The following is a 72,089-nucleotide window of genomic DNA, read 5'->3' on the forward strand; positions in this document are numbered from 1 at the left end:
GGAAACCCCACTGCCTGACTACAGGCTGTCCTCCTGGATCTATGGCCCTTCCGTGTTTGGACTAACTTCTCTGTGTCTGCATCCTATAGCAATGCATCGTGAATGTTAAAATGTTTCTTGCTTCCCTTAAATGGATGAAGAAAATATGAACATTGTCAGTTTTTAAAAAATAAATATCCATGAACACTCAAACTTAGAGGAAAAAAGGTCTGATCAGAGAACTGAAACACATCGCTTCTCCACTAGATAGCAGATATATACCCTCTAGGACAGATGACGTTTGAAAGGTCCCACCTATAAATAAATACCCAATGAAAGCATTTTGTTTTTCATGTCACTAGGCCATTCACATGTAGAAGTCTGATGTAACCTGGGGTATGAGTAGTAGGTTGATTTCAATTCATTTATCTGTAAATTCTGATATTGTTTTCTTCACTTTATTAACTTGCTTTAGTTTTTTGTTTCTGTTTTGCCCAAATCATCTTTTATTAAAAAAAATAATAAGCAAAGTGCTAAACCAGTTGCTGTTGATTCCAGCTCGTGGCAATTCCATGTGTGTCAGAGTAGAATTGTACCCCATAGGGTTTTCAACAGCTGATTTTTTGGAAGTAGATTGCCAGACCTTTTGTCCCTGGGTGGTCCCAAACCTCCCAACTTTCAGTTAATAGCTGAGTGCATTAACTGTTTGCATCACTCAGGGACTACAAGCAAAGTACTAGGAAGTGGTTATTCTGGAATTCTGATCATCACATTGGTGAGATGGTAAGTCTTTCCATTGATGCTGATTTCTGTTAAATCTAGAAGATAGAGCATAAATGAGAGAAAAAAAGATATTCCTTTCAGATTCTCAGGTCTTACACAGCTTCCCTTTCATGTTCTCTTTGTCTCTCTCAATGGATGGATGGATGGATGGATGGATGGATGGATGGATGGATGGATGGATGGATGGATGGATGGATGGATGGATGGATGGATGGGTAGATACTGATACAGATACAATATAGATATACTCACATACACATATTCATATATGTGCATAAGTATACACGCACACACTCTTTCCATGTATTTCTGTATGTGTGTAGAGACATAGATACACATACATTCATATATATAAGGTACATATCTATCTAGGCAATGTATGGCCATATAGTGAGTTTTTAAGAGCAAAGACTCTGGAAAAATTTACCCAGACTGTCTAGGTAAAAATTCTGGCTTACTAATTGGGACACCTTGGGCAATTTTGTGTCTTAGTTTCCTCATCTGCAAAATGGAATCATAATGGTATCACTATAATAGGGTAACTGTGCAGATTAAAGGGTTTAACAGAACCTGGCACATGGTAACTACTCAAATCAAATCAAATCATGTTAGCCACTATTATTATGACTTTGTGTGTATGTGGAAAATCTTATTTATTTATTTTTTTATAATGACACTTTTATTTAGTAAGAAAGCACCTTTCATCTACCCCATATGGGAGCTTAGATTTTTTTAATGCATTGTGTTGTTGTATTGACTGTGACTTATATTCACTTGTGCTACATGTATTTATTCAACTCAGTAATCTAGGTGCTCCTGTACAGAATATGGCCATGGTTTCTGCTGTTTGGGAACTTTCATTTTAAGAGACAAGAAAAATAATATGCACCTTTCTTTATCTAGTCTTTACCTCTCCCTTTCTTCTTCCCTTGGCCCTTCTCATTTAGAAGGATATCAGGAATAGGGAGGTGTATCAGTTAGGAATTCACTCAGCTGTAAGTAACAAAAAAATGAACAGTAGCTTAAACAAATAGAGAATTGTTTTTCGCACAGAACATGGAGGCAGGAGGCTGATGGTGTTGGTTCAGCAATAATGTTGGGGCCATGTTATGGATTGAATTGTGTCCCCCCAAATATGTGCTGTAAATCCTAACCCCTACACCTGTGCTTATAATTCCATTTGGGAATGGGTTTTCGTTGTTACATTAATGAGGCAGTATTCCTGTATGGTGTGTCTTAAGTGAATCTCTTTTGAAATATAAAAAGAGCAGATTAAGCAAGGAAGCAGAGATGGGGGAAGATAGATGCCATGGCACATGAAGACCACTGTGATCACCAAGGGTTAGAAACTGAAAAGAGACAAGAACCTTCTCCTAGAGCTAACAGAGAAAGCCTTCTCCTTCACCCTGAGTTTGGATTTCGGACCTCCTAAACTGAGACAATAAATTTCTGTTCATTAAAGTCATCCCCTTGTGATGTTTCTGTTATAGCAGTACCAGATAACTAAGATAGGCCAAAGTCTCTGTGATTATTTTGTCCTTTTCTTCATGTTCACAGAATGGCTGCTGTAGCTGCAGGTATCATGTTCATATTAATCCAAGAAAAAGATAAGAAAAGAGGAAGGAAGAGGTACCAAATGTATAAGGTCTTCTTATTAGAAAAAGAAAAAGCCTTCCAGAACTCTACCCCACTCCCTTACAAGGAAACTTTGAACTAATTTCTAGAACTGTGTTATGAGGTCACCAACAGCTGGAAAAGTAAGCTCTACTGAAGTACAGGAGAGAAAAATAGATTTAAAATGATTTGGTATCTGCCAGTGAATAATATCTGCTAAGCTAAGTCTTCATCTTGGCTGTGTCTTTGTGTTCTCCTTCTCACTTTCTCCCTGTTGCCTTCCCTCCACCCTTTTCTCCTCTTGGAAGGAGGAAGAACTGAGAAAAGTAATAACCTGGAGATTTATTTCAGGAAATAAAATTTTGCCTTATAAGAATTTATAAATGTGCAACAGAGCAAAGTGCATAAAAGGATATAAAGCAGGATGTCTTTATAAGAGCAGAGGGAGGTCAGAGGAAAAAGGAAAAACTGGCTTAAGCAGAAAGGAACCCGGGGATGATTGCAAGCTTTATCCAGCCGGATTAATTTCATAAACACTGCCTTTGCCAAAGGCAGAACTAATCATGTTGCCTTTGGAATGAAGCACCACAGACATTAGATTTCCCTATAGATCATTTAATTACGATTACCATATGAGAGATCTTGTTTAATTTATGTCTACAAGAGCAAACAATATTGCAAGGCATTTGTGACATTTGCAAACTTTTGAAATGATACTTGTTTAAATATTGCTTAGCCCATAAACCCTTAATGAGGTTTATGGCTTTAAAAAAGTGCATTATTTATAGCTTTGACTAGAATTTCATACCTTGACCATTAAAATACCAAAAATTCTCCCGAGGAGATCAAGCTTCTTCTTCTTTTTTTTTTTTTTTATCAATTCACTGCTCTCTCCTCCCTTCATGTTATCTGCCCTCAGCTGGCTCTCAGATACGGTCAATTCACAGATGACCAGGTGTTCAAACTGCTATCCTGTTGGTCATTCCTAGTGGGCTAGTCACCATCACTGTCACTGGAACTGTCACTCTCAGATGACTCACTGCTATCATCCTTTCTAGGGGGTCTAGGACTCCTATTGGAATGGGGCCTTCTGTAATGCCAAGAGCCTTTCCTTTGTGACATACCCTTATTCCGTGTAGCACTGTTTTCTCTATGGGGTATGTAATGATTTTTTCGGCCATAGCCGTGTATTACTGCATTTTCCTCATTAGTGGGGCCGTTGTAGGAACCTATTTCATTTTTAATATCATTATCAAGACCAGGAGAAGAAATAGGCAGGCCCTGGCTTCTGCCCTTACCGGAAAATCTCTGCCTTTCTTTCAAGGTTTCTTGGTTCCTGTTAGAATGATCTGCACCTTTTCGAGCGCTACCTTTGCCATTTTTAGGAATTTCATTATACTTAGTGCTTTTAGTTACATCACTGCCACTTTCTTTTCTTCTCTCTTTTGAGGGCGTATGAGGGTAATGAAACTCTACTTTCCCTTGATGAGCATTTTGACTACCAGAATCCACTCTGTTTCCCTCTTTTCCAGGCAGTTCCTTAAAATTGGTACTACCTATGATGTCATTGCTGCCCTCCACAACCCTAACGCCAGCAGCCTCTTTTGTGGTTGTGTCCCTGGTTTCAATGGCATTTCCACCGTTTTTCTCTTTCTCTGGGATCTCATTATAACCCGGCCCTCTCGTGTCAGCTTCGCTTGGGCCTGAAAACTCTGTTTGAATATCTGTACCTTCTAGGTCAGGACCAGTAGCTTCTCCTTTATCAGTAATGTCCTCAAAAGGCTGGCCATCCCCACTGAAAGGGGAGATATCATTGTCGCCTCTCTCTTGGAGATTGGTGTAACCACTGCCTTCGAAATCACTGGGGATAGTTTTGACTTTTGGGAGCTGTTTGCGGTTGTGTTGGATGCGATGGGTGCTTTTGCTTTGGACTGGAATATTCTGGGCTTGGGCATGTCTTTGATGATTCTTTTTACCTTTAGGGAGGGCTTCAGCATAGTTAGCACCTCTGAGGATTTTGTTTAGAACATTTCTAGGCTTTTTCTTTTTGTCATCTTCCCTCAAGAGTGCAGTAACAGTCACTGGCCCCATTAGATGTTGCATGTTATTTCTGACGAGAGCTGCGCTGTATTCTTCTTGCTCATGTTGTTTGCTGATAGCATCGTCTCCATTCTGAGCCCCATTATTTCTAGTGGATTCAGGATAAATGGGCATCTTTAGATCATCATAGGCATTCTCTTTGTTACTAATGCTCTGGTCTTCATGCCGTGTTTGTCTATTTGCAAAAAGATTTTGAGATCTGCTACTTTGGTTATTTTCATTGGCTTCAAGAAGGGACAAGTCTTTCTCTCTTTCCTGGGCAATGTTTTCTTTCGGAGGTGGCTCTTGTTTTCTTCTCTTGCCAGGATGGTGAAGAACAGTATCATCTTTGTTCCTTTCTTCCAGCTAAGAGTATAATTTTCAAAATAAAAATGATTATTTTATGTTAAACTTAAAACCTAACGATTGTTAGTTAATTAAAAACACACCAGATATAATTTTAAAAAATCTATTAGTTAAATAGAGGTTTATCAGTAGAGATCATTCTGGAATTGTCAAAGAAGGCTTCTTGGAGAAAGATGAATGAGCTGAGATTGAAAGATTGGTAAAATTCAGATAGGTGGAAGGGAAGTGTTAAGAATATTTTAAGAGTAAATGGCTTAATTAAATATTCAAAAACAAGGAGCATTTGAAAGATATAAATAAAACCATATGGCTAGAGTAGAGAAATTCTTAAAAAAAGAATGAGAAATACACTTGGAAATTTAGACTGGGGACTGAGTTGGAAGGAGGGCATGATTAAAGACTGTTGTCCCCATCTGGAAAATAGTGAGTTAATATCCTAAAAATAGTTATTTTCTCTCTTTTTTTGCCTTTGCCCTGGACTTACAAAGCATTCATCTGCCTAGAGGAAGGCTTCCTCTATCTTTTCCATTTTTTTTTTTTTTACAGGAAATATGCAAGTAGAGGAACGGAGGCAATAGCTTCTGACCTTCAAAATAGAATTTGGCAGCAAGCAAGTGTTGCAATCCCAGCTATTGTCTGAGAAATGATTCATTAGCCTTCTTCTCTTCCCCTTTGGCATAGAGTAAGCCAAATTCAGTAGTCCAGATCAATAGTTCTCAAATTTAGCATGCACCAGAACTGTCTGAAAGTCTTGCTAAGATGAAAATCGTTCGGCCTCACCCCCGGAGTTTCTTATTCAGCAGATGTGGGCTGGAGACCTGGAGTTTGGATTTCTAACAAGTCCCCGGCCGATGTTGATGCTGCTAATCTGGCCGTTATTGTTAGACGCTGTGGAGCTGATTTTTTACTCATAGCAACACCATGCAACAGAGTAAAACTGCCACATAGGGTTTCTAGGTTTTAATCTTTACGGAAGCAGATTGCCAGGTCTTTCTCCTGCGGAGCCACTGGGTGGATTCAAACCCTCAAACTTTTAAGAACAGAGTAGTTAACCATTGTGCCACCAGGGCTCCTTGCTGGTCTGGGTACCACCCTGAAAACCACTGGTCTAAGACATAATTTTAAGTGTCAAAGTTCCTGGGGGAATAACAGGAGGAAAAGAAGATAGTGGACGAGGAGAGGGAAGTGTTAATGCATGTATCTCAATTTGTCGTTTTTTGCCTGGGGGCTTTATGAAGATGCTGCTTCACAGGCTGCCCTTTCCCATCCTGGGGTGTAGCCAAGCTGCAGTAACAACGTGGTCAGGAAGAGGAGGGGCTGAGACTGACTCTGCCCTATGCTGCTTTCTGTTCCCGTGTGGCATAGGCTAGACAGTGATGTCTCTGAGAGTTTAATCAGGAGTTTTCTGGAGGGTGTCACAGCAGAGGGGTGAGGTGACTCGAAAAAGAGAACTGTAGATGGACCACATATACAAGGGACGAATGTGAGCCATATCCAAAACAACAAAGAACAGTTTCCATTGAATTGATTCGGACTCATGGGGAACCCATGTGTGTCAGAGTAGAATTGTGCTCCACAGGGTTTTCGGGGGCTGAGTTTTCTGAGGTAGATCGCCAGGCCTTTCTCCCAAGGCACCTGTGGGTGAACTCAAACTTACAACCTTTCAGTTAGCAGGTGAGCATGTTAACCATTTGCACTTTCCAGGGACTCCATCAAAAACAAAAACCAAACATACACACACACACACACACAAACCAAAAACTCCATTGCTGTCAAGTTGATCTCAACTCATAGTGAGCCTACAGGACATAAAAAAAAAAAAGGATGTGAATCTTTACAGAAGCAGATTGTCACATCTTTTGGCAGATTGGCTGGTGAGTTTGAACTGCTGACCTTTCGGTTAGCAGCCCATTGCTTTAACCACTGCACCACCAGGGTTCCTTACCTAAAACAAAAAAGGGCCTAAACTGCCTGTGAGAGCTAAGGGAGGCTGAATCACCACTGGGCCCCAACCAAAACTACACAGATTGGGTCCTAAGCTATACCACCTAGTGAATCCATTTTAGGATGTCAACGGGGCAAGCAGCACCCAAGTGGTCAGGCAGCATTGTTCCAGAGGCCAGATAACAGCATGCATACCTGAGGACCCCAAGCCTTCTTTTCGGCCATGGTATTAGCCGTGGATGTATTAATGGGGAAGAAGGAGGGGGGTGAGGACCTGAGCAAAGAGACTATTCTTTAAATACTTAAAGAACTATTTAAATTATTAAATAAGATTAACTTTAAACAGTTAAAAAGGTTGAATTTAAGTTGATTTCTGCACCCCCCCACCATTCACTAATGGGTAGGGGCTATTGAGGAACAGTGCATTGATAGACAAAATAAATAACAAACTTTCTTTCTACCCCAAAGTCTTAGAGTAAGCTAAAAGTTGCAACCCATAGGCCTTTAGCTAGTGAGTAATAAGAAATTAAAATAAGAGGTATTTACTGAGGGACCAGGACATGTAAGAAACTGGGCCGGGTGCTATATGTTCTAGGCAAACCTGATTACTTATTGAGTGGCAGAGACGACAGTCCTGCAAGATATTGTAGGGTATGGGTAGAGTGGGACAGAGACCTCATATCCAATTGGAATTGTCACACTTGCACAAGTGCCTGAGATTTGTAGAACCTGGGATGCCAGGACAAAGAATTTGGGTTTATCTTGCAAGGGATGAAGAATTAGTGAAGGTTTACAAGCAAGAGACTCACAAAATAAAAACCAGGGGTTTAAGAGGGGAAGGGGTTAGGAAGGACAGTTAAGAGTCTGTTGCAGCTTCCAGGAATCAGATGCAAGCATTTGGATTAGGATTTTGTCAAAGAAAAACACTACGAAGAAAATAACCTTCTCTTGGTGCCAGAAGGATCAACAAATCTGTCTTGGAAGGCGTACAGCCAGAATGCTCATTAGAAGCAAGGATGGCGAGACTTCATCTCACATACTTTGGACATGTTATCAGAAGGGACCAGTCCCTGGAGAAGGACATCATGCTTGGTAGAGTAGAGGGTCAACGAAAAAGAGGACGACACTCAACGAGATGGGTTGACGCAGTGGCTGCAACAATGAGCTCCAGTGTAACAATGATTGCGAGGATGCGCATAAAGTTGCTATGAGTTGGAACTGACCAAACAGCACCTAACAACAACAATTGGTGCCCAAATAGAAGGGGACTTAATGAAAATGGAGCCCTGGTGGCGCAGTGGTTAAAAGTTCAGCTGCTAACCAAAAGGTCAGCAGTTCGAATCCACCAGCTGCTCCTTGGAAACCCACTGGGCAGTTCTATGCTGTCCTAGAGGGTCGGAATTGACTCAGTGGCAACAGGTTTGGTTTTTATTTGTTTGTTTTAATAATGAAAATGGACTGAAATGTAAACATGTAAGAATGAAGACAGAAGGAAAAGATAATAAATATTAGATGTATAGATGTGGATAGTATAGGCTGTGACTCAAAAAGCAATAACCAGTTAGAGATAGAAATTTGGGGTCTCTCAGGGGTCACCCAGTATAAGCCCTTTCCAGCCTTAAATCTCTTCCACAGTTTCCCTGACCTGCGGTCATCTGTCCTCTCATTGAACGCTTTACTTTTATGTCAGACCTTTTCACTATGAATAATTCTACCCTTTTCATGTTTATTTATTTATTTATTTTTTTTTTATCTGCAACTAGAATCCATTTTTCCTGTCATAACAATTATTAATGTTATTTCTTTTTTCATATGCCACGCTTCCACATTTGGAGCAGTTTAGTTTTCCTTCAAACTCATTTAATGCTTTCTCCAGGTTGACGCTTGCAGTTCTCTGTTAAGACACTATGCTCAGACCTGTTACCTTACTAAAAACCAAAATCCAAACTTGTTGCCATTGAGTCGATTTCGACTCATAGCAACCTTATAGGACAGAGTTGAACTTCCCCAAAGGGTTTCTAAGGAGCGGCTGGGTGGATCCAAACTGCTAACCTTTTGGTTAGCTGCCTGAGCTCTTAACCATTACCTAACTATGTATACCCTTTACCTTGTGGGGTCTCAAAGCAGTCCCAGACTCTGATATGATCTGATCAGCTCTGAGGACACAGAGCCTATTAGCTCCCTACCCTAGCCACACTATCTTTAGTAATGCAGATTAATTTTGTGCTGTCTTTTTTGGCCACCACTTCAATCTGTTGGCTCTTGTTGAGCATATGGATATCATCTTAGATGTGTTAATTAAAGATGTGAAAATAGATGAGAGCTCCCAGACAGAGAGAAGAAGAACAGTCAGCCGAAAGCTCACATTTATGGGGCAACTGTATAGGGAAGATAGCAAGAGGAGACAGAAAAAAACAGTATGCAAGGAAGCCTGGATCATAGGGAACTAGGTTTAATGAAATAACAGGCAGGAGTTGCCAAATGGTCTTTCTCGATCCCTCAGTCAAGTGTTTATTGAAAAACAGTTATAGTATGAAAAGAACATAGTAGTAGAATTAGTTGCCCAACACTGCCATTTATGAGCTGTGTGATCTTGGCAGCCTCATTTGATTTCTCTGAGCCTATTTTCTTAGCTATAAAATAAGAAATGATACCTAACCTTTAGAGTTTTTAGGAGAATTAAATGATTTTTAATAAATGAGATAACACATGTAAAGCTTCTAGCACAATGTCTATCATGAAACAAGTACTATGTAAATGATGGACCAGTTGCCATCGAGTAAGATTCTGACTCATGGTGACCACATTGGGTCAGAGTAGAGCCCTGCTCAGTTTTCAATGATTGATTTTTGTAAGTAGATTGCTGGTTTTTCTTCTGAGGGGACTCTGGGTAAACTCAAACCTCCAACATTTCGGTTAGCAGCCATGCCTATTAACGGTGTACACCACCTAGGAACTCTTACAAGTGACAGTAGCTATCATTTCATACAGGATTGCATACAGCCCTTTATCAAACAGTAGTTTCCGTTCTAACATAATGTTAATGATGTTCATTTGATTATAGGATGTGCAGCTGTTCTCCCAGTCTCTGTTCTCTAACATTGGTTGTTGTGGCAGATGAAGGTGGATTAATTCCGGACCCTTCTGCCCATGTACTGCCTGGATACTACCCTCTGGTTGTGAATCCTGGAAGCTTGTGGCCCTGATACTATGTTATTTAAAATGAATTTTCATTAGATTTTATTTTTTTCTGCCCAAAGAAAAGAGCCCTGTTCCATTTGGAAAATTCCTGCTTTTATATATGTGTCTTATTAACTGTTGGGAGCAGTGGGGAAATCGCTGAATCAGCTTACACTTCATGCTTAAGATGAAAACGGTTTATAGAAATGCCCTCTACTCCTATTATGCTGGCTAATACGCACTCTGTACAAGCGCTAGCTTGTAGTATTTTTAAGTTGAAATTTGAGATGATTTATTTGTGGGAGTTACGATATCATCATTTCTTAATTTTTTATATTGGTTGGTATCTTCTGAAAATAGGTAAGTTTTTTTATTTTGAAAAAAGATACTAGAAAGCAAGCTTTATGGTAAGTTATTTCTCAATAAAAAGAATTTTATACGTTGAACTTATATTTAAAGTCATTGAGTCTTGGAATGTTTTACTTGGGGGTTTCTTTTACAATCAAGTTCATCTGTTCATTGCTAAATTATCCTTTTGAGTAAAACTAGTACTTTAGAAAATTAAGATCAAAATAATTCCTTTGTAATTTTTCTTTACTCTAGTAGCATATGGTAAATAACTGATGATACTGAAGAAAGAAGTCCAAGCTGTACGGAAGGTATCGGAGAAAAACAAGGCTTCAGGAATGGACAGAATATCAACTGAGATGTTTCAACAAATGGGTGCAGCTCTGGAAGTGCTCACTCGTCTATGCCAAGAAATTTGGAAGACAGCTACCTGGCCAACTGACTGAAAAAGATCCATATTTGTGCCCATTCCAAAGAAAGGTGATCCAACAGAATGCAGAAATTATTGAACAATATCATTAATCTTACACACTAGTAAGCTTTTGCTGAAGATTGTTCAAAAGTGGTTGCAGCAGTACATCGACAGCAAACTGCCAGAAATTCAAGCTGGTTCAGGAGAGGACATAGAACAAGGGGTATCATTGCTGATGTCAAATGGATCCTGGCTAAAAGCAGAGAATACCAGAAAGATGTTTACCTGTGGTTTATTGACTATGCAGAGGCATTCAATTGTGTGGACCATAACAGATTATGGATAATATTGCAAAGAATGGGAATTCCAGAATACTTAACTGTGTTCATAAGGAACCTGTACATAGACTAAGAGGCAGTTTTTGGAACAGAACAACAGGATACTGAGTGGTTTAAAATCAGAAGAGGTGCGTGTCGGGGTTGTATCCTTTCACCATACTTATTCAATCTATATGCTGGGCCAATAACCCGAGAAGCCAGACTGTATGAAGAAGAATGCGGCATCAGGATATGAGGAAGACTTTAATAACCTTCGATATGCAGGTGATACAACCTTGCTTGCTGAAAGTGAAGAAGATTTGACGCGCTTACAGGTGAAGTTCAACCTTCGGTATGGATTACACCTCAACATAAAGAAAACAAAAATCCTGATGACTGGACCAATAAGCAACATCATGATAACAGGGAAAAGAATGAAGTTGTCAAGGATTTCATTTTACTTGGATCCACAATCAACACCATGGAAGCAGCGGTCAAGAAATTAAACAAAGTATTGCATTGGGCGGATCAGCTGCAAAAGACGTCTTTAAAGTGTTAAAGAGCAAAGGTGCCACTTTGAGGAGTAGGGTGCGCCTGACCCAAGCCATGGTGTTTTCAATTGCCTCATATGCATGTGAAAGCTGGACAATGAATAAGGAAGATGAGAGAAGAATTGATGCTTTTGAATGATGGTGTTGGAGAAGAATATTGAATATACTATGGACTGCTAGAAGAATGAGCAAATCTGTCTTGGAAGAAGTACAACCAGAATGCTCCTTAGAAGCAAGGATGGCGAGACTACATCTCACATACTTTGGATGTGTTATTAGGAGGGACTAGTTCCTGGAGAAGGACATCATGCCTGATAAAGCAGAGGGTCAGCAAAAAAGAGGAAGACCCTCAATCAGATGGATCGACATAGTGGCTGCAACACTGGGCTCAAATACAGTAGTGGTTGCGAAGATGGCGTAAGATGGGGCAGTGTTCTTTCTGTTGCACATTGGGTCGCTATGAGTTGGAACTGACTTGACGGCACCTAACAACAACTATCTGAAGTGTGAAGTTTCATTTTATTTCTTCTGCTTCTCTTACTAGTTTTTGGCTGCTAACCAAAAGGTCTGTGGTTTGAACCCACCAGCAGATCCACAAGAGAAAAGACCTGGCGATCTGCTCCTGTAAAGATTTCGGCGTAAGAAACCCTATGGGGCAGTTCTACTCTGTCATGTAGGGCCACAATGAGTTGGAATCGACTAGATGGCACACAACAACAACACATACTAATGAATTGTGTGCATTTTATTAGAAGACTGATTACAGTTGTTTCATAAAGCGTGAGACAACTTCTAAACTATGGTATGTGATGGTCACTTTTGCATTGGAGAAAATATATTAAATTCCTACTTTCTGATTACATCATTGACTATATGGTGGGGCTGTGTATCAGCCAGGTAGTCTACTCCCTGTGGTCTGCTTTTCTATCTCCACACCTTGGTTCATGTTATTCTTTTCATGGACAATGGCCTCTCCCACCCACTTCTATTTGCTCAAATCCTACCTATCCTCCAAGGCCCAACTCAATTATTTTTATTATGTAGCTTTCTCTGAACATCCAGCCAGGAAGTCATTTTTCTCTACTCCATGTCCCTAAAAAGCATTTTTTTTTTTTTTTTGCTTCCATTCACATAACATTTTGTATAATAGGTCTTGGGTTATAATAATTTTTGTAACTGTATTATATTTCTTTTCAAACTCTATGGTTTTGGAGAGAAAGAATTCAGTTTTCTCAGTCATTTTACCTCCCATAGTATCTTGCACAATAAAAGGAGCTAGACATGTATTTGTTATGGCATATAAGTTTTAATATCATGCAATTAGATGTAGTCTTAGAGACACCATCTAAAATATGGAGGAAAGAAAATAACACTCTGAGGCGAAAATGCTACTACCATGCGAGATGAAGCCAGACTTGGAAACAATAAATAGTCCTTTTGCTGATGGCATTTTAAGTGGTTTTCCAGCTATTTGGCCAATGAATGTGTAAGAAGGGACTAAGTGAAAAGGATGATTGTCAACCCAGTGACAAGGCGCTTATTCTTTCTCTTCAGAGCACCCTGACACACATGGAGTCATCCGTGGATTAAATTTAAGAGACACTAAGATGTTTTAGTCTCCAGGTCAAAATGATTTCTCCTACTAGCCCTCCCCTCATGAAATCCCTGCCATTAAAGTATATGATAGAATATGTTTAGAAAATCTTATAAAAGACCAAACGTAACTGAGAGCAGTAACATGGTAACCCATGGGCATCCAGTGTGCACCAGTACCACACCTGCAGTCTCAGGTCCTGAGACAGAGCAGGACGTGGACCAGGGCTTGGGACAGGGGTCAGGAAGGCCCTGGAACACTGAGGGCCATATAGTGAGGCCTGAGGAGCTGGGGAGCTGAAGGGAAAGGAACGAAGACACCGAGGGAAACCCCATAGCAGGTAAAAATAAACTTTTGTCTCCTGTACCATTTCCCCGGGAAACAGTAGAGAGCTTAGCTCACGACAAAGATCATCACTCAGAGATTCAGCTTACCTTTATGTCAGTTTGATTTTCTCTTCCCGGCGATGTGTAAACACACTTAAAAATATAATACCCGTGTTTCTCGTGGTGGCCTTTATATGTTATCTACAAAAACACAACACGATACTGAGGTGGGTTTCCTGGCTCTCTTTTTGACAGCACAAGATGTTTAAAACTTGGGTGGAATCTAAAAATTCTGCCTCTGACTACGGGTAGTACTACTTACAGCCACAGGAGGGTGTGTGTTAGCTAGCACCTGAAGATAGCAACTTAGTCCTTTCTCTCTCTTTTTTTTACAGTTGCTGTTGGGTCAATTCTGACTCATGGCAACCCCATGAGTGTCAGAGTAGAACTGTGCTCCATAGTGTTTTCACTGGCTGTGATCTTTTGGAAGTAGATTGCCAGGTCTTTCTTCTGAGGTGCCTCTGGGTGGACACAAACCTCCAACTTTTCAGTTAGCAGCCTAGTATGTTAACCATTTTTACAACCCGGGGCTCCACTCTCTTTTCTGCGTATCTCTAAATCTGTTCTCCATAAGGGTGACTATCAACTGCTCTCCTTCCCCCGGTATATCACCAAATTTCAGTGGCTGTAGAGCACTTGGAAATGTTTTCAGGTAGGAGTTGGCGAGAGGGTTTAGAAGTCAGGTTTTACAGTATTCACGTCTGATATCAAATTGGCAAAACTCACAGCATGAATGTGCAGGGTTTCAAGTTTGGAGATTTGCCTTTGTAATTCTCAGCTGAGACAAAGAACAGAAGATTGTTAGGTCTTAGAACAGAATTCTCAGAGATTGCCAGGAGAAACCATGGGAGGCACAAGTAAGCTGCAATTTGGTAACATGCAAAGCTGAGGGTACTTGTCTCAACTTTCTAGATGTATCTGGAAAACTAACTCTATGTGAATAAAATTTTCCATTAAGGTTTGCTAGCCACCTTTCTTTTTATTTCTGCCTCATTTATCACTTTGTTCCCATGTATGTATGTGGGGAAATATTGGTTACTAGTAACAATATCCAAGATTTTTGCTCATTTAACCCTCTGCAAGTTGTATAGCAAACCATTGTTTCATTTGAAGGGAGAAATCAAATCTCCGTCCCGAATGTTTCCCTGTTTTCTATCACACATTGTGTTAACTATAATACCTGATTAACTAGAAACTGCCAAAATTATGTTGCATAATTTTGCATTTCCACTTTAAGACTCCAAGAATATTTTGATAGCTAAATGTTTCTCTTATTGGCTTTTTTCTTTGCAGAGCTAAAATAGATTTATTTGAGAAGAATATGTCTGTTTACCTTCTGTTCTTCCACACAGCCTTGCTTAGTTTTCTCCGTCTGTGGTTGAAATGTCTAAAAGAAAACAAGAAATAAAACTTTACCAAACAGAACATTCACTCTTTCATTTCTTCAAACAACAAATGCTTCATTTGTTTTTCTGTCTCTGGGTTGTATTATTAAATGTGGAAAATCATTCTGACTAAAAGAAGATGGGCACATTCCTCACATTAATATTTATTTCAGTATTTCAAGAGAGAGTGCCAGCTTTCCTCCATTGCCATTAAACCCATTGCCATTGAATCGAGTCCGACTCATAGTGACCCTGTAGGACAGAGTAGAATGCCCCATAGGGTTTCCAAGACTGAAATCTTTACGGAGGCAGACTGCCACATCTTTCTCCAGAGGAGTAGCTGGGACAAAGCCATCTACACTAGACAGCCACATTCGAGCAAGGGCGCACTGACAAGTGGTGTCAGGGGAGAAGGAAGTATGGCACTGTGGGTGATGGAACTTGGATGTTGTTGGTATCCACTTAAAAAGAAGTTTTCACTGGCAAACTGGGAGTTGTTCAATATCAGTGAACTAAAATCGGAGTTCAGCGATGTGGTTGTACGTGTACATTGACTGTATGTTGTGGTTAGTTGGTATTGAGTTGGCTCTGACTCACGGTGGTCTCATATACACTCAGTGAAACATTGCCCAGTCTCATGCCATCCCCACAATGGTTGGCATATCTGAGTCCATAGTTGCATCCATTGTGTAGTGCCTTCTAATCCAGAGGGCTCATCTTCCAGTATTAGACAATATTCTATTGTGATCCCATTATGGATTGAATTGTGTCCCCTTGAAATGTGTATAAACTTGGCTAGGCCATGATTCCCAGTATTTTGTGATTCCCTACCATTTTTGTTATCTGATGTGATTTTCCCATGTGTTGTAAATCCTACCTCTATGATGTTAATGAGGCAGGATTAGAGATAGTTACATTAATGAGACAGGGCTTGATCTACAAGATTAGGTTGTGACTTAAGTCAACCTCTTGAGATATAAAAGATCTACAAGATTAGGTTGTGACTTAAGTCAACCTCTCGAGATATAAAAGAGAGAAGAGAGCAGAGAGACATGGGGACCTTACACCACCAAGAAAGAAGCACTGGGAGCATAGCACGTCCTTTGGACCCAGGGTCTCTGTGCTGAGAAGTTCCTCAACCAGTGAAAGATTGATGACAAGGAACTTTCCCCAGAGCTGACACAGAGAGAAAGTCTTCCTCTGGAGCTGACACCCTGAATTTGGATTCTAGCCTCTGAGACTGTGAGAGAATAAATTTCTCTTTATTAAAGCCATCCACTTGTGGTATTTCTGTTATAGCAGCACTAGATAATTAAGACAGATACATAGTGTTTTCATTGGCTGATTTTTGGAAGTAGATCTCCAAGCATTTCTTCCTAATCTGTTTTAGCATGGGAGAATCACAGAAACCTATTTATCAGGGGTGACCCTGTTGGTATTCGAAATACTGGTGGCATAGCTTTCCAGTATCATTGCAACATACAAGCCACTACAATATGACAAACTGACAGATGGGTGATAGATGGAGTGTATAAATACAGTAATTGCTATATTGAATTAATTATGATGCTCCGATGGTCCAGTAAGAATAAACCATAGCACATAAAGGTTAGGACTACACCTAGGGATGGGACTTTATTGTTTTCACTCACCTGGTCAGATATTTCAGGGAAGGGAAAAACGGAGGTGGTTAGTTGATTGGGACAAATTCTTTCTCTTGGTTTAATATAAAAGTGTCAAATTTATTGAAGGCACCTGGGGATTGAGGTGGAGAGGCCAGAAACTACAAAGAAATAGACCCAAGCAGCTTGCCCAAACTTTGGGCTTCAGTTTAGTTGCCACAGGGAAAGATACAGAACAAAAGCTGAGAATCTTAGGAGCAAGACTGCTGTGGAAGGAACAGCTGTAACAGTTTAATTCATTCTCAGGATTTTTACTTCCCGATTTCATTTTGAATCTCCTCGCTGTCTCAGATGTGACAAGGGGAACCAATGGGTGGGACCTGGTTTGTGTTCGAATGCCTTTGCTGAAGGGGAAGCAGTCATCATGATGGTACAGTCATCTAAGAGAGAGAAGCTCTCAAGGGAAAGATTAAATAAAGAAGTAAACAGTATAAGGACCATTTTGGCTGGCTGTCTTATCCACCTAGTTAGTCTTCTTAAAGATCGATGTTTTGTTTATTCAAAGAGATTGTTTCTTGCAATGAGATGTTGGTAATATTCTGCTTGTTCTCAGATTGATTTCCTATACTTCTGCTCTTCCCGGGGCCGACCCCTACAAACAACATTTCCTAAGTGCCTTTGTCATACGACTTCAGTCTGAGATTGGCTGATGGTAGCTGTGGCCTGAGACTGGAGGGCAGAAGGAGAGCAGAATGTCTGTTTGGATCTGCACCCCAGGAATTGGATGTATCTCCTGTGTGGTGCTAGTTCCTGCTGGAGGTCTCCATCCAGAGCACTGGGAGCACTACATCTCTCCTCAGTCCTCCAGCCCTAGGAGTGGCAGTGGTCTTCTGCAGAAACGAATCTTCGAATTGGGTCAGCACCCTTGGTTTGTCCTTTTTGTTCTTTCTACACTTTGTAACTAGTTCCCCACTGCCCCTCCCCGCCCCCCCCCCCCCCCCAAAAAAAATTCCTCTACTGCCATGGACTCTGTTTTCTTGGCTGGACTGTGACTGAGAAAATTATCTTAAAAATATAAACTCAAAAGTTTATATTTAGAAAAAAAGTTTAGGATAAAACCTCCCTGACTGGCCCCCAAGACAGATCTGCCTAATATTCCACTCTATGCTAGAGATAATAGTTTGACAATAACACCTTGTATTTATGTAGCACTTTACAGTTTATAAATTGCTTTCACATGCATGATCTCATTGGATTCCCATGATAACCCCTGTGGGATAGACAGACAGTAGAGGAGACAAAATTGCCTGCACTTACATGGTTAGTGGCAGGAACAGAAGTAGAGAAGAGTCTTTAACCTAAATATTCAGTTTTAGAATCCCAGGATTAAAATGATAAATTTTTAAAATGGCCTGATACATGGAAAAAAAAAAAAAAAAGCCATATTTATTAACAAAAGGAATTGTTCCTATAGCTTATATTAAGTACTTTCCAGGCATGTTTTGTAATTTTCATTCCTTATTCGATTTCTTTCTTGACTCTTAAGAGTTTAAGGTCTTGCACATGTACATCAGACAATTGCATTATTCTTAAAAAAAAAAAATCAAAATAAAATAGTTCTGGGAATGGGGCTATGGGAATAAGAAAATCTAAAAAGGAGATGGATAGGTATTACACAAAAGAAAGAAATGGTTTTGGGTATTAGATATCTTCTTATAGAACACACACACGTAGGTATATATACATATGAATATATATATGTATGTCTTAAAAACATTCTTGATGGTACAGAATACAGAATATCCCAGTACCTTAGTGTAGTTCATGATTTGTGGCACCTTAGGATAAAGTCCTTTTAGTCGAATTGCATATTGGTCAATATTAATTGAACTGCATGACTCGATAATTACCTTTTATTTTCTTCCATTTTAAATTGTTTTGAATTTGGATTATAATTCCAAAACATATGTAAGTGACTCATTATTTACTAATTTCTAATACCACCTATCATTAATCATTAGTAAATAATTTAGGTAATTGCTAAAATGGAATGTATAAATCTGAAGAAAAGTATCAATTTAACTATTCACAATTCCAAACTTTGCTCAGCCTCTTTCATTTGAAATAATTCCCTCTCCCTTTTTCCTCCATACCCACTTGACCATTTTCCCTTGCTAGAACGTGGCTCTGTAATTGAGATGGTATTGTCTCCCTCTGGGGAGGAATGCTGGCACCCTCTTTTGACCAGTGGTCACTGGATCGATGTTGACATAACACATTTACTGGAAAATGGTCAGAGAACACAACTCCAGCTGTTCCTTAGGAACGTGCTGCTCAAAATAAACTCATCTTCAGTGGTTGGATTGGGCTGGGTCAGCCCGACCTGCCCTACCACCATCATGCCCTAGCGGGTATCTCTACCGCCCTGCTTGAGCTGAATTGTGTGGACTTGGCCTGGCGGATGTGTATTTTAAGCAGTACAGCCCCCACAGGACTGTGAGAAGACGTGCACTGAGAGGAGACATGCTTCCCCCACTTCTGCTGTTCTCATCCTTGTCAGTCTGGTTACCCAATCGGTCACCCACTCACTCAAGATCTATATTTAAGTATTCCTGGCAATAGGATGACTAGCTGTTTCTGTGATTCGTCAGCTGAAAGAGTTACTGAAAGAGCTTAGGATGATTTTCAGACATTATCTAACTAGCGCTGTGTCTGCATTGCAGAAAATATCTGTAACACTCAGCATTTTCACAAGATAATTTGGTCGCATCCTGAATACTCATCTACGTTGAGTCAGAAAGAAGAAAAGACACAAAAGAAAATAGAAGTTTCATTTGGGTGAAGCTTAGGAATAATTCTTCTCATCTTTAGCCTTGCTGTTGATGGAAAATGATTAACAGAATCCTGCAATGTTGGAATGTTGCAAGAAATACAGAAAAGATCTCTTCTCTTTGTCTTGCCGTTTATTTGTAAAATCTAGTTGGTTAGCCTTCAAATATTCAGGCCAAATTCTTTGTTTTTAGTAAAATATTGAAAGGTTGTCTTGACACGCTTTAATATGAGTCTCTGAGTATCAGTAATTAGTGTCGGTTGATTTGAAACACTGTGCTTCACTAAGCTATTGGTTTTCTCAAAAATGCCATCTTCGGTGTCACTTAAAAGGCACTGTGGTAAAGGTGGCATCTGATAATTTGGCAGATACTAATTGAGAGCCTCCTTTGTGACAGGTGTTTGTGTTAAGTGTTGGATGATTTCTGTTTACTTGGTACTTTATTGTAACTGCACTAGGTCAAATGCTTCTAACTTAAATAAGCATTACTTACAAAATAAATAGAGAAAGAGAGCAAAAGATTAGGTGATGCATAACTGAATTCATAAATGCTTACTGGTGCTGCCCAGGTCAGACCGAAAAGGAGCAGTCCCAAACAGACAATTTGCATCTTTGAGAATCTCTGTAAAAAATAATAAAATTTTACTCTAAAGCAATATCAATTTTAAAGTGCAGCAATAGAAATAAAGAAAACACAAAAGTATATAAATCATCCTTCCCACTAGCTGCCCATTTCCTTTTGTAAGAAAAAAAAAAATCTATGTAAAATTTATCTATACTTAAGTGTGGCTACTTTAATCTAGGACCTTTCATATGTCTAGTTATTTCATTGTGAAAATAAAAATTGTTCGAGGGCATTAAAACAATGAAGTTGGTTGATAGAAATGAATTTTATAGACATAATTATTTGATCAATAATCATTTCTGACTTTTCCCTCTTGTTTTTAGAAAGTCATTGTTTAATTGTTCATATAATTCATGATGACATTAAATTAACCTAACAGTTCATAACAGACTCTTGAAATGAGTCTCTTTGGGTAGTAGGTTATACTGTTGGGAAGGAAATCTTGCCAGCTACCAGGATGGTGAACCAGCATATGCCCTCATATTCATTATCATTAGTATATGAATTAGTAATCATTCGTGCACTATAAATTGAAATAATTATGTAATACTTAATAGCCAGCATTTATTGAATACTTAAAAAGAGCTAGGCGCTATTTTATGAATTTTACAGGTATTCAATTATTTGGGCCTTCCAACAACCCTAAGAGGTGGGTGATATTACAATTCTTATTCTATAGATTAGGAAATAGGCACAGAAAGTTCAAATAACTTTCCCTTGATTTCACAGGTGTTAATGAGCAGAAGCAGGATTATATAGGCAATATCGCTATAGAGCAAACTCTGGTGGCGTAGCAGTTAAGAGTGACGAATGCTAACCAAACAGTCGACAGTTCGAATTCACCAGGCAGTCCTTGGAAACCCTACGGGGCAGGTCTACTCTGCCCTATAGGGTTGCTAGGAATCAGAATCGACTTGACAGCAAAGGGTTTTTGGTTTTTTATAGCTATAGAGCCAGTGTTCCTAATAAAGACCTTATGCTATCATTAATAAGTTTCTATCCTTTTATCTTATTACAGAAAAATCCACACGTAGTTGACTTAAAGGCAAATTATATTTTATGATGGGCTCAACGAAATAATGTTTAAAACACTAACATTTGGTTTTGCATAAAGGTACACGTCTATATTTTGGTAAATATACTAGGAGGATGTAGGGTTCACTTGAGTCAAGTAACCATTATATTGAAAAAAAGTCCATGTAGTCTTGGACTACTAATCCGTTGGTTTTGGTGTATACCAAGTACTTCCATAACTGCCACAGGGATACATAACAACCAACAAAAGAGTTAAAAGTTCCCACCACTCTGAGATAACATAGGGGAAAAACAATTTTCATGAGAAAAATTGCCCTAAATGTCTTTGTAATCTTTAAACATTACAAAATGAAAATATTTATATACAGAAACAAATGTAACTTTCAAATATATTCTAAAATCCTAAATTGTCTTCCACAATAAAACAATTTTAAGGATCTATTTATTAATTCTAACTATAATTTAACTTTCCAAATGTTTTATACATCAAGATAGATGAGGTTTGAAAGTATGAATACAATCAAACTCTCTATACTCTGGATTGTAAGTACAGGATAGAGTGAAAGTACAGTATTTGAGTTTGGATCTTGATAATGCTGAGGTCAAATCAAAGAGAAAGTTGCTACCAAATCATCAATTTCAGATTATGATTTCTAAAGCAGTCAATATTCCACAACATGCTCAGTATAGAATATTTTTAATTTGCATTCATTTAAAAAAAAGCAATATCCCTATCAGATGGCCAACATCTTGAAAATATAAACAATTATGTTATAAAGCTATTTGCTGTCAAATACCTCAAAAGAGTCAAATTACCTGGAGTCTTTTACCTTCAGAATATCTGGATTCTTCTGCAGAATTAGCAGTCTCTGGGCATTTTGCTGAAATTTAAGGTTTGTTAGAGTTTCCAATGGCCAATCAGCATTCGGCTCACTTAGCACCAGCAAACAATTTGTTACCAGTGGCCGCAGATAACCATAGGGGGCAAAGTAATTTTAATCTAAAAATGTTTTTGTGGTGGAAAGCTGCTATCAAATGTTCCAGCAAGTGGAATAAACAGCAAATATAAATACCTCATTTGGATGTCATGTTGTCAGATAATTAGAATTGATTTCAGTACTATTAATTAGGTCTGACTGGATAACAAGTTCATAAATGGAAAATATTTTAAGAATCCTCTTATGTAGAAAGTTTATAATTTCAATTTTGTCTGAGTGAAATTCAGGAACATTTCACAAAAATGTATTGAGTGCCTACTATGTGACAGGCATTGGGGAAAGAGCAGTGAACAAAAAAGAGAGAGAAAAAATCCCTGTCTTCGCAGAGTTTACAATCCAGTGGGTTAGGCATATTAAAACAAGGTAAATAAGTAAAAAATGGTAGATAGTGATAGATAGTAAGAAGAAAAAATATTGCAGGGAAGAGGAAATACTGTTGGAGGTGGAAACACTGGGTGGAAATTTTAGAAAGTCCAGGGAAGGCCTCATTGAGAAGGGGACTTTTGAGTAAAGGTCTGTAGCCATATGAATAACTGGGGGAATAACATATGAACGCAGACGGGATAGGAAGAGCAGAGCCCAGAGTCAAGAGACTGCTGCTTGTTCCAGAAACAGAGAAGAGGCCAGTTTGGACTACTAATCCGTTGGTTTTGGTGTATACCAAGTACTTCCTTAACTGCCACAGGGATACCTAACAACCAACTGAGCAAGGGGGAGAAAGGTATTAGCTGGCAGAGGATTTAAGCCCTTGCAGGCCCTGGTGGTGAAGTGGTTAAGAGCTACCACTGCTTACCAAAATGTTGACAGATCGGATTCACCAGCTGCTCCTTGGAAACCGTATGACACAGTTCTACTCTGTCCTATTATGGCCTCTATGAGTCAGAACCAACTCGACAGCAACAAGTATGTATACATAGGTCTTAGCAAGGTCCCTTAGTGGCACAAATGGTTTTCACAGGACTACTAACTTCTTTTTTACTAACCTAGAGATTGGCAGTTCAAACCCACCCAACAGCACCATAAAAGGAAGGCCTGGCAATTTGCTTCCATAAAGATTACAGCCAAGAAAACTCTATGAAGCCGTTCTACTCTGTAACACATGGCTCACCATTGGAGTTGGAATTGGCAACTGGTTTGGTTTTTTGTTTTAGGTCTTAGGAAGGGTTTTTTTCTTCACTCTTAGTGGAAAGAAAGCCCTTGAAGGTTTTGAGCACTATTAATTAATTAGGTCTGACTGAATAACTAACAAGTTTATAAATGGAAGACATTTTAACAATCTTCTTCTGTAGAAAGTTTGTAATTTCAATTTTGTGACAAGGTCTAACTTATATTTTAGCAGAATCACTCTGAATGCTGTGTTGAGAATGGACAGAAGGAGGAAAAGGGCATACAGACCAGCTGGGAAGCTCTTTCAATAATCAGAGAGAGAGAGATGAACCAGAGTGGTGGCAGAAGAGATGGCGAGAAGTGGCCACATTCTGAATATATTTTTAAAATAAAACCTACAGAATTTGCTGGTGAACCAGATAGGGTTGTGAACAGAAATCAAGAATAAAGGATGACATCAAAGTTTTGCCCTGAGCAACTGAAATAATGAAGTTGCCTTTTACTGACATAGGGAAAACTGCTACTTTTGGAGCTGGTTTGGAGGGGAAATGATGGGAGCATGGGTTTGGAGATCTGTTTTGCCCAATCTCCCTACCAAAATCATGATTGTAATAGTTGGGGAGATTCCATTCAGTCTAAAAATCTCTATTATAATACTTGGAGGGGTTACTTACTTTAGATATATGAAAGTATCAGTAAAAGACTACGTAAGAATTATTTAACACATATTTTTTAAGTGATGAGAACTACTACTACCTACAGTAAACAAAATTCTAACAGATATTGGAAACCCTGGTGGAGTAGTGGTTAAGTACTACAGCTGCTAATGAAAGGGTCGGCAGTTCGAATCCGCCAGGTGCTCCTTGGAAACTATGGGGCAGTTCTACTCTGTCCTATAGGGTCGCTGTGAGTCAGAATCGACTCGACGACACTGGGTTTTTTTTTTTTTGGTTATAAATGATATATGAGATTTGAGTGCAAACTCCCAACTTTTTCCAACTCAGAAAATGGCAAAATAAATAAGACAAAACCCAAACCAAAACAACCAAACAACAACAACAATTGTTTTGACTGAGAGAGCTTGGATAGGTTGAGAGAATGGTGTCTTCTTCATTCAGGCTGAATCCCTCTTTTCATTTTATCCGAATTCTGTGGATCACCTGAGTGTCAAGCTGATTTTTAAAACAGTTGCCAGTACTAGAATTTGAGCTATTGGGCCAGGATATTAGGATATCCAACCATGGATGTTAGAATACTTGAACATTGTCATTGACAATGGCAACAGCTAACTTTGGAGTCAAACAGACCTGAGTTCAAATCTTGACTCTACTATTTAATTGCTTTGAGTCCTTAAGCTACTAAATTAGATTCTTCATCTGAAAATGGAGACCGTAGTAACAAGCTAAACTTCTACTGAATGATTACTATGATACAAGCATTGTCCCAAGTGTGATGCATTAACTCGTTTAATCCTTACAGCAACTCTATGACGTAGGTACTGTTATTATCCTCCGGATGTTAGTGATGACAGACAAGACAGTTAAGTGACTTGCTCAGCATCACATACCTAGTGAGTACAACAGCTAGAATTTGAAAGCAGGCAATCTAACTCCAAAGTGCTGCACTTTAAAAACCAAACCCACTGAGGTCAAGTTGATTTTGACTTAAAGCGACACTATAGGACAGAGTAGAACTGCCCCATAGGGTTTCTACAGCTATAAATGTTTATGAAAGCAGGCTGCCACTTCTTTCTTTCAAAGAATGGCTGGTAATTTAAACTCCCTGACCTGTCAGTTAGCAACTGAGCATTTTAACCTCTGTGCCACCAGAACTGTACTTTACTGCCTCTTTAAACCAAACCAAACCAAACCCAATCCACTGCCATCGAGTTGATTCCAACTCCTAGCGACCCTACAGGACAGAGTAGAACTGCCCCATAGAGTTTCCAAGGATCACCTGGTGGATTCAAATTGCTGACCTTTTGGTTAGTAGCCATAGCACTTAACCAATACTCCACCAGGGTATGGAGCATAAGCATTAAATTTAAAAATGCCAACAAGGAGTTTGGTCCAGTACCTAATTTTATAATTAAATGTTAGATAAAAAATTGCTACTGACCCCACTCACCATTGCTGTTATTAAATAATTTGGTATTCAGATGACATCCTCCTCTATCTCCTCTCTGTTCTCTGTTGATTTTTCTACCAGGTCTTCTTCCATGACTTACTTGATGAGGGGGAAAAGCAATGAAACGTTGAAAGAGGCAATAGGGTTGAAGTTTAAGAGAAAGTGGCAGACCATTTCTCTGTCATTGTTGTTAGGTGCCATCGAGTCGTTGCCCACTGGTAGCGACCCCATGTACAATGGAACAAAACACTGCCTGGCTCTACACCACCCTTACAATCGTTGTTATGTCTGAGTCCCTCACTGCAACCACTGTGTCAATCCATCTCATTGAAAGTCTTCCTCTTTTTCACTGACCCTGTACCTTACCAAGCATGATATCCTTCTCCAGGGACTGGTCCCTCCTGATAAAATGTCCAAAGTACGCGAGACCAATTGTCACCATCCTTGCTTCCAACAAACACTCTGGCTGTACTTTCTCCAAGACAGATTTGTTTGTTTTTCTGGAAGTCCATGGTATATTGAATATTCTTCACCAACACATAATTCAAATGCATCAGTTCTTCTTTGTCTTCCTTATTCATTGTCCAGCTTTCACATGCATATGAGGCAATGGAAAATGTCCTGGCTTGGGTCAAGGTTGACTACCCTTGACTACAGTTAGTCCTCAAAGTAACATCTTTGTTTTCAAAATTTTAATGAGGTTTCTTGCAACAGATTTGCCCAATGCAATATGTTGTTTGATTTCTTGACTGCTACTTCCATGGTCATTGATTGCGGATCCAAGTAGAATGGAATCCTTGACAACTTCAAACTTCTTTCCATTTATCATGATGTTGCTTATTGATACACTGGTGGGATTTTGGTCTTATTTATATTGAGGTGTAATCCACACTGAAGGCTGTAGTCTTTGATCTTCATCTGCAAGTGCTTAAGTCCTCTTCACTTTCGGCAAGCAAGGTTGTGTCATCTGCATATTGCAGGTTGTTAATGAGTCTTCCTCCCATCCTGATGTAGCGTTCATAGGTGGTCTATTTCTCTAGCTATCATAAATATTCATGATAAGAATTTCAGCAGAGTACAAAGGGTTAAACGGTTAAATTAAAGAGGTTAAATGGAAATTAAGGGAAGGATAGCAGGCAAGAGTGTTCTATCAACTCGTAAGGCTGGACAGAAATATAAAACTATACGGGAATACCTCCAAGATATTGCAGGTTCGATTCCAGACCACCACAATAAAGGAATATTGAAATAAAGCAAGTCACATGAATTTTTTGGTTTCCCAGTACATAAAAAAGTCATGTTTACACTATGCTATAGTCTATTAAGTGTACAATGGCATTATGTCTAAAAAAAAAAAGAATGTACCTTAGTTAAAAAATACTTTATTGCTAAAATATGCTAGCCATCATCTAAGCCTTTAGTGAGTTATAATATTTTTGGTGGTGGAGGGCCTTGCCTTGATGCTGACGGTTTCTGACTGATCAGGGTGGTGGCTGCCGAAGGCTAAGATGGCTGTGGCAATTTCTTAAAATAAGACAACAATGAAAGTTTCTCCGTAGCATGCAATGCTGTTTAATAGAATTTTACTCACAGTAGAACTTCTTTCAAAATTGGAGTCAATCCTCTGAAAACCTGCCACTGTTTTATTAGCTAAGTTTATGTAATACGCTAAATCCTGTGTTGTGATTTCAACAATGTTCACAGCATCTTCACCAGGAGTAGACTCCACCTTTAAAAACCACTTTCTTTGCTCGTCCATAAGAAGCAACTCCTCATCCATTAAAGTTTTATCATGAGATTTCAGCAATTCAGTCACATCTTCAGGCTCCACTTCTAATTCTAGTTCTCTTGCTCTTTCCACCACATCTGCAGTTACTTCCTCCACTGAAGTCTGGAATCCCTCAAAGTCATCCATGAGAGTTGGAATCAGTTGATTTCAAACTCCTGTTAATGTTGCTATTTTGACCTCCCATGAATCACTAATGTTCTTAATGTCATCTAGAATGGTGAATCCTTTCCAGAAGGTTTTCAGTTTACTTTGCCCACAACTATCAGAGGAATCACTATCTATGGCAGCTATAGCCTTACAAAATGTTATTCCTTAAATAATGAGACTTGAAAATAGAAATTACTCCTTGATCCATGGGCTGCAGAATGGATGTTGTGTTAGCAAGCATGAAAACAACATTCATCTCCTTGTACATCTCTATCAGCATTCTCGGGTGACCAGGTACATTGTCAATGAGCAATAATATCCTGAAAGGAATCTTTTTTTTTTTCTGAGCAGTAGTTCTTAACATTGGGCTTAAAATAGTCAGTAAACCATTTTGGAAACAGATGTGCTGTCATCCAAGCTTTGTCGTTCTACTGATAGAGCACAGGCAGGGTAGATTTAGCATAATTCTCCAGGGCCCTAGGATTTTTGGAATGGTAAATGAGCATCGGCTTTAATTCAAAGTCACCAACCGCATTAGCCCTTCACAACAGAGTCAACCTCTCCTTTGAAACTTTGAAGCCAGGCATTGATTTCTCCTCTCCAGTTATGACAGTCATAGACGGCCTCTCCTTCCAGCATGTCTGTTTTGTCCACATGGAAAATTTGTTGTTTAGTGCAGCCACCCTCATCAATCACCTCGATCTTCTGGATAACTTGCCAAAGTGTCTACAGCAGCGCTTGCTACTTCCCCTTCACTTTTATATTATGGAGATGGCTTCTTTCCTTAAGCCTCACGAACCAACCTCTGCAAACTTTAAACTTTTCTTCTGCAGCTTCCTCATCTCTCTCAGTCTTCATGGAATTGAAGAGAGTTAGGGCCTTACTCCAGATTAGGCTTTGGCTTAAGAGAATGCTGTGGTTGGTTTGATCTTCTATCCAGACCACTAAAACTTTCTCCATATCAGCAGTGAGGCTGTTTCATTTTCTTATCATTTGTGTGTTCACTAGAGTAGCACTTTTTAATTTCTTTTAAGAATTTTTCGTTTGTATTCACAGCTTGGCTAACTGTTTAGTACAAGAGGCCTAGCTGGTGGCCTCTTTCGGCTTCCGATAAACCTTCCTCACTAAGCGTAATCATTTCTAGCTTCTGATTTAAAGTGAGAGACAAGCGACTCTTCCTTTCATTTGAACACTTGGAGGGTTGTATTGTAGGATTATTAATTGGCCAATTTCAATATTTTTGTGTCTCAGGGAATAGGGAGGCCTGAGGAGAGGGAAAGAGATGAGGAAATGGCCAGTGAGAACACACATAACATTTATTGATTAAATTCACCGTCTTATATGGGCACATTTTGTGGAGCTCCAAAACAATTACAACAGTAATATCAAAGATCACTGCTCACAGATCACTATAACAGGTATTATAATAATAATGGGAAAGTTTGAAATAGTGTAAGAATTACCAAAATGTGACACAGAGACACAAAGTGAGCACATGCTTTTGAAAAAATGGTGCTGATAGAATCGCTCGATGCAGGGTTGCCACAAATTTTCAATTAAAAAAAATGCAATATCTGCAAAGTGCAATAAAATGAAGTGCAATAAGCGAGGTATGCCTGCATAAGCAGTACAGCTAGTGACAAAACAGTTTAGAATCGGCTGCTAACTGAAAAATCAGCAGTTCGAACCCACCAGCAGCCCTGCAGGAGAAAAGACCTAGTGATCTGCTTCTGTAAAGATTATAACCTAGAAAACCCTATGGGGCAGCTCTACTCCATTCTATAGTATCCCTTAAGTTGGAATCGACTCAGTGGCATACGACAACAAGCAGTAGACAGATGGGAATAACACACAATGTTCATTTTAAGCTTTGGCTATTGTATCAGAGCAATGAGCAAACCAGAAATTTCTATAACAATTAGTAAATTATGCAGTGTTTTAAGCTTTTACACTGTTCCTCAATATTAATTATATACTTTTGCATGATTCAGCTGAATGAGTAGGGCCTGGTATATGCCTGGAATGTGTTCGTTTTTTCATTGCTATTCGACAGCAGTGGGTTTTTTTTTATAATCTTATAAATAGTTTCAGATATTTTTCAAAAGTGCTTTTTTGTTGTTTTTCCTTCTTTCAAAAGAATCTCAGTGTAGTAAAAAAGATGTCCACTTCATTTAAGTGATGGGAAATGTCTGCTTCTGATCTAGAGGAATGTGTATTCTATGAACAGAAAAGTAATAAAAGTGTAAAATAAAATTTTGACTTAGTTATAGCCCTACCAGGGAGTAAACTGGCAGTAGCTAAATATACATACTCCCAAAGCTAACACAAATTCAAAGCTTAAAAAAAAAAAAAAAAAAAAAAATTTCAGCTTACGCTTTAAATTTAGAACCTACAATTGACAAAAGCCAAAAAAGAGAGAGCCTTTTCTGGCTAGAAGGTTACAAAGAAGAAACTCTATTTTGAAAAAAAAAAAAACGAAAATAATGATCATTTGCTAAAGTCATATGAAGTAGAGATCTTACTTCTTTCACCTTCTTGAAACTTGTCCCTTGGATTGGATTTTAACTTCACAAAGTCAACGTAATTTTCCTAAATATTTTTGTGTAATAAAAAGTTTTGCCATAACATTACTTAAGAACTAATACCCAAGATAAAGACAAGGATCCTATATAAAGGTTATATATCCCTGCACCTCTAATTAACTTGGGGGTGAGGGGAAAGCAATCCAAGGAGCAATGGAGAAGAGCACGTTTCTTATGGTTCCTGGATCATGGCTCATGAATGGACTCCTTCACTGGTCTTGCATCTTGGCTTTCCTGGTCCAGGCTTGCTTAAAGAGTTGCTCCTCAAAGGGAGTTTAAATATGAAGGTAGTTCATGGCTACATTTCCTCTTGTGATGATTTTTTTATTCCTTATCCCTCAATTGAGTGTGAGCAGTCATATAAAATGTTAGTTAAGTAGGAAACTACACTACCAGTTACAGCTGCTGGACCCTCACCCAGGGAGTAATTTTTTTGTTTGTTTTGTTCTGTTTTCCATCTAGTTCTGCACCTCCACACCCATCCTTTCTGTACTTGTACTCTAGGCCCAATTACTTTGATATACATTTCCTAAACTTAGCATTATAGGGAATATATATATTTTTAATCCTTTCTAGGATCTTGGTTCTTAACTGATTTTTAAACATTATTATGGAACACATATCTCTGTATCATCTTAGACAGTTAGAAGTAAACTTATACATACATCCATGTATACACACATACGTGTACATGTTCTAACACTCATAACTCCCATTTTATAATTTATATATACAACTACAAAAAAAAAATCTCCCCACTGAAATTAGTGGGGAAATCTTTACAGTGTTGTAAATCAAAAAGAAAGGCTCCATTGAACAACCTCTTCTTTATCATAAAAGCCAAAACCAAACCCATTGCTGTCAAGTCAATTTTGATTCATAGTGACTGTATAGGACAGAGTATAACTTCCCGTAGGGTTTCCGAGAAGCTGCTGATGATAACTCATAGTGGCTCTATAGGAAAGAGTAGAACACCTCATATGTTCTCCAAGGAGTGACTGGTGGATTCAAGCTGCTGACCTTTTGGCCAGTAGCCTGAGCTCTTAACTACTGGGCCACCAGGGCTCTGCCCCTTTTTACTGTACAAACCCTTAGAAATTTGTCAAGGCTTTAGGTATTTCAGAAAAGGATTTATTTCCTGTTAATATCCAGAATAGATTCCAGAATGGATGTGTTATGAGAGTCTTGTCCTGTTTTTAGCAGAAGAAAATGTTTCCCTTTTAAATACGTTCTTTCACGAGCATCACTATTCATCCTAAGCTAGAGAAAGGTGTCCTGCCTCTCACAACCAACATTCTCATCTACCCCAAAACTATTTTTACTTTCAGCTTTTATTATATTTTCTCTCAGTTTTGGAAATTTCAACGGAAGTACGTAAAAATTTCAGACAGATATGGAACCAGGAGCAGTTGTGCTCGTTTCTCTGGGCTATTTATTTACTCATTCAGCTATTACTAGCAATGAGAAGACATGCCAATATAATTTGCCTTTATTTTTATATTAGAAAGATGTCTTATTACACCTTAAAATGTAACTCAGAGGATGTAGTTAAAATGTAATTATAATGATACATTCCTTTCCTTCAGGACATGGTGACATTTGCTGGAAGTGACTGCAAAACTTTGCTGTACGGCCTCAAAGGGAAAATATATCTCACTCTCAAAATAGTCTTTTTCAGAGGTTGTCGTTTTGTTTTTCAGGACCAAGAATCATCTCCTTAGGAGGCAGAACATGAAGTCATTTACCAGCTAGAAGTCACTGTATTAGTTAAGAGCTATAGCTGCTAACCAAAAGGTCGGCAGTTTGAACCCACCAGACGCTCATTGAACACCCTACGTGGCCATTCTACTCTGTCCTATTGGGTCGCTATGAGTTGGAATCAAGTTGATGGTTTAGTTTTTTGCTTAGATTCACTGTATGTAAGAGCCTTAGTTGCACAATGGTTAAGTGCTTGGCTGCTGACCAAAAGGTTGACAGTTTTAACCCACTTAGCAGTTCTGTGGGATAAAAGCCTGGTGGTCTGCTCTTGTAAAAATTACAACCTAGAACATCTATGGAGCAGTTCTACCCTGTCACATGGGGTCACCATGAGTCAAAATTGACTCAATAGCATACAACAACAGCATCATTTTGTTATTGTAGCTACGATTGAATCGGCCCCCAACTCATGGCAACCTCATTCACAAAAGAACAAAATGCTGCTCGCTCCTGTATCATCCCATAATCAATAACAGATTGGACTGTTGTAATCCTCAGAGTTTCCATTGCCTGATATTTGGAAGTAGGTTTCCAGGCCTTTTTCCCTAGTGTGTCTTAGTCTGGAAGCTTCACTGAAACCTGTTCAGCATCTTAACAACACACAAGCCTCCACTGATAGACAGGTAGTGGCTGTGCTTGAGGTGCATTGGCCTGAAATCAAACCCAGGTCTTCTGCATGGAGGGCATGGACTCTACCACTGAACAACCACCTCCTCCACACTGTAATAAACTACTGCAAAGCTTAGTGGTATAAAACACCTCTGGGTTCTGTGGGTTGACTTGGCTTAGCTGTATGTGGTTCTCACCTAGGATCTCTCATGTGGTCACAGTCAGAGAGGGGCTGGTGCACCATTCACCTGACTGGGCTGCTCATCCAAGATGGCTTCTTCAGTGTCTGGTGTCATGGTGCTTCTTCATGTGACCTCTCTGTAGAACAGTCTGGGCTTCTTACATGGTGATTCAGGATTCAAGGAGCAAGAAGGAGAAGTTGCCAGGCAAGTTTGGGGCTAAGCCTGGATCTGTTGCAGTCACTTTAACTGTACTAGTCAAAGCAGCTAGATTCAAGGGGTGTAGACATAGGCTTCACACCAAGATGGGAAGTGACAAGGTCACACTGCAGAAGAGCTGTGGTTGGGAAATTGTTGCAGCCATCTTTGGAGAACACAGTGTGACCCAGTCAGTCCCTGATAGCAATCCAGATGTTGAGCATTTACTGAAAGCCACTCTGAAAATGCTTGGTGTGCTGGATTTGATGACAAATCATTCTACACAGCACAGCAATTGTTTGTTTTGTGCTGTTGATTTGATACAACTATCCTCCAGCTAGAATGAAGAGCAAGCTTTTCGTCAGCTGGCTACATGTTGAGACACAACCAATAATCTCCGTCACAAGATAGTCAACAAATGGCTAGAATAGTGAGAAAATTATCTTTAAATGCTATTTATCAGAGATAAACACACTTCTTGCTGTACTTCGGTCCAGGAAGTATCACATACATTTTATTAGTAGCTGCAGAAGGAAGACAAACCACAGGTTGCTGTATCGAACACCAGAAATTTTGCTGAGTTTTTCGAATAAGTTTGAAACAAAGAACCAAGCTTCAAGTTGGTAAAAAAAAAAAAAAAAAGAAAAGAAAGGAAGGAAGGATGAAAGGAAAAAGTTCATTGATAGTTTATTTATATCCTAAATGATTAACAACAGCTAAAATTTTAAAATAATCTATTCTTCATGGTTTATGACTTCATGCAATTTTCTAAAACAGAGGTCAGCCAACTATGGCCTGTGGGCTGAATCTGGCATGTCATCTGCTTTTGTAAATGACATTTTATTGGAAGACAGCTATGCCCATTAGTTTACCCATTGTATGTGGCTACAATGACAGAGCTAAGTATCTGTGACATAAATTATATGGTATGCAAAGCCAAAAATACTTACTATTTGGATTTTTACAAAAAAATTTGCTGGCTCCTGCTTTACAAGAACAGTTTGCTGACCCCTGACTAAAATATTGTGGGTTCAGTTTATATTTTAAAAAGAGATAAGACAAGTTCTGTACACATTGATGGAGGCCTTGTCTTCTTGGAACCCAAGAGACATGAAATGGAAAGGGTAAATCCTTCTGAGAAATAAAAAATAGAATGTAATTTGCATGGGAACTATTATTCTTAGCCTCAAAACTCCAGTTAATGAGTTTTTAACTCACTGAGGATTTTAAAGATCCAAGGGCAGAAAAATTTACTAAAAACAAAATAAACAAAAGACCCAGGTGATTATTTCACGGTTTTCTTTTAATCGAAGATGATTCTTTTTTTTAAGGGACTCGTATTTTACTTTAGATTTTCCTTTATAAAAGAGTGTGTTTGCATTTTCCTACCTTTGTCACACTTCCACTATTTCTTGTCTCCATCAGAGGAAATTGTGTTGCCTCAAGAAGGATTGTTGTTTTGTTTTTTAATAGAAGGAATCCAAATGGAAAGAAAGTCAATGTTTGGTTATTTACTTCTGAAACAGGGCCTTGAATCCACATTAGAAGCAATCATTTCAAAAGTCTGAGCTTTAGTATTGCAAGAGTAAAGTTTTGTTAAAAGAAGAAAGGATGGTAGAAACCAACAGGGTTAGCTATGAAAGAAGCATAGTATAGAATTCACGTCGCAATAATAAATTGAAAAGAGGGGGAATATTCTGTGCTTCTGTGGGTCCTCTGGCCTGCCAGCTGAGGAGGGTATTGGCCGAGACAGCATAGTGAAGTCTATAAGAGGGCCTTCGGATGAGAGGCCTGGACCTAGGGTGACCACAGGTTGAAGAGCAGAGTCATCTTTGACAAGGAGCTACCTTGGGGTCACAACAATTCTTCAGGCCATCAACACAGTATTGCCTGTGTTGAGAAGCCATTTAGTATATGAGAAGCCTGGTGAGGACCCATATGTTGATTGCAGATCATTTGACATAAGTAACCCTCTTTCAGGTCCTAAGGCCTTGCTCAGCCCATTTGAATTCCCTTGTGTGGATGGCCATCTTTAGAATGGTCCAGGACACTAATAAGCCTCCCAAACCTTGGTATCTGGACGAAGGGGAAAGTTCTGCTGATTTGCCTTGACAACTTTGCATGTCTCCACACAGATGACCTATGCAAGGATTGACTGTAGTCTAATCCAAGTATTGGCAAAGTGCCCTGAGGGGAGTGAGGAGGGATAAGCAGCCTGGTGAAAAAATGCCACAGGCAGTTTCTCACCAACCTCCCTGCCTTACCTTATGGGGGATGGTCACAAGGTGGTTTCGCATTTAGCTCTCTAGTGTCAGTTGAACCCCGAACCAGCCTTCTTTAGGGTACAACTGCAGACATCTGTGTTAGCCTATAAAACTACTTGGCTGTAGGTTAGAGGTGGCTCCTCAACAACAGAATAAACTACCACCTGTGCCATCTGTCTTTTGCTCCCTCTGGTTCAGCATCATTATGTGGGGCTAGTGATGCAGGGAGTTGGTACCATGCTGATCTTTCTTTTGCTGTATGTGTAAGCACTAAACTGTCTGAATCCACTTGAACTCAATGACTCCTTACTGGCCAAGTCTATGGAAGAGTGGCAACAGTTAAAAAAAAAAGAGCACAAATAAATATTTTATTCATCTTCTTAATCTGATTTCAAAAATCTCTTAAAAGGCATACAAAAGACAAATTCAAACTACATAAGTATATTGGCAATGGTTTTTAAATGACTGGAAAGTCTGAGGCTTGACACCCAAACCCAGTGCCATCGAGTTGATTCCGACTGCTGTTTTCTTTTGGTGCAGCCTGCTGCTGGAGAGGCAGGGAGGTATTAATGTGTTTATGCAGATAGATAAATCTCTAGCATGAATATGTAACCATGTTGCTGCAAAGGCATCTCTTCTTAGCTGAAGGAAAAAAGAGGAAAAATGCTTGAATTTCAGCTGTGAGAATGGTGATAATGAAACAGCACCTAAGGTTAAACCAAAAACCAAACCCGTTGCCGTGGAGTCGATTCCGACTCATAGCGACCCTATAGGACAGGGTAGAACTGCCCCATAGAGTTTCCAAGGAGCACCTGGGGGATTCGAACTGCTGACCCCTTGGTTAGCAGCCGTAACTCTCAACTGTTACACCACCGGCTTCCCCAAAAGCAGATATTGAGACAAGGATTTGGGTGCAACTGGTTGATTTGGGTTGGAGCCCTGGTAGATCAGTGATTAAGAGCTCAGCTGCTAACCAAAAGTTTGGCAGTTCTAATCTACCAGCCGCTCTTTGGAAATCTAGTGGGGCAGTTCTACTCTGTCCTATAGGTTTGCTATGAGCCAGAATTGACACAAAGGCAAGGGGTTTGTTTGTTTTTTTCTTTTTTTGGTAGTTGATTTGGAAAGTGATGCCAGGAAGCCCAGAAAATGGAGTTGGCCAGTGATGTAGGAAGAGAGAAAAGCCAATAAACAGCGTGTTAAAGAGTTGACCACAGTGGACAACAGGAGTTTAATCTCTCTGAGTACCCCTTAAGAGACTGCGTTGAACACATCTCAATGGTCCCTTCAAGGGGTAGAAAGCTGGGATATTTATTTACCAACTCCCACTTCTTATTGGTCTTCCTAAGCATCTCTGGGTGGGTTTGAACTGCCAAACTTTTAGCTAGTAGTCAAGCACTTTATCTTTTGTGCTACTCAGAATAGTGGTTCCCAAACTTCAAAGTGCCCACCCCCAGAGTTTCTTGGGTAGGTCTTGGGTGGAGCTGCAGAGTTTTCAGTTCTGACAAGTTCTCAGGTGATGCTGATGCTGCCAAACTGAGGGCCACACTTTGAAATCTACTGAGTTAGGATATCGTTTGAGTTTAAATAAGAGAGATCCACCATAGTAATGACTTAAAGAAGATAGAAGTTTATTTCCAGAGGTAGGTATGGTAAGTATGGTGCTTCTTGGAATCAGATTTTTTCTATCTTGGCATCCTGCCATTTCCACAATGTTGCTTTCATTCACACTGCCATAGATGGCTTATAACGGTGATTGAATTGCAGGAACCAAGAGAGAAAAATTGGGAGGAGGGGAAGAGAATAATCCTTCTCTTTAGGGACACAACCCAGAAATCGTACATATTACATTTACAAAACTTAAATAAAACAGCCTCATCTAACTCAAAGCGAAGTCGAAGAAATTAGAATATAATCTGTAGCCACATGCACAGGTAAACTCTAAGGTTCTATTAGTCTGAGAAAGAGAAGTGGAGAGCAAATATTAATGGACATCTACAGCTCTGGAGGGTCGCTATGTGTCGGAATCAACTGCAATGGGTTTGGTTTGGGTTTAGCGCTCTGTCACAGACTCACATTAGTTTTTTATATTTGAATAACGGGAAAATAATTTTCTGTGGGTAGCAGAATATATAAATACCTAACCTAAAATTTTCTTCAAATATGAACATAACTTATTTCACCTTTTAACTATTCTCCATTAAAAGGAGTCATTTGATTCATTCTGAGGGGAAGGATTTTCTTTCCTGGCTTCTCATTATACAGTTAGTACACAGATTATTCTATGACATTGGTTAACAATCCCAAGACATGTCAACACTCTCCCTTCTCGACCTTGGGTTCCCTATTACCATCTTTCCTATGCCCTCCTGTCTTCTAGTCCTTGCCCCGTGGCCCTTTATGCTCATTTAGTCTTATGGGCCTGTCTAATCTTTGGCTGAAGGGTGAAACCCGGGAGAGTTAAAAGGGTGTCTGGGGGCCATAATCTCGGGGTGTCTCCAGTCTCTGTCAGGCCAGTAAATCTGGTCTTTTTTTGTGACTTAGAATTTTGTTCTACATTTTCTCCAACTCTGTCCGGAACGCTCTATTGTGATCCCTGTCAGAGCAGTCATCGGTGGTGGCTGGGCACCATGTAGTTGTACTGGACCCAGTCTGGTGGAGGCCGTGGTGGTTGTGGTCCATTAGTCCTTTGGACTAATCTTTCCTTTGTATCTTTAGTTTTCTTCATTCTCCCTTGCTCCGGAAGGGGTAAGACCAGTGGAGTATCTTAGATGGCCAATCATAGGCCTTTAAGACCCTGGATGCTACTCACCAAAGTAGAATGTAGAACATTTTCTTTATAAGCTATGTCATACCAATTAAGCTAGATGTTCCCCCAAGACCATGGTCCCCACAGCCCTCAGCTCAGCAATTTGGTCCCTTAGGGAGTTTGCATGTGTATGGAGTTTCTGTGACCTTGCCTTGGACAAGTTGTGCTGGCTTCCCCAGTATTGTGTACTGTCTTACCCTTCACCAAAGTTGCCACTTATCTATTGTCTATTTAGTGTTTTTCCATCCCCACCCCTCCCCTCCCTCCTAAGCATGAAAGATTGTTTCTTTTTGTGTGTAAACTTTTTCATGAGTTTTTACAATAGTGATCTCATACAATATTTGTCCTTTTGTGATTGACTAATACCTTGGATTTTCATCAAGTTTCTTCCAGATGAGCCCACAAGGGTTACTTTTGGGAAATACAGAAAATAGAGCTTTTAGTGAGGAAAGTGAAAGGGGATTGAAGAAAGAGGCAAGGGAGGCTAACTAGCTAAAATGGCAGAAAGGGGGCTGGGACTCTAACATGTGGTTCTGAGTAGGAAAAATATTTCAAGAGGAGGCGTCACCACCCAGAAAGTATTGTGTGATTTCCCTGAGAGAACTGCTATAGGGTTAATGTGCCCAGAAGTTGTGTCCAACACAACCCTCCCCAGTCAACCTTTTAGTCTTCATCTGAAAAGTTCACATTGCCTCCATCTAGGCCCTGGGCGATTGTCTACAGAAATCACCATCTGACTGTCCACTCATGCTGGTGTCTGTTCTAGGCATGAACCTTTCCTGTACTGCTGTTGGCTACTTCAAGTGAATGCTTTGCCACATTCCCCTTGAGAAAACCACTAACCTACAGGAGGCTCCTAGATGCTTGGAGCAATGGTGGGAACAGTCACCACCCTGCATTCACATATTAAAGTGAGCTAACTCACATCCCTGAGGTAGGACAGTCGGGAATGGACCTATATTACATATGTCAAAGGCAAGGGAAGAAGCCATAAAGGAAACGATTAACCAGTCTTACTATATAAAAATGAATAACTTCTGAACATTAATAAATAAACTTCCAAGACTTCAAGGATCCTTTCCAAATCTAATATTTGATGATTCTATTTTTGGTTTTATGATATATTCAGATAGATAATTTTGTGATAATTAGATACATAGTTAAGATTACCTGTAATGCCTCATAAGCAATATTGAACACACTAGTCCTAAGACCTTAGTTTCATCAAAACTTTCTGTTTTACAAAGATGCATTAGGACAAAGAAAAAATGTTCTGTAGGTTTCCAAAAGACTTTTTATGGCTAGTTAATTCTATCACATTTGGCTGCATTGGTGTCAGGTGTTAAGATGGAGAGTGGAAGGGGAGATGAGAGATATGATGATCCTGAGTCAGGCTGAACATGTCTCTATCTGCATACAGGAGACGATGACATAAAGACTAAGAAAAACCCAACCAACCCACTGCCATCAAGTTGATTCCGACTCATAGCGACCCTATATAAAGACTAGAGAAGTAAATTAATTTACTGTCATTATTCAAGCCTGTCTAACTTCAGAGCTCATGCACTTTACACAATAGCAAACTGCCTATATGGAAAGATAGACCAAAAATATCCTTGCTTTAGAAAATGTTCTTTAGGGCTCGAGTCATAAAACACAGCTGGCTCTAAGAAAATTGCAATTTAGGACAAGGCTCATTTTCCAGCAATGCTAGCATCATTAGAGATTTCCTGTCTACCCATGCCTCGGGAATTCAACACTGATGAATACACACTAATGAATATTGCATAATGGCAAACTGCAAAAATTCTAAAGCCAGGCTGCTTTGTTGAAATCCCAACTTTGCTGCTTGTGACCTTGAGCAACCTGCATAAACGCTCTGTTCCTCTGTCAATAAAATGGCAGATGACAAAAACATCAACCTCATAGGCTTTTGTGAGAATTAAAGGTGCTAACAATGAAGGACATTATTGATATAATTGGGAAATTTGTAATATGAATGGTATATATTATTTATTTATGTCAAATTTCTCGAGAATGAGAATATTTTGGGTATATAGGAGACTTCTTTGTTCTTATATTAAATGCTGACGTTATTTAGGGGTGAAGCATCATGAAGTCATGGTGTTTGAAACCTACTTTTCAATGGTTTGACAGGAAAGTACGGATATAGGAAGAAAGGCACACAGAAATAGAGATAATATAAATATGGCAAAATGTTAACCATTGGTGAATCTAGCTGAAACGTATAGTAAGGGTGCTTAGGCACTAGCCTTTCAATTTTTCTGAAGGCTTGACATTTTTCAAAATAGAAAGTTAGGGGACAATGAGTTGACACATGTAAAGCCCTTATAACTTTTGGATATCAGTCTAAAATCATGCTGAGGACAGTGTTCTTATTTTTCATAGCTTCTATATATATATAAAAAAAAATTTTATATCTAAATATTGTTTGGCTCCGTACTAGATGCTGTTTATAAATTAATTAAATAAAAAGATGTTTGAGTTCTTACTCCTTCTCACTGTGTACTTTCCTTCATTTCCATCTGAAAATTTGCCTTCAGATTTTTATTGAAATTGCTTTTTAGGCTTTGTATATCAGCCCTCTTTAGGGTATGTCTGTGTTGTGTGTGTGTGTAAGAGCTTTTTTACCTCACTCCAACCCTTAACCTCTTCTCAAATAAAAACAAGCAGGAATAGGATTATCAACAAAATACAGGATATTCCATGAAATTTGATTTTCTGTTAAATAATTTTTTAGTCTAAGTATATTCCGACTATTTTACAGTAGCCAAACATTACATGGGGTATGCTTAGACACAAATTACTCATTGCTTATCTGAAATTCAATTAAATTCAATTTTAAGTAGGCATCCTCTATTTCTATTTGCTAAATCTGGCAACCCTAAGTAGGAGTCATTTGTTCCCCAGGTGTGTATGGTTGATTCTGGCCACAAGCATTGAAAAATCTTAGTTATGTTGATTTATTTTAAAAAAAAAACAAACTGTAATTTCTTTAATTTGTAAACCATACTAGGAATGAGCTTTCAATCCATTAACTGACTTGTCATTCATTTGTTTCCCCTTTTTCCACTTGAAATCTCATTTTCTTCTCAATTAAAACACATTTGAAAGATTGCATTTTTATTTGAAATATAATCCATTGATAGAATATACATATTGTTTGCATAAAAACACATAAGAATGATAATTAAACCTAATATACAGTGTTGGATAAGTAGTGTGATTAAAGAACTACATATTTATTGTATATGGTGTCATTAATGTCAATGAATCTCTTCTTAGAATCACTTCTTGCACAGAGAATATTTTTAGTAGTTAGCAATAGTGCAAACATGTTAAACATACAATTTATAGAATTACAACCCCCAAACGTTCAAGGAACCTATATCTCATGGATTGGTTTACTGCTTGTTAAATGGCCCTGTTTTACAATGACCTTTCAATAACATACTAGGGGAAAGCAATGAGAACCCCATTATTCGCAGAAGCAATTACAGAAAAAATACTTTGGAACAGTGGCACCATTCCAAATTATTATATGCACATTTGTTACACTGCACCTTCCTGAGTTGAACTTTGAAAACGGCAGCCACACACAACACTGAAATGGGTGAATTCATCCCAGGCTTGAGCTTCAATGGTTGTAGTAATAATCCTGGCCATCATAGCCATCGTAGCTCCGCCCTTTATAGTAGCTATACTCATCCTCATAAGCTCGGTAATTGTCCCCACGAGGTTCCCCGTTCTCGTTTTCATAGACTTCGTATCCATTATCATATTCATTGGTGTCTGTCTGTTCGTACTCATATCCAGTGGTGGTAATTTCTCCAAATGGTGGAGTGGTGGTCCCATAGATATCCTGTGGTGGGGCTGTAGGCTGAAACCCAGCATTTGGAGAGGCTGTTGTCTCCAAACCACCATTACCTTGTTCTCCAGTCACTGTGGCTTCTTCTGCGTTGGCTTCAGTGACACTTTCTTCTTCACCTTCTTCTTCTCCATGGTCTCCGCCATTGCTACCATTGCCATTTTCTGTGTCTGTGCTATTGGTGCTGGTGCCGTTTATGCCTTGCTCATTTTCATCCACTTCAGCTTCATTTTCTTCATTTTCATTCTCTTCCTCTTCTTCTTCTTCTTCATCACTTTCCTCTGTTTTGGTAACTTTATTTCCTGTATGCCCAGCCTATAATGAAAAGTTTAAAAGAATCCAAATCTAGGTGTGGAAAAATTTAAACTTAAGACCATCATTTAATCCAACATAGTATCCTTTAGTCTAGATGTAATTTTGAATTAAAGCAAAATAACTTACAAAAGAATTGGTGGTGCTTTAAAAATTCAGAGTTATCTTTTTTTTTTTTTTTTAATTGTGCTTTAGGTGAAAGTTTATAGCTCAAGCTAATTTCTCATTCAAAAATTTATACCATTGTTTTGTGACATTGGTTGCAACTGTTTCTTTGGGTTTTGATGATGACAAAATGTGCCTGATAAGCTTTTTCTGTGGGAGATGCTTCCTATCACTTTTCTACTCACTTTTTCAATCTTAGAATTTTCTTCCCTGAAATGCGATTGTACCAAACTGGGCACATTTCTGTTAAGACCTTTATCCATTTCTGAGATGCTTGTCCTCAGGCTTCTGTTATATGTAGAAAGTCAGTGTAATAACATGGAGAGGGGAAATTGCCTGAGAAAATAACTTTTCTTATTTGTAAACAGGGAAATTGTATCTGCCTTGCTTTCTCAACGAGTTAGTGAAGACATGAAATACTATGTGTATAGTGTCGGCATAACCTTAGCCTTCCATGAAGGAATAAAAATGGAGTTAACTGGAAAATTATTACCTTCTTGGGAAGCTGGATTGCAGCTAATCCTAGGCTCCCTGTTCCAGGTGTGGTCTCTTCTCCATAGCCAGGGGTTGCAGCAGAAAGCGTAGTGTTCTCAGCCTCAGATTCTTCTTCTTCATTTTCATTAGACTCTTCATTCTCTTCATTGTTTTCTCCTTCATTTGAAGACTCCTGGTAAAAATATTCACAGCAAGAAAGTTATCTTAGCCTGAAAATAACTCAAGATCTGTTGGAGTCGTGAACTATTATTGGACGAACTTTGTATCCCTCGGCCAGCTTCTCACCCAAAGGTGACAGTTCTGTCACTTATGCCATTTTGCATTTTTCACTTCTAAGAACTCAATTCAAAGTTATCCTATTTACCACAGACAGTGTGTTTTAGGGATTTCTGTTTTCTATTTTATTAATTCGAAAGTACTTGCATAATTACCTCTGCACATCTGGTTATATGTTGCCATGCCATACATTCCTTAGGCTTATGTAAGGCAAAATATGCTATTTGGGTCCTGTACTCTCATTTCAAGATCTGAAGTCCAAGGAGATAAATGACTTGCATGAGATCAAATAGATGGAATTCATTAGTGGCCGGGTGATGACTAGAGCCTCGATCTCCCAACTCCTAGACCTCCGTGTTTTCTCCTAAAACACCATTTCTTTTCCTACATGTTTAGTCTATGGATACCCTGCCTGCAGTGAGTTAAAAAGGAAAATAGGTGAGCTTGTAGGTGGATGCTAGGTTTCAAATGTCTTATTACAATAGAAAAATTAGCAATAATTAATGATTTAAAAAGTATTATTAACCCACTAAACCAAAAACCAGACCAGTTGCCATTGAGTCAGTTTCAACTCATGGCAACTCTATGTGTGTGTCAGAGTAGAACCGTGCTCCATAGCATTTTCAGTGGCTGTGACCTTTCAGAAGGAGACTGCCAGGCGTTTCCTCTGAGGCACCTCTGATTGGATTCAAACTGTCAGACCTTTCAGTTAGTAGCCAAGTGCTTAATCATTTGAGTTACCCAGTGCCTCCCTATTGACCCAGTAGAAAGGCTAAAGTGACTGAAAGAAACAAGCATTGGTGAGAATGTGGATCAACTGAAACACTCATACACTACTGGTGGGAATTTACATTAGTACAACTGCTTTGGAATGTTGTTTGTCTACACCTACTAAGGTTGAACATATATGTATATGATATGTATATATTTTGACTCACAAATCTCACTTTTAGGTAAAATACCCTACAGAAACAAATGCATATGTGCACCAAAAGTACTGGAATGTTCATAACAGCACTATTTGTAATAGCCCAAACTTGAAAATTACCCAAATGCCCAGCAGCAAATAATACATTGTGGTACATTCACAGAATAAAATACTGACAATAAGGATGAATGAATGATCTCTAACTACAGAACAACATGGATCAATTTCTGAAGCTGCGAGCAAAAGAAGTCATACACAAAAAGAACATGCTATATGATTCCATCTATATAATATACAGAAACAGGCAAAAGTAGTATCTGTTAAGAGTTGGTTAATGAATGGAAAGGAGCACAAGGTACAAGGGCTTTTGATGTGGGTCCTGGTACACTTGTGTGTTCGGTTTCGTGAAAATTCAATGAGCTTTTTTTTGTATACTTACTACAATTGTGTTATATACATTATATTTCAATTACAAATTTTAAAGTGAGATTGAATAGTTTAGGAGTAGGACAAAAAGTATGATGCAAAACCAAAACCAAAACCAAAAAAAACCCATCGCCGTTGAGTTGATTCTGACTTGTAGCAACCCTACAGGACAGAGTAAAACTGCCTCATAACGTTTCCAAGAAGTGGCGAGTGGATTTGCACTGCCAATCCTATGGTTACCAGCCATAGCTCTTAACTAGTGTGGGCTCCACTACACCACCAGGGCTCCAAAATGTGTGATCAAGAAATGAAAAATATTCTTAAGCATATTTCATTTGTTTATGTGAATACAGTTACTAGGAACTCTGTACTCAACCTGAATCGCCAATGGAATTTTAGGGAAGATATGGGGAAAAAAGAGGTTACAGAATTTCTTTAGAGGAAAGATCCAGTTTTATTCATGCACTTTATTATTATCACTTTTAAAGAATGATTTGTGGAGTATTTATTCCTCTGAAGTTTCAAAAGCAAACCACCAAAGATTTATTAGGTACCAGGTGCACTTACGATAAGGCACTATGATAGGCAGTGTGAGGAGATGCAAAAGAGTATAAGATATACCCATTGCCATTGAGTCAATTCCAACTCATAGCAACCCCATAGGACAGAGTAGAACTGCACCCATAGGGTTTCCAAGGAGCGCCTGGTGGATTTGAACTGCCGAGCTTTTGGTTAGCAGTGGTAATTCTTAACTACTATGCCACCAGGGTTCCTAGGATAAGACATAGTTCTTCCCAAGCAGTGATTGTAACCTAAGGTCTCTAGTCTTCTGGGATACAGGGGACTTGAAAATAAATTCTGGGCTGACTACAATGTCTAGAAATTGTTGGCAAAATTTTGCGTGTGTATGTATTTTGTGAAATTTTCAAAGAAGCCCTAATCTTTCTCCATCTCCAACCACCACCGACAACTGATGAAGAACTGTTGTCAAAAGGGTGTGCAATCTAATTGGTAAATCTAATTGGCAAGGCAATTTTACAATCACTCTACAGCAAACAACTGTAGTTAAATGAATTACCTTAGCTTAGTTCTTATGCAAGATTACTATGTGGAAATTCAGGCAAAATTTTGTAAGATTTAGTAGGTGGCATTTTTCCTGGTACTAGCTTGCTGCTCTAGTAAGGCCTTCCTTCAGGTGATTAGAGTAAATTATGGTACTAGAAATGCTACTTTTGTGGTTAAAAAACAAAAATAAAACAACAACCTAATAATTTATGGCCTTTAAAGTTCTTACACCATTTTGTTTTCAAGATAGCAGATGTTTATTCATGATCCATTTTTGACTGCCAATATCCATTCACAAACAGCACTTAAAACACCTGAGTTTAGAAGGTTCCCAAACCAGTGGGTAGCTATAATTGACTCTCCAGGAAAATGTATCCTGATCAGTATGTTTCCTTGGGCAAGAGTGTCAGTGACGAAGATGTTGGCATACTTTCCAAGATATATAGACATGATTTAGCCATTGAATAGTTTGTAGTACTACATGGGAAGAGTTTTATCTTACATATTATTTATCTTCACATTTTGAATATTTGCATTTCTTTAAGAACATAAATTTTATTATTAGACAAAAAGGCATATGAAACTTCTCTTAAAAAGGACAACCCTACTCCATAGATCAAGAAAGGCAGGTGAATCAAAATAATATCACAGAGGTTATAAGATCGGCTTTCACATACTACCGAAATTGAATTTTTTTTCTTTCTTTTTTATTGTGATTTAGGTGAAAATTTACATAGCAAATTCGTTTCTCATTAAACAGTTAACACACAAATTGTTTTGTGACATTGGTTGCCAATCCTGCAATGTGTCAATACTCCGCCTTTCTCCACCCCAGGTTCTTTGTTCCCATTCGTACAGTTTTCCTGTCCCTTCCTGCCTTCTCGACTTTGCTTTTCGGCTGGTGGACCCATTAGTTTCGTATACATGATTGAACTACAAATGAAATTTTTCTTAAGTTCAGTCCATAAAAGCAACACTGCAGTGAGTATAGGATTATTATTTACTTTTCTTCTACCATCATGCTAGGAGCCCTGGCGGCACAGTGGTTAAGAGCTCAGCTGCTAACTGAAAGGTAGGCGGTTCCAACTCAGCAGCCTCTAGGCAGGAGAAAGATGTGGCAGCCTGCTTCCATAAAGATTTGCAGCCTTGGAAATCTTATGTGGCAGTTCTACCCTGTTCATATAGGGCAGATATAGTCAGAATTGACTCAACAGCAGCAGGTTTGGTTTTGGTTTTGACCATCATGTTCTATCCACATAAATATAAAAAATACTTTCTATTGCCTTTTGTAAGAATTTACACTTTTTTCCACTTAAAATAGAAACAGGTTTTATTTTTGTTTTCTTGTTTGTTTTCATGCACCATGTACAGGTACCTTCAACCCCAAACTGCAGTAGTGTTTCAAACAAGTCATTTCAGTTGCTTCTAATTTAATTAACACTCCTTGTCCAAAATAGAAGACTGTGGGCAGTTGGTAAGCTGGCTATGGTTATTTGCTGAGTCCAGACTACAGTAGGCTAGTTTCCTATTTGTTTTTTGTGCTGCAAGGTTTGTTATGAAAAAGACTGAAGAAATTTCTTACCTCTTCTTCCTCTTCCTCTTCCGAACTATAGCCATCTCCATTTTCTTCAGATGAGTCACTATTGCTCTAAAAAAAAGTATACACACACACACACACATACATGTATTAAATAGCAAATAAGATTTCCTGCTGATTGTTAATAAAATACACACAAATATTTGTGGAAACTAATTACCTTCTTAGTTGGTTTATTACCTAGAACAAATCTCACGTTAATGCAAGAAAGGTGTGAAGAGATTGGGCATATAATTAAATGAAGTGAGAAAGAAGTACTTTACAATCATCAAGATATAGATTTAGCTATCTAATTTTAGCTAAATCTATATCTTGATGATTGTAAAGTACTTGGGTTCTGGGATCCCATTTTTAACCCCTTAAAGCACTGACAGCACTGCCAAGATGTTGAAACATTTTGATATGAGAAACTAAAGCAATGAATAACAAAATTGTTTAACTCTGAGTGAGTAAGAGGTTTATCTGGTCCAATTTCTTTATTTAACAGAGAAGGAATCCAAAGTCTAGAAAAGCTGTGACTTCTCCAAACAGTTTAAGGCAGATCTTGGGCTAAGACATAGATCCCACTGCTTCCTTTTCTTTATGAAAGATAAGTGAAATGATGATTAGGCTTACTATAAAATATATGTAGTTATCAGATGATTCGGATAAATAATAATTTCTCTTGGTGAACTTAAGTTAGGATTTTCTTTAAAGAAACTAAATTTACATATAATTTATAGTACTTTTAAATCTAATTAAAAGTACAGTCATGTGTTACATAACCTCCACGATATGGCCTGTGAAATAGGACGTTATATGACTTGCATGTTGTGTGAACACCATATTACAGGCAGCCCCCAGGTTATGAATGTCCAACTTATGGACAACTCGTACTTAAGAGCAGACTATCATAAAGCCTATTACATTAAAAATTTGAGTTAAATACATACAATGGTTTGTAAGAACAAACACACACATTACTTTGTGATGCTCATGAAAACATTGTGCAGCTTGGCAGTGTTTAAGTGTTTTATGTGCAAAAAAAAACCCAAACTTCTTGCTGTAGAGTTGATTCCCACTCACAGGGACCCTATAGGATAGAGTAGAACTGCCCCACAGGGTTTCCAGGGAGCACCTGGTGGGTTCAAACTGCTGACTCCTTAGTTAGCAGCTGTAGCTCTTAACCACTATGCCACCAGGGTTTCCACTTTATATGCATAAAAAAACCTCTAGAAAGGTAAAATATATGCTATATACAAAGACAAACATTTGACTAACTGATGCTAAATAAGAATCGTATGTACCTATTCTGAGGAACCCTGGTGGGGCAATGGTTAAGTGTTCAGGCTGCTTACCAAAAGGTTAGGGGTTCGAATCCACCAGCCACTCCCCTAGAGAAAGATGTGGCAGTCTGCTTCCTTAAAGATTTACAACCTTGCAAACCTTATAGGACAGTTCTACTCAGTTCTATAAGGTGGCTGTGAGTTGCAATTGACTTGTCGACAATGTTTTTTCTTTGTTTGTTTGTTTGTTTTTGGCTTCTGTACTGACTTATCTACAAATTTGACTTAAAGACAGAGTTAGGAATGGATCTTGTTCCTAACCTGGGGATTGCTTGTATACAAGAGACATGAGATACACATGTTTCGTGCGGGAAGCCATCGTTTTGCTATGTCTGTTACATCCTCTACATCCCTTTCTCTGATTGGGATTTTTAAACCTGTTATAATCTTACGGGACCACTGACGTATATGCAATAGAATGTTGCCCAAACAGATGTTATGCAAAGCATGATTGTAATATCCAAAGTGAGGTTAATCCACGTATGTGAGGTGAAAGTTATGTAAGAGAAAAATTTATTCATTTACTCATTTAGGAGATTTATACAGCACCATTCCTCTAAAGAGCTCATACCGAATGAAAATAAATTAAAGGATTCTGTATATAAATGTTTAATTATAACTTAATGTATTTTGTTATTTTTAAAAATAAAAAAATTTTTTATTATTTTTTTAATATATACATATAAATCTAAATGTGTTCTCAAAGCCTTAAAGAGAGTAGAAGAGATTCATCGTCTTTCTCCCAATAATAATCTAAATTGGACTTTCCTTCTCTTTCTCCTAAAGGCAACAGATGCGCAAATGGGTAACCAGATTAAGATTCTGTCATGTCCTGTAAATTTTACCTTTGATTCTGACAACCCGGTTAAGGACCCTACACTTGGAAATACATCTGCAGAAGGATTTCTAACCTCAAGATTAGAAATCAGATATGAGAAAACATTCATGTCCCAGTCTTGCTCAGGGCTCATTTTTCAGGTGGCCACATCAGCCACCCAAGGAAAGGGAATGCTTGTCTCCTTGAGCCAAGAATAACCTTGGGAGGAAACAGGATAATTAGACTAGCTCTTTCGCTACCATGAACTTCATGGTTATTCCCTAGCTCAGAGGGTGAATAAAGCAGAATATTATATTTGAACTATTTTTATTTGTTAGTTAAATATAGAGGGCAGTATATTTATGCAGCCAGAGCTACTTTTAAAATGAGAATGCTTTTAGTCATTTTACATACTTTCTCACCTCTTGCTTTGTTTCTACCCCAACCATATCACTCTTCAGTGTCTACAGTAAGGACAATTTAAAAACTTTATGAAATGTCTTGAAATCTTGACATTTTCCTTTTTTCTCTTTCTTTCATTCATCCTTTATTACCAGTTTGTCACTAAGTCCCATAGATTTTTCCAGAAGTCTTTCATGTATATGTAATTTTTTTTTTTTTTTTACCTTTACACTTTCTTACTTCTATCTCTGTTTATCAAATCCAAAAATATATATTCCAGATACTGGACTGGGGAGAGGGTAGCAGCAACAAATGCAGTTGGAAATACGGGTGGCATTTTTGTGTTTTGTTTCATTTATCCTTTATTACCAGTTTGTCACTAAGTCCCATAGATTTTTCCAGAAGTCTTTCATGTATATATATATATATATTTATCTTTACACTTTCTTACTTCTATCTCTGCTTATTCAATCCAAAAATATATATTCCAGATACTGGACTGGGGAGAGGGTAGCAGCAACAAATGAAGTTGGAAATATGGGCAGTTGCCCTGCAACTAGCATTGTGATAGCTAGGATGAGGTCAATAAAATATATGCGATATGGTTACTGCCCTCTAAGACTTCAAACACTAATCAAATATCATTTAACTCATAAAGAAACAATTTCCTGAATTAAAACTGGTTAAGGTGGTAAGCTTACTTATATGTTTTTTTCTGTAGCCAAGCAGATAGATAAGCTATAGTAGACTGTTGATAGCTTTGCAACCAATATAATGAACACAAATTGGCATTTTAGAAATGATTGTACATAAACACTAACTTGTTTGAATAGAATGTGAACTTCAAAGCCAAAATGGGTTACTACATTTTTGGGTGAAAACTTTGGCACTAAATACCTAGTTTATTATACTTAAGAGACTATATAATAAAGAGGTATGGAGAATATTTATGTAGTTAGGTAAAGAAAAAAAATTCCTGGAAATCTAACTTTGTAAAATAAGAGAATAGATCATAAATAGTAGGTCAGACTAATAGATAAGGAAATGTATTTTCTTTTAAAACAATTGTTTTATTTACAAGGATCCCTGGTGGTGAAATAGTTAAGTACTCAGCTGCTAACTGAAAAGTCAACAGTTAGAACCCACCAGTTGCTCTGCAGAAGAAAGACGTGGCAACATGCAATTTGTGAAGATTACAGCCTTGGGAGCGGCATGGGGCAGTTCTCCTCTGTCCTATAGGGTCTCTGTGAGTTGGAATCAACTTGACTGCAAACAGCAACATCTTACTTACGAGTTATCTATCAGTTGAAGTAGACCTATTTGCATATAATTTGTAAAATATTTTCATACTAAAGATCATTTAAAGATATATAAACTTTGAATCTTTCAATAATTTAAAATACAGCCCCCTCCCCAAATATCTTTTTGCCATGGCATTTTAATTGGGCTACATATATATATCTGTAAAAATTTCTGGGTAGGAATATCTCTAAATATCTGATGTTTTAGGAAAGTTGAGGGGCTAGTCGGAAGCATATGTTTATTACCATTTCAATTTAAGAAAGAAAATGAAGCAAACTTTCAAATGAGCCTGAGGTCAACCAAAGAATGACAGACAATTCTAAGAACCCACAAATATTGTATCTTTTATGCTCATATTTCTGTGGCCACACATGATCCCCATAATTAGAACACCGCTAGAAATACTTTAAGATTTTCATTTCCTATCATTGTATGAGTTAGAGATTGGTTAGCCCAACATATGGTAAGATACTGTGCCAAACCACTGTGCTGAGGCATCGTTTTCAACATCCTCACTGCTTTTAGTGTCTTAGGAGTTCAGTTCAAATGATGCACAATTGGTGCCCTGAACCCAACTGTATAATAATAAAAATAGTGCTATTTTGGGTTGTTGTATATTTAAAGCCAACACACTGACACCCAGTTTTCAAAGGCCCTCTTCATATGTAACCCAGCAAAAACTGAAACTCTTATTTTTAGTGATGACTTCCTCTTTGTTTACAAATTTTAAGGGATATTTTGTTTTTCTTACAGGCTGTTTAGTTCACTTCATAAATTTCTCCCTTTCCTCTGCAATTCCTAACCATGCTTCCATTATAATTATGTTCCGGTGTAAGACATAGGGCAGTATCTATATTGGAGTCTGTACCTCCATTGCTCTAATTACTTATACAGGTCAAAGTTTCAGAAAATCTGCAACAATCACCAACGACTATAAGGATTTTTTTAAAAATGGTCTCTGCTGTTTGTGAAGTCAATTGTTTTCCTATCAATTAAAGAGTTCTAAGTTACTGGATGTAAAACAGCTGTATGACAATACTGAATCAACTATAACTTCACCACTGACTAATTTATCAGCCACTGATAAAATTGTCCAATTTTGGTCAGTCAGTCAAAATAGCTTAACTCAGTGTGCCACGTGTTTTGTCTTTATTATGTCACTCTAAACTGGGCTAAATGATCTCTCTCTGTCTTTGTTGGCTTTAAAACAGAACTTAGAAATAAATTTTATTTTATTTATATTAAAAACAAATTTTTTTTGTAGTAAGCAGTCTTTCTGGCTGAATTTCAGTTAGAGTTGAATTTACGTGACCTGTGCTTAAATTGGATTCCCTTTATATGCTATATTCCCTTTATATTATAAAGGTCATAGTAGAATGCTGAGAAGAGAAATTGATCTTTATACTCACCAGAACTGGAAATCGTTTTTGAGGGGGATAAAAGTAGGCATGCTTATAAAGATAATATTGTGGCCTGAACTTGAAGACCTGATAAACAAAATAAATGAAATATTAGTGTTTAATATGCAATAAATCTAGAGTAAAAGATATCAGGCCACAAGAAGAATGCTAAAATTAATTACCCTATTTTCTTCAGAATCCTCTAATTTGGCTCTTCGATGTAAATTTTTCATCTATTTAAAAGAACATTTTGTTATTACATAGCTTTACTTTTACATAAAAAAGACATAGATGGAAATTACTATAAAAGATTCTATAAAACAGCTTACTGAGAAAGCACAGGCCATTCCCAAAAGGCTCAGCAAAATTAAAGCAGTCTTCATCTTGGCAATTGCTTCTGGAATTAATGAAGAAGTTAGGTTAATAAATATTAAAACTAAGAGAGTAACTTCCTTTCTCATACTCAAATATGAAGTATTTAATTTCTGTGTGAGGAGCCTTAGTGTGCAGTGATTAAAGCACTCGGCTGCTATCCACCTGTCACCCCAAGGGAGAAAGATGTGACAGCCTGTTTCCATAAAGACTTATAGCCTTGGAAACCCTATGGGGAAGTTCTACTCTGTCCTATCCAAACAAAAACCAAACCCATTGCCTTAAGTCTATTCCAACTCATAGCAACCCTGTAGGAGCACCTGGTGGATTTGAACTGCCAGCCTTTTGGTTAGCAGGTGTAGCACTTAACCACTACGCCACCAGGGTTTCTACTCTGTGCTATAAGGTCACTATAAGTTGAAATCAACATGATGGCAATGGGTTTGGTTTTTTGGTTTTGGTAATTTCTGTATAATTATAATTTTGATTAATTTAGACCAAATTCCTGCTTTTGTTTTAAAATTGTTCCTTCCATTAAAGTGGTATAATATTTACTTTACTTATCTGAGTAATCTCAAGTTCCATATTTGGTTTTAACTAATTTGCCTTGACCTGTCATTGCAAGGTCATTTGAATTGCTCCAAGAAGTTTGAATGCATCAGGTACTTTACATTGGGAGAAAAGTGGGGTTCCAAATCATTGATTTAGAAATACCAGTTAAGGGAGTCAAATTGCTCGTATAATTACATGCTTTGTTTTGTTTATGACTAAAAACTGAGCAGAAATCATTTACACTTGAATGATTCCTTTTGAGAAGGGTATGATTTATTACTCTTCATGCAGTTTCCAGCTTCTCTGTAGGTTTTGATCTAAAAGTTCATGTGTAAAGTGGAGACTAGATGACATTTTCCTATGGACTGTCTTGGAATAGTTGGTATTTATGTTTTTCTGAAATGATCTGTAATAGGCAAAGTGCTACGCTTCAATGAATTCGGTGACCAGCAACCATGGCTAAGGATGATTCTATGAGAAGCATTCATCAGAATTTCCCCTTGAAATGTCAGAGGCAAATTTCCTCAAATTTTAGCTTCCTGTCTTTAGTAAGTGTGACTATCATGAGCTGGATTGAGGACTATCCAGTGCAAGATGGTAGGTACAGGTGGTAGTTTCAGTTCTACAGAAAAATTGAAGGCTAATGGGGCGAACACTGGGGAAAACTGCTGTTTATAGTATCCAATCCATATTCTCTTCTGTTTCCTCCACTTTCTTCCACTCCTGTTTCTAACTCTCCTTTTTCTCCTCCAGCTCTCCCTCCACCTACTCCAGCCTCAATGACTGTGCTTCGAGATGCAATTATTCAATTATTGGACAGTCCTGGGATTTGCAACCATGAAGAGATCCTCAGGTCCACATATATTTCTCGTAAGTAAAAAGAGAGAGAGAGTGAAATCCTATTCTATTTTAATTTTATACTACCTAATAAAATTCTATTAAAAAATCCGTTTTAATAGAGGTTGAAAGCTTAATGACATCCACCCACTTGCATTTACATACACCTTTTACTGAGACTGCTTTTTCTCACATAGTGACAACAGCTTGGACAATGTTTGGAAGCAATATGTAATGATGATGGCAATTTCTCTGTAGCCACACTTCAAAAAATAATATTAAAAATGTACAAAACTTGTGTCATATATTGTACCCAGCAGGTGGATTTTGCATTTTGTCATCAACATCCAAGAGTTATTGCATCCTTATTGAGTACTTGCCACTGAAATAAATGTTACACAGATTAGGGCTTGAGACATGGAGATGCTATCTTGGGTCCTAAGTGCACTCTCTATTTGTGTGACAAAGTGGGTCTCCACACTTTCCTCGCAGTCTCCTGTATGTTATAAAAGTTCTTGACGGCTGTAAGAAGATAAGGAAGCTCTGTCCTTGAAGGGCTCTCATCAGCCTAAGAAGCTGTGATTGGGATGCTTTGTACAATGCTTTGAACTTTGCCATCCATCAGCAAATAGGAACACTACTTCTTTGCAGCTTCTCGAAAAGGTTTGGAATAGTTATACTATTTTAAAGAGTTAAAAAGTGTTAAATATGTAGAAGTGTAGAAAGAGTTTTGATTACATAAATTTCTGATAACAAACCATGAAAGTAACTAGTGAAAACATGACAGGGATAATATTAAATGAACCAAGTAATTTATTTAGGCAACAATTTTATTTACTTTCTGATTCATCAAAACCAAAGACCTCTATAGTGACCACTACTATCCCACACAGCCATTCAAACATTCCTAAAGGAGAGTTTTGGGAGTTTAATTATGGGTTTTCACTGGGAAGAGTCTGATAAACTACCAACATTATTTGTTTCTCTAGAACTATATATTTTCCACACTGAATTTAGAGCTATAGGATGTTAAGACTTTGAAATCTAGTGTATAATTTATTGAAAAGATATCATATATAATTGAAAGACAGATTAGGTGTAATCTTATGGAGAAATATGCCTACATCTAGGTAGATGTGCAAACTGCAAAACAGTATTTCAGGCAGACCATCGTGATGTATCAGAATGGGGAAACAGTTGTCTACGATGTGCAGAGATAGAAAACATGGAGCATAGTTTTCTAGTTTATGTGCACAATGTTAACTGACTTAGATGTTTAAGTTAACAAGTTAAGCCATTTGGAAAGAATTTAAAATCTGAGATACTAGTTTAAGGACAAGCAAGTGTTACATTACATAGCAATTCTACACAATGCAATAACAGCAATATTTAAATTAAAAAAAAAATTCAAAGCCAAGCCAAGAGTATTTGATTTTAAGATATTGAAGCTGTCATATGAAATCTTACCCTTTTTCAGTCCCGGAGTGAAGAGTCAGATTCACGGGAGGGAGTAGGAGGACACAGATTTACTATTTCCTCTGCTCTCTCACTCAGTCATTCACTTGCTCCTTCAGGCTATAAACTCTTCTTGGCCTTGCAACAGCCAATCACTGTCACGGTTAAGGTGATGTCAGAAAGAGTATTCTCACCAGAAAACCCCCAAACTGCAACACTCTTTCAAGACACAGGCTTAGCTGAATAAACATGAAACGTGGTTCCAGTGCCAAGAGGTTTGCATTGTGGAATTTAATTGAAGGTTTAGATGAAGATGAATAGTTTGAGTTCTGAATATATATAATAATATACTGTATTTGAATTAAAATAAGTAGCAAAAGATTTAACCATCTAAAATTTTCACAGTTATACAAGTTTTCACTGTGTTAAAAGAAAGAAAGCTTACTGTTGTTAAATACAATCCTGTGTTAGTTTACTAAGAATAAGTAGAAACAAAATAATGACAAGGGGTAGGAGCTAATGAATAAGTAATATTTCTTCCTGAAATATGCTTGAGTGACTCATAAATTTAAATTGATATGATTAAGTCTGCCAGGACTTATGTTTTCTAAAATACATTGCTGGATCTGAGTACAAAAGTTAGAATTTATGAGGCTACTGAGGGGCCCTGGTAGTTCTGTTGTTAAAGCACTTGGCAGTTAACCAAAGGTCATGGTTCAAACCCATTAGCTGCTCTGCAGAAGAAAGATGTGGTGATCTGCTTTGGTAAAGCTTTACAGCTGTGGGAACCCTATGGGGCAGTTCTACTCTGTCTTATAGGGTCCTTATGAGGTGGTATTGACTCCATGGCAGTGGATTTGGTTTATGTTATTTAGAGACAGGTTTCATCTTTTGTTTTGTAAAATGAACCTCTTTGGATTGCCTACATATCTAATTGTGTGATGTCACCTGATTTTATTTTCTTAGGTTTCTGAACATCTTTTTTCTCTTCATTTTCATGTTTAATTTTTTTTGGGGGGGTGGTTTATAGAAAAAATAACTAGAGCTGGCAGGAGTGATCCCTTGATATTGAACTGATTCATAAAAAGCAAACCAGCAAGGGACTTGTTCATAAACCATAGTGGTAATTTATTAATTTGCAAGGAGAAATTTAATGAGGTAAATTAAATATTCTCCTTGTCCACTCACTTTCTTCTCTCTCTGGTTGAGAAGTCTACTTGAGAAGCTAAAAATTAATAAATATCATTTTTAAGTGTGTGTACTAGTCATGCTATTAGATACTTTGGATAAATCATCTTTTTATCTGAGAATAATCCCTTGGAATATATAGACTCAGAAAAAAAGAGAAATTGAATAGCCTCTTTCAATTCAATTCAGTTCCCATCAATTTAATTTGATTTCCCGAACTGAATTATTGAGTTTGCCCCTGGGCCAGACTGGGTTCCAAGACGTGGGAAACCAAACATAAGATCTGGTCCTTGTCTTGGAGCCCTAGTGGTGAAATAGTTAGAACTCGGCTGCTAACCACCAAAAGGTCAATGGATCAAATCCACCAGCTGCTCCTTGGAAACCTATGAGTCAGAATAAACTCTGTGGCAACAGGTATGGCTTGGTTTGGTCCCTGTCTTTAAAATTTTCACAGTTAAGTAGGGAAACAGACCTATATACCAAGGGCACAGCAACCAAAATATGTGCAAGGTTCAGAAGTGTTACAGAAGTAGGAAGGTTTAATTTAACTGGCTAAAGAGCAGAGGAGCTGGGCCCTTATAAGGGGCCCTGCTCTTTAGCCAGTTAGAATTAAACCTTCCTACTTTTGTAACCCCTTGCTGTCGAGTTGATTTCAATTCATAGTGACCCTATGGGACAGGACAGAGTAGAACTGCCCCATAGGGTTTCCAAGGAGCAGCTGGTGGATTTGAACTGCACATAATGGAAATAATCTCAGGACTGTTGTGTGTGTGTGTGAGGGATGAGTGAAATAGTACTTGTGAAGAACTAGTAGATACTAGATAGTATCGTTATGTTGTTTTGTATCTTCTACTATCCTTTGAACTCTTTCCCAATAATACTTGCCTTTCCCCCCTTGATAAGCTCTTGAATAACAAAAAAAAAAAAAAAAAACCAGCTGCTGTTGAGTCAATTCTGACTCATAGTTACCCTATAGGACAGAGTAGAACTGCCCCCATAGAGTTTCCAAGAAGTGGCTGGTAGATTCAAACTGCTGACCTTACCAAAAAACCCAGTGCCGTCGAGTCGATTCCAACTCTTAGCCTCTTTTAATTCAATTTAGTTCCCATCAGTTTAATTCCGTTTCCCAAACCTTGAATTATTGAGCTTGCCCCTGGGCCAGGCTGGGCTCTAGGACGTGGGAAGCCAAACAAGAAAGATCTGGTCCCTGTCTTGGAGCTCTGGTGACTCAGTGGGTAAGAGCTCAACTGCTAACCAAAAGAGTTGTTAAAGAGATTAAAATCAATAGCTCCTAGTAGAAGCAGGAGAGAAGGAGAAGCCTAGGATGACTTCTGGATTTTCAACTTGAGTAATTTTTTGAATGGTGGGACCATATCTCATGCAATGTCTAACAGAGTACCAGATATATTATATTGCCTCAAAAAGTGCTTGTTGACAGTAACACGATATAATGAAAAGAGTGAAGAACTGAGAATCAAAAGATTGGAGTTTGTCCTTGATTCTACCACTAACTATGTGACCCACTTAACCACTCTGAGGCTTCAATTCGACCAATCTTTAAAAAAAATAAACAGTCCTGGTGGTGCAGTGGTTAAGAGCTCGGCTGCTAACCAAAAGCTCAGCAATTGGAATCCACCAGCTGCTCCTTGGAAACCCTATGTGGCAGTTCTTCTCTGTCCTATAGGGTTGCTATAAGTGGGAATCCACTTGACAGAAATGGTTTTTTTGTCTGTTTGTTTTTTTAAAATAAGGGCGTTTTCACACACAAAAAAAGGGCAAGCCATTGTGTGCCGCCATTACCTGTGAAACAGTCTTATAAGTAATTAATCTTAAGTATGATCAGTCCTCTGTGTCTACCAGGTTAGAGGGAATACAGAGAACAGAGGAACATGTAAAGTGACACCACTGGGAAGCAATCAGAAAAATCGAGAATGTGGGAAACGTTATGAGTAACATTACCTGGTTTCTGCAATGAGGAAGTGAAACAGCAGGAAAAAAAAAAAATGAGCAAAGAGGAATCTATAAACTGGAAAATATTTCAGAGGCCTATCTAAAGATATCATGAAGCAATTGGAGCAATGTTGAACGCTATTTTATGGTACTAAGAAATTACTGTTAATTTTTTAGGTCTGATTATTTTATTATGATTTTATAAGAATTCCTATTTTTTAGAGATTCACACGGAAATATCTATGAATGAAACAGCTCTCTGGAGGTGGAAGTAAGATGAAACAAAGCTGGTCATAAATCGATAACTGAATTGGTGATAGGTCCAAGGAATTTCGTGGTAGTATTCTCTCCATTTTTGAGAGGTTTATCTGTTCAACCTTTGCCTACTTTTCCATCTTTAAGTCTCTGGATCCAGAACTTTATATAATCAGCCATTTGTTGTTAGTCATTGAACTATCGTTGTAAGCCTTGGTGGTGGAGGGTATATAAGAGATAGGCTTTTTCCTCAGACTTCATAATCCTAAAGTTAAATCTTTACCTCCCCTCTTTCATCCTAGGCATCCTCTGTTACTTCGGAAGCCAAGTGATACATTTTCTAACCCTACGCAATTTGCCAGCAAAACTCTCATGTTTTCCATAAGCCAGAAATAACCAATATCAAACTTGTACCTAATTTAAATTCTTAATTAAGAATCATAATGTTCTGTTACTATAATACTGTGACCTTATGCGGTAGAGTGGTGGCGGATGTGTGTGCCCATGTCATCTGTTTTTTATTGTGAGCTTCTGGAGGGCAAGGACTGCAACAGTTGAAATTGCTTCACATGCCATCAGAGAAACCACATCTATAGACATTTACATGAGACTGGAAGTTCTTGCAGAATTTGACATCAGGTGAACATTAGTGAGATGTATCCCTAGATTTCTTGTCCTTTCTAGAAGAGAAGTTGAAAGTTAATACATAATGCTATTTGCAGATGGTAAATCTAAGGGCAGGGCACTTACAAATTGTTCTTGAGTTGAAGTTTCTGTCTCCGACAATGTGCTTTTGATTTGTTTCTTTTAAAATCATATTTATTCAAGATTTCCTTTTTTTTTTTTTTTCAGAGGAGTGAATAAGAGTTAAATCTTGTTGGATCTATCTCTAATCTTCCCAGGTACCTTTCTCCCTCTACCATATCATCAACTTCTTCTGTTGGCTTTCTTCCAGTGGTATTTAATTTTCAAGTCTTTTCCACAAAAGCAGGGGAAAAGCAAAACAAAACCCTTCCCTCATCCATACTCACATTCACCCACCCGGCTACTCGCCTTTGTCTCTCTCCACCTTCTTAGCCAAAATTCTGGAGTTGTCAACATTTGATGTCTCAATTTCTTCACCATCTACTCACTTCTCAACCTACTGCAATGTAACTTTTGCCTCCCACAACTCTAGGGAAACTGGTCTCATAAAGGTAAGCAATGGCTTCTTTCTTATTATCCAATGACTTCTTGCTGCTTAACAAGTGGGCATTTTTCAATCTCTTTTTTATGTGATCTCTACGGCAGTTGACACCACTGACTATACCTCTTTCAAAAACTCTGTCTTCCTGCAACATTCATGGTTTTCCAATGCCTTCCTTAACTGCTATTTCTTAGCTGCTCTTATGTGCTACTCTTTCTTGACACGTGCTACTCTTTCTTGACCTATCTTTTAGATGTGTACATTTTTTGGGATTTTGTCTATCTCCTTTTCATGTTCTGCAGAAAGAGATGATCTCGTTCATTCCCATGACTTTAATTATGTATTTATTCTTCTAATCTAGATTTGCCTCTTGAACTTCAGGGTCATATCTCAAACTTATAATGGAAATATCCACCTTAAGCACCTCAAATTCCCACTGCCCCTACTCCTGTTCTTAGTCCACTTGCTCAAGCTAGGAATTTGGGTGTCATGTTTATCATCTCTCTGTCCTTTATCCCTTCCAACTCAATATAGTTCTGTCAATTCTACATTCCTCAAATCTTGTTCTTTCCATCCATCCCCACTGCCATAATTATCTTACTTGAGGCCACTATTATTTCACCTCAGTTAATACAAGAGCTTCTTTCTCTCTCTCTCCAGTACCTTTTTTATACTGTGGCCAAAATAAACTTTGTAAAACATAAATAATATATTTTCTTATTTTATTGTGCTTTAAGTGAAAGTTTACAGCTTAAGTTAGTTTCTCATACAAAAATTTATATACACATTGTTGTAGGACCCTAGATGCTCTCTTTGTAATGTGACAGCACACTCCTCCTTTCCACCTCTGTGTCCATTCAACCAGTTCCTATCCCTTTCTGCCTTTTCATCTCTCCTCCAGACAGGCGCTGTCCATTTAGTCTCATGAATCTACTTGAACTAAGAAGCACAGTCTTAACAAGTATTACTTTATGTCCAATCTAATCTTTGCCTGAGGAGTAGGCTTCTGGAATGGTTTCAGTTCTAGGTTAAGAGAGAGCCTGGGGGCCGTGTCTTCTGGGATTCCTCCAGTCTCAGACCATGGTCTTTTTATTACAATTTGAGTTCTGCACCCCACTTTTCTTCTGCTCCGTCGGAGACTCTCTGTTTTGTTCCCTGTCAGGGTGGTCATTGGTGGTAGCTGGGCACCATCTAGTTCTTCTGGTCTCAGGCTGATGGAGTTTCTGGTTTATGTGGCCCTTTCTCTCTCTTGGGCTCATATTTTCTTTGTGTCTTTGGTGTTCTTCATTCTCCTTTGCTCCAGGTGGGTTGGGGCTAACTGATACATCTCAGATGGCAGCTCCATAGCATTTAAGACCCCAGATGCCACTCACCAAATTGCGATGCGGATTATTTACTTAATATACTTTGTTATGCCAACTGACCAAAATGTCCCCTGAAACCATGGTCCCCAGACCACTGCCCTGACTACTCTGTCCCTCGAAGTGTTTGGTTGTATTCAGGAAACTACTTAGCTTTTAGTTTAGTCCAGTTGTACCAACTTCCCTTGTATTCTGTGTTGCCCTTCCCTTCTCCTAAGATAATTCCCATCTCCCACCTCCCCCACCCTTGTAACCATCAATATTTTCTTCTGTGTTTAAACCTTTTCTTGATGTCTTATAATAGTGGTCTCATATAATATTTGTTCTTTTGTGGCCAACTAATTTCACTCAGCATAATGCCATCCAGATTCATCCATGTTATGAGACGTTTCACGGATTTATTGTTGTTCTTTATTGTTGTGCAGTATTCCATTGTGTGAATATACCATAATTTGTTTATCAATTTGTCCGTCGATGGGCATCTAGGTTGTTTCCATCTTTTTGCTATTGTGAATAGTGTTGAAATGAACACGGGTGTGCATATACATGTTCGTGTAAAGGCTTTATTTCTCTAGGATATATTCCAAGTAGCGGGATTGCTGGATAGTATAGTAGTTCTATATCCAGCTTTTCAAGAAAGCGCCAAATCGATTTCCAAAGGTGTTGTACCATTTGACACTTCTGCCAGCAGTGTATAAATGTTCCAGACTCGCCACAACCTCTGCAACATTTATTATTTTGGGATTTTGGATTAATGCTAGCCTTGTTGAAGTGAGATGGAATCTCATTGTAGTTTTGATTCACATTTCTCTAATGGCTAATGACCATGAGCATTTCCTCTTGTATCTGGTAGCTGCCTGAATGTCTTCTTTGGTGAAGTGCCTGTTCATATCCTTTGCCCATTTTTTTTAAAAAAAAATTTTAATGTAGGAAATGTTACAGGAAGTTTGGCAATCAAAAATTATCTCCATAAATCTGTAACTGCAAAGCAATAACATACTCTTCTATTATTTTTCTTATTTCATCCCATTTTCTTTTCCTTTTAAAGTTAATATTATATCATTAGAATTTTCCATGCAGTTAGTCTTTACAATGATTTTTTAAAAAATTTTTATTGTGCTTTAGGTGAAACTTTACAAATCGTCAGTCTCTCACACAAAAACTTATATACACCTTGCTAAATATACACCTTGCTACATACTCCCAATTGCTCTTCCCCTAATGAGACAGTCTGCTTCCTCCCTCCACTCTCTCTTTTCTTGTCCATTTCGCCAGCTTCTAACCCCCTCTACTCTCTCATCTCTCCTCCAGGGAGGAGATGCGAACATAGTCTCAAGTGTCCACCTGATCCAAGAAGCTCACTCCTCACCAGCATCCCTCTCCAACACATTGCTCAGTCCAATCCCTGTCTGGAGAGTTCCCTTGCCCATTTTTTAATTGGGTTATTTGTCTTTTTGTTGTTGAGATTTTGCTGTATCCTATAGAATTTAGAGATTTGACCCTGATCAGATATGTCATAGCCCAAAGTTTTTTTCCCAGCCTGTAGGTAATCTTTTTACTCTTTTGGTAATGTCTTTTTGATGACTGTAAGTATTTGATTTTTAGGAACTCCCATTTATCTAGTTTCTTTTCTGATGTTTGTGCATTGTTAGTAAGGTTTTGTATTCTCTTTACGCCATGTATCAGGGCTCCTAGCATTCTCCCTATTTTTCCCTCCATGATCTTTATCATTTTACTTTCTATATTTAGGTATTCCATCCATTTTGAATAAGTTTTGATGCATGGTGTGAGGTATGGGTCTTGTTTCCTTTTTTCTGCAGATGGATATCCAGTTATGCCAGCACCATTTGTTAAAGGGACTGTCTTTTCCGGAATTAATGGACTTGGGGCCTTGTCAAATATCAGCTGTTCATAGGATGATAAATTTACACCTGGATTCTCAATTCCATTCCATTGATCTATGTATCTGTTGTTGTACCAGTACCAAGCTGGTTCGACTATTGTGGCTGTATAAAAGGTTCTAAAATGAGGTAGTGTGAGGCCTCCCACTTTGTTCCTCTTCTTCAGTAAATCTTTAGTTATCCCGGCCCTCTTCCCCTTCCATATGAAGTTGTCGATTTGTTTCTCCCTCTCATTAAAAAATGTCATTGGAGAGGCGGAGCCAAGATGGCGGACTAGGCAGACGCTACCTCGGATCCCTCTTACAACAAAGACACAGAAAAACAAGTGAATCAATCACACACATAACAATCTACGAACCCTGAACAACAAACACAGATTTAGAGACGGAGAACGAAATAATACAGGGAAGCAGTGATTGTTTCCAGAGCCTGGAGCCAGCGTACCAGTCAGGGACGGCACAAGCACGGAGAGCTGCTCCACTCCCCTGAACTAACCCCGGGAGGGGGACGAGCCAGTTCCGTGGGCGGCGTGGGACGCAGCCGGTAGGAGAAGTCCCCGGGAGGCAGCGACTGGTCTTGGAGCAGAAAGAGCAGCGTCCAAGCCAGGGAACCGTCCCGCCGGGATTTGGACTGGACGCAGCGGATTTTCTGGAAAAACTAGTTTCCCAGTGATGGCTCGGAGACAACAATCCATATCAAACCACTTAAAGAAGCAGACCATGACAGCTTCTCCAACCCCCCAAACAAAAGAATCAAAATCTTTCCCAAATGAAGATACAATCCTGGAATTATCAGATACAGAATATAAAAAACTAATTTACAGAATGCTTAATGATATCACAAATGAAATTAGGATAACTGCAGAAAAAGCCAAGGAACACACTGATAAAACTGTTGAAGAACTCAAAAAGATTATTCAAGAACATAGTGGAAAAATTAATAAGTTGCAAGAATCCATAGAGAGACAGCATGTAGAAATCCAAAAGATTAACAATAAAATTACAGAATTAGACAATGCACTAGGAAGTCAGAGGAGCAGACTCGAGCAATTAGAATGCAGACTGGGACATCTGGAGGACCAGGGAATCAACACCAACATAGCTGAAAAAAAATCAGATAAAAGAATTAAAAAAAATGAAGAAACCCTAAGAATTATGTGGGACTCTATCAAGAAGGATAACCTGCGGGTGATTGGAGTCCCAGAACAGGGAGGGGGGACAGAAAACACAGAGAAAATAGTTGAAGAACTCCTGACACAAAACTTCCCTGACATCATGAAAGACGAAAGGATATCTATCCAAGATGCTCATCGAACCCCATTTAAGATTGATCCAAAAAGAAAAACACCAAGACATATTATCATCAAACTCACCAAAACCAAAGATAAAGAGAAAATTTTAAAAGCAGCCAGGGAGCAAAGAAAGGTTTCCTTCAAGGGAGAATCAATAAGAATAAGTTCAGACTACTCAGCAGAAACCATGCAGGCAAGAAGGGAATGGGACGACATATACAGAACACTGAAGGAGAAAAACTGCCAGCCAAGGATCATATATCCAGCAAAACTCTCTCTGAAATATGAAGGCGAAATTAAGATATTTACAGACAAACACAAGCTTAGAGAATTTGCAAAAACCAAACCAAAGCTTCAAGAAATACTAAAGGATATTGTTTGGTCAGAGAACCAATAATATCAGATATCAGCACAACACAAGGTCACAAAACAGAACGTCCTGATATCAACTCAAATAGGGAAATCACAAAAACAAACAAATTAAGATTAATTAAAAAAAAATACACATAACAGGGAATCATGGAAGTCAATAGGTAAAAGATCACAATAATCAAAAAGAGGGACTAAATACAGGAGGCATTGAACTGCCATATGGAGAGTGATACAAGGCGATATAGAACAATACAAGTTAGGATTTTACTTAGAAAAATAGGGGTAAATAATAAGGTAACCACAAAAAGGTATAACAACTCTATAACTCAAGATAAAAGCCAAGAAAAACGTAACGACTCAACTAACATAAAGTCAAACACTATGAAAATGAGGATCTCACAATTTACTAAGAAAAACGTCTCAGCACAAAAAAGTATGTGGAAAAATGAAATTGTCAACAACACACATAAAAAGGCATCAAAATGACAGCACTAAAAACTTATTTATCTATAATTACCCTGAATGTAAATGGACTAAATGCACCAATAAAGAGACAGAGAGTCACAGACTGGTTAAAGAAACACGATCCATCTATATGCTGCCTACAAGAGACACACCTTAGACTTAGAGACACAAACAAACTAAAACTCAAAGGATGGAAAAAAGTATATCAAGCAAACAATAAGCAAAAAAGAAGAGGAGTAGCAATATTAATTTCTGACAAAATAGACTCTAGACTTAAATCCACCACAAAGGATAAAGAAGGACACTATATAATGATAAAAGGGACAATTGATCAGGAAGACATAACCATATTAAATATTTATGCACCCAATGACAGGGCTGCAAGATACATAAATCAAGTTTTAACAGAATTGAAAGGTGAGATAGATACCTCCACAATTATAGTAGGAGACTTCAACACACCACTTTCGGAGAAGGACAGGACATCCAGTAAGAAGCTCAATAGAGACACGGAAGATCTAATTACAACAATCAACCAACTTGACCTCATTGACTTATACAGAACTCTCCACCCAACTGCTGCAAAATATACTTTTTTTTCTAGCGCCCATGGAACATTCTCTAGAATAGACCACATATTAGGTCATAAAACAAACCTTTGCAGAGTCCAAAACATCGAAATATTACAAAGCATTTTCTCAGACCACAAGGCAATAGAACTAGAGATCAATAACAGAAAAACTAGGGAAAAGAAATCAAATACTTGGAAAATGAACAATACCCTCCTGAAAAAAGACTGGGTTATAGAAGACATCAAGGAGGAAATAAGGAAATTCATAGAAAGCAACGAGAATGAAAATACTTCCTATCAAAACCTCTGGGACACAGCAAAAGCAGTGCTCAGAGGCCAATTTATATCAATAAATGCACACATACAAAAAGAAGAAAGAGCCAAAATCAGAGAACTGTCCCTACAACTTGAACAAATAGAAACTGAGCAACAAAAGAATCCATCAGGCACCAGAAGAAAACAAATAATAAAAATTAGAGCTGAACTAAATGAATTAGAGAACAGAAAAACAATTGAAAGAATTAACAAAGCCAAAAGCTGGTTCTTTAAAAAAATTAACAAAATTGATAAACCATTGGCCTGACTGACTAAAGAAATACAGGAAAGGAAACAAATAACCCGAATAAGAAATGAGAAGGACCACATCACAATAGAACCAAATGAAATTAAAAGAATCATTTCAGATTATTATGAAAAATTGTACTCTAACAAATTTGAAAACCTAGAAGAAATGGATGAATTCCTGGAAAAACACTACCTACCTAAACTAACACAATCAGAAGTAGAACAACTAAATAGACCCATAACAAAAAGAGAGATTGAAACGGTAATCAAAAAACTCCCAACAAAAAAAAGCCCTGGCCCGGACGGCTTCACTGCAGAGTTCTACCAAACTTTCAGAGAAGAGTTAACACCACTACTACTAAAGGTATTCCAAAGCATTGAAAATGACGGAATACTACCCAACTCATTCTATGAAGCCACCATCTCCCTGATACCAAAACCAGGTAAAGACATTACAAAAAAAGAAAATTATAGACCTATATCCCTCATGAACATTGATGCAAAAATCCTCAACAAAATTCTAGCCAATAGAATCCAACAACACATCAAAAAAATAACTCACCCTGATCAAGTGGGATTTATACCAGGTATGCAAGGCTGGTTTAATATCAGAAAAACCATTAATGTAATCCATCACATAAATAAAACAAAAGATAAAAACCACATGATCTTATCAATTGATGCAGAAAAGGCATTTGACAAAGTCCAACACCCATTTATGATAAAAACTCTTACCAAAATAGGAATTGAAGGAAAATTCCTCAACATAATAAAGGGCATCTTTTTATGCAAAGCCAACAGCCAATATCACTCTAAATGGAGAGAACCTGAAAGCATTTCCCTTGAGAACGGGAACCAGACAAGGATGCCCTTTATCACCGCTCTTATTCAACCTCGTGTTGGAAATCCTAGCCAGGGCAATTAGGCTAGACAAAGAAATAAAAGGTATCCGGATTGGCAAGGAAGAAGTAAAGTTATCACTATTTGCAGATGACATGATTATATACACAGAAAACCCTAAGGAATCCTCCAGAAAACTACTGAAACTAATAGAAGAGTTTGGCAGAGTCTCAGGTTATAAAATAAACATACAAAAATCACTTGGATTCCTCTACATCAACAAAAAGAACACCGAAGAGGAAATCACCAAATCAATACCATTCACAGTAGCCCCCAAGAAGATAAGATACTTAGGAATAAATCTTACCAAGGATGTAAAAGACCTATACAAAGAAAACTACAAAGCTCTACTACAAGAAATTCAAAAGGACATACTTAAGTGGAAAAACATACCCTGCTCATGGATAGGAAGACTTAACACAGTAAAAATGTCTATTCTACCAAAAGCCATCTATACATTTAATGCACTTCCAATCCAAATTCCAATGTCATATTTTAAGGGGATAGAGAAACAAATCACCAATTTCATATGGAAGGGAAAGAAGCCCCGGATAAGCAAAGCACTACTGAAAAAGAAGAAGAAAGTGGGAGGCCTCACTTTACCTGACTTCAGAACCTACTATACAGCCACAGTAGTCAAAACAGCCTGGTACTGGTACAACAACAGGCACATAGACCAATGGAACAGAATTGAGAACCCAGACATAGATCCATCCACGTATGAGCAGCTGATATTTGACAAAGGACCAGTGCCAATTAATTGGGGAAAAGATAGCCTTTTTAACAAATGGTGCTGGCATAACTGGATATCCATTTGCAAAAAAATGAAACAGGACCCATACCTCACACCAAGCACAAAAACTAACTCCAAGTGAATCAAAGACCTAAACATAAAGACTAAAACGATAAAGATCATGGAAGAAAAAATTGGGACAACCCTAGGAGCCCTAATACAAGGTATAAACAGAATACAAAACATTACCAAAAATGATGAAGAGAAACCTGATAACTGGGAGCTCCTAAAAATCAAACACCTATGCTCTTTTTTTTATGCTCATCTAAAGACTTCTCCAAAAGAGTAAAAAGACCACCTACAGATTGGGAAAGAATTTTCAGCTATGACATCTCCGACCAGCGCCTGATCTCTAAAATCTACATGATTCTGTCAAAACTCAACCACAGAAAGACAAACAACCCAATCAAGAAATGGGCAAAGGATATGAACACACATTTCACTAAAGAAGATATTCAGACAGCCAACAGATACATGAGAAAATGCTCTCGATCATTAACCATTAGAGAAATGCAAATTAAAACTACGATGAGATTCCATCTCACACCAGCAAGTCTGGCATTAATCCAAAAAACACAAAATAATAAATGTTGGAGAGGCTGCGGAGAGATTGGAACTCTCATACACTGCTGGTGGGAATGTCAAATGGTACAACCACTTTGGAAATCTATCTGGCGTTATCTTAAACAGTTAGAAATAGAACTACCATACAACCCAGAAATCCCACTCCTGGGAATACACCCTAGAGATACAAGAGCCTTCATACAAACAGATATATGCACACCCATGTTTATTGCAGCTCTGTTTACAATAGCAAAAAGTTGGAAGCAACCAAGGTGTCCATCAACGGATGAATGGGTAAATAAATTGTGGTATATTCACACAATGGAATACTACGCATCGATAAAGAACAGTGACGAATCTCTGAAACATTTCATAACACGGAGGAACCTGGAAGGCATTATGCTGAGTGAAATTAGTCAGAGGCAAAAGGACAAATATTGTATAAGACCACTATTATAAGATCTTGAGAAACAGTAAACCTGAGAAGAACACATACTTTTGTGGTTACGACGGGGGGAGGGAGGGAGGGTGGGAGAGGGTTTTTTATTGATTAATCAGTAGATAAGAACTGCTTTAGGTGAAGGGAAAGACAACACTCAATACATGGAAGGTCAGATCAATTGGACTGGACCAAAAGCAAAGAAGTTTCCGGGATAAAATGAATGCTTCAAAGGTCAGCGGAGCAAGCGCGGGGGTCTGGGGAACATGGTTTGAGGGGACTTCTAAGTCAATTGGCAAAATAATTCTATGATGAAATCATTCTGCATCCCACTTTGAAATGTGGCGTCTGGGGTCCTAAATGCTAACAAGCGGCCATCTAAGATGCATCAATTGGTCTCAACCCACCCGGAGCAAAGGAAAATGAAGAACACCAAGGCCACACGACAACTAAGAGCCCAAGAGACAGAAAGGGCCACATGAACCAGAGACCTACATCATCCTGAGACCAGAAGAACAAGTTGGTGCCCGGCCACAATCGATGACTGCCCTGACAGGGAGCACAGCAGAGGACCCCTGAGGGAGCAGGAGATCAGTGGGATACAGACCCCAAATTCTCATAAAAAGACCAAACTTAATGGTCTGACTGAGACTAGAGGAATCCCGGCGGCCATGCTCCCCAGACCTTCTGTTGGCACAGGACAGGAACCATCCCCGAAGACAACTCATCAGACATGAAAGGGACTGGTCAGCGGATGGGAGAGAGACGCTGATGAAGAGTGAGCTAATTATATCAGGTGGACACTTGAGATTGTGTTGGCAACTCTTGTCTGGAGGGGGGATGGGAGGATAGAGAGAGAGGGAAGCCGGCAAAATTGTCAAGAAAGGAGAGACTGAAAGGGCTGACTCAAGAGGGGGAGAGCAAGTGGGAGGAGGGAGTGAGATGTATGTAAACTTACATGTGACAGACTGATTGGATTTGTAAACGTTCACTTAAAAAATAAAAAATAAAGGAAAAAAAAAAAAAACATACGGTAAAGATGAGCCCAAGAGATAGAAAAGGCCACATAAACCAGAGACTCCATCAGCCTGAGACTGGAAGAACTTGTTGGTACCCAGCTACAACCGATCACTGCCCTGGCAGGGAAAACAACAGAGAATCCCTGATGGAGCAGGAGAACAGTGGCATGCAGATCTCAAATTGTTGTAAAAAGACCAGGCTTAATGGTCTGACTGAGACTGGAGGGAACCTGATGGTCATTGTCCCCAGACCCTTTGATAGGCCAAGATTGGAACCATTCCTGAAGCCAACTCTACAGGCAGGGATTGGTCTGGACTATTTTTTTATAAGATAGATAATGATACTGGTGAGAAATGAGCTTCTTTTCTCAAGTAGACACTTGAAACTATGGGCAACCCCTGTCTGGTGGCGAGATGAGAAGGAAGAGGGGGACAGGAGGTGGTTAAATGGACATGAGAAATACAGGGTACAGAGGAGGGAAAAAAAAAAAGTCATTGGAATTTGAATTGGGATTACTTGTTTCTGTAGATCACTTTGGGTAGAAATGATACTTTCATAATGTTCAGCCTTCCTATCCATGAGCAAGATATGCTTTATGCAGGCCTCTTTTGGTTTCTTGCAGTAGTTTCTTGTAGTTTTCTTTGTATACATTTTTTACCTCTCTGGTTAGATTTATTCCTAAGTATTTTATCTTCTTGGGGGCTATTGTAAATGGTATTGATTTGGTGATTTCCTCTTTGAAGCTCACTTTGTTGGTGTAGAGAAATCCAGCTGATTTTTGTGTGTTTATCTCGTATTCTGATACTTTGCTGAAATCTATTAGTTTCAGTAGTTTTCTTGTGAATTCTTTGCAGTTTTCTGTGTGTAAGATTATATCATCTGCAAATGGAGATGCTTCTACTCCTTCCTTACCAATTTGAGTGCCCTTGATTTCTTTTTCTAGCCTACTCACTCTGGCTAGATCCTCTAGAACAATGTTGACTAAGAGTGGTGTTAAAGGGCATCCTTGTCTGGTTCCCGTTCTCAAGGGGAATGCTTTCAGAAACTCCATTTAGAATGATGTTGGCTGTTGGCTTTGTATGCCTGCCTAGTGCCATCGAGTCGGTTTCGACTTATAGCGACCCTATAGGACAGAGTAGAACTGCCCAAATAGAGTTTTCAAGGAGCACCTGGTGGATTCGAACTGCCAACCCTTTGGTTAGCAGCAGTACCACTTAACCACTACGCCACCAGGGTTTCCTTGTCTTTGTATAAATGCCCTTTATTTCCCTTCTATTCCTATTTTGCTGAGATTTTTTTTCATGGAAGTGTGTTGGACTTAGTCAAATGCCTTTTCTGCATCAATTAATAAGATCATGTTTTTCTTGTCTTTTGTTTTATTTATGTGATGGATTACATTGATTGTTTTTCTAATGTTGAACCATCCCTCCATACCTGGTATGAATCCCACTTGGTCATGGTGAATTATTTTTTTGATGTTTTGTTGAATTCTTTTGGCTAAAATTTCATTGAGGATTTTTGCATCTATGTTCATGAGGGATATTGTTCTGTAATTTTCTTTTTCTGTGGTGTCTTTACCTGGTTTTGGTATCAGGGTCACACTGGTTTCATAGAATGAGCTTGGGAGTATTCAATCTTTTCCTATGCTCTGAAATACCTTTCGCAGTACTGGTGTTAAGTCTTCTCTGAAAATTTGGTAGAGTTCTCCAGTGAAGCCATCAGGGCCAGGGCTTTTTTGAGGGGGTTGGGGTGGGGAATTTTTAAATTACCTTTTCAATCTCTTCTTTTGTTATAGGTTTATTTAGTTGTTCTACCTCTGTGTTAGTTTAGATAGGTAGTGTGTTTCTAGAAATTTGTCCATTCCCTCTAGGTTTTCAAATTTGTTAGAGTACAATTTTTCATAGTATTCTGTTATAATTCTTTTAATTTCATTTGGGTCTGTCGTGATATTGCCCATCTCATTTCTTATTCAGGTTATTTTCTTTCTCTCCTGTCAGTCTGGCCAATGGTGTATCAATTTTGTTGATCTTTTCAAAGAAC

At 38.4% G+C, this 72,089-nt stretch overlaps 2 protein-coding genes across 3 annotated transcripts; both read right to left on the bottom strand.

Moving 5' to 3' along the window:
* Positions 1 to 3,157: 3,157 nt before the first annotated feature.
* Positions 3,158 to 21,890, bottom strand: MEPE (matrix extracellular phosphoglycoprotein). Of its 2 annotated transcripts, XM_049887077.1 has the most exons (5): positions 21,867 to 21,890; positions 19,947 to 20,012; positions 14,887 to 14,940; positions 13,602 to 13,694; positions 3,158 to 4,821 (listed from the first exon to the last, which is right to left on the bottom strand). In XM_049887077.1, exons 2-5 carry the CDS (start codon positions 19,998 to 20,000, stop codon positions 3,370 to 3,372), a joined length of 1,653 nt encoding a protein of 550 aa, XP_049743034.1. In that variant the 5' UTR covers positions 20,001 to 20,012; positions 21,867 to 21,890; the 3' UTR covers positions 3,158 to 3,369. The 2 variants fall into 2 exon arrangements, with proteins under 2 accessions (XP_049743034.1, XP_049743035.1); XM_049887078.1 differs by lacking the exon at positions 13,602 to 13,694.
* Positions 21,891 to 40,974: 19,084 nt separating this feature from the next.
* IBSP (integrin binding sialoprotein) lies at positions 40,975 to 55,311 on the bottom strand. Its single transcript, XM_049887079.1, has 7 exons — positions 55,242 to 55,311; positions 52,343 to 52,410; positions 52,196 to 52,246; positions 52,023 to 52,100; positions 46,753 to 46,818; positions 42,474 to 42,647; positions 40,975 to 41,818 (listed from the first exon to the last, which is right to left on the bottom strand). Exons 2-7 carry the CDS (start codon positions 52,394 to 52,396, stop codon positions 41,273 to 41,275), a joined length of 969 nt encoding a protein of 322 aa, XP_049743036.1. The 5' UTR covers positions 52,397 to 52,410; positions 55,242 to 55,311; the 3' UTR covers positions 40,975 to 41,272.
* Between the last annotated feature and the right edge of the window lie 16,778 nt (positions 55,312 to 72,089).

Source organism: Elephas maximus, chromosome 5 (assembly GCF_024166365.1).
Source record: "Elephas maximus indicus isolate mEleMax1 chromosome 5, mEleMax1 primary haplotype, whole genome shotgun sequence".
Taxonomy (NCBI): Eukaryota; Metazoa; Chordata; class Mammalia; order Proboscidea; family Elephantidae; genus Elephas; species Elephas maximus.

Coding starts and splice junctions, on each gene's coding strand:
- MEPE (XM_049887077.1), bottom strand. CDS start 20,000: ATGCAAATTGTCTGTTTGGGACTGCTCCTTTTCGGTCTGACCTGGGCA. Junction 14,941..19,946: donor GTCTGACCTGGGCAGCACCA/GTAAGCATTTAT, acceptor GTTTTCTTTTAG/ACATTTCAACCACAGACGGA. Junction 4,822..13,601: donor AAAATCAAACTGACATAAAG/GTAAGCTGAATC, acceptor TTATACTCTTAG/CTGGAAGAAAGGAACAAAGA.
- IBSP (XM_049887079.1), bottom strand. CDS start 52,396: ATGAAGACTGCTTTAATTTTGCTGAGCCTTTTGGGAATGGCCTGTGCT. Junction 42,648..46,752: donor AAGAGGAAGAGGAAGAAGAG/GTAAGAAATTTC, acceptor TATTTTTACCAG/GAGTCTTCAAATGAAGGAGA. Junction 41,819..42,473: donor CAATCCAGCTTCCCAAGAAG/GTAATAATTTTC, acceptor TTTTCATTATAG/GCTGGGCATACAGGAAATAA.